At 44.7% G+C, this 60948-nt stretch overlaps 1 long non-coding RNA gene across 1 annotated transcript; it reads right to left on the reverse strand.

Moving 5' to 3' along the window:
* Window positions 1-23435: 23435 nt before the first annotated feature.
* LOC144098197 (uncharacterized) lies at window positions 23436-51626 on the reverse strand. Its single transcript, XR_013307142.1, has 3 exons — window positions 51484-51626; window positions 23876-24017; window positions 23436-23795 (listed from the first exon to the last, which is right to left on the reverse strand). It is a non-coding gene; the product is annotated as an uncharacterized LOC144098197 (long non-coding RNA).
* Between the last annotated feature and the right edge of the window lie 9322 nt (window positions 51627-60948).

A 60948-nucleotide genomic window follows, 5' to 3' on the forward strand; every position in this document is an offset into this window, starting at 1 on the left:
CAAGAGCAAGAGGATGCTTGTCAGGTGCGTCATGTGTCGCCATCTATACCTTGCGAGGTAGGGGTGGTATACCAGGTCCCCTTCTCCTGCGGTGCCACGTACATTGGCCAGACTGGCAGGTGCGTTAACAAACGCTTGATGGAGCATGAAAACACTAGGAAAAATGACCCCCTATCTCACACAGGCTCCCACAGCAGGCAATGCCAATGCAGGCACGAAAAGGATCATGCAGAAAGGAGAGCTAAAGGGGACCCCTTGCCCAGGCGTCTTTCCAGTGCAAAAAGTGCCAATGTGTTCCCGATTACAAGAACACGCGCATCCTGTTCCGACATAACAATAAATTAACACGCGAGGTAATGGAAGCTTTTTATATTTACCACAACGGCGCAAAATGTATCAGCAGCCCTTCCATAACGATATCCGAGAGGGAATTGAGCTATCTGACCTCCCACGTGCCTTCTAGATAACTTTTGTTGATTGATAAGTAGTGCACTGTTTGTATTTATACGCTTTTCGTTCTTCAATAAAAAACCAGTTGATAGTCAGCGCCTGTTTGTGCTAGTCCTTCGTCTTGTGACCCGTTCGTGTTGCGCTGAGAGCGAAAATGAACACTTACCAATTCGCCCAAATTTCCGCCTTGCTGATCCTCTGCTCATGGCGACTGTCATGGAGCAGAGGGGGCGAAAACGGCAATAGCTTTTGTCTCGGCGTTCGACATTTTACGCGACAGCGCTGTAGTGCCAGGAGGCCACCCTGGCTGACATTTGACTTGTTGCCGTTATGTGCTGCGTTGCTTTGCGGGAAAGCCAACTTAACTGCTGTTTGCCACTGTTTCTTGCGGCCTCCGCAATCGCCGCAAGCGGCTTCAAAACAGTGCCATAGCTGTGGAAAAGGTCCCTTCCAGTTGCCTTACTTTCATTGATTAAATTTTCCTTCTCGAGCACGAGTTTTTGGCGAAGTTTTGTATTGCAAATTTCGACTGTACTGAACTATTTTACGATTCTTTACTTATTCGCTATAACGAGGTTTCACAATTACCTTATTTATTTTCATGTGTGTGCACCATCATCCATGGTATGACACAATCACCGCCGTTATCAGCCTTGCTCAATTCAAAGCTGACGAACATTCCAGATAAGGCATGGTAATTACTTTCAGCTATCTCGAACAACGTAGAACGAATTGCGCACAGCTGCAAACATTTCCTATAAATCTCGTAGCATCCCTCACCAGAAGTAAAGTTCCAAAGCTGCGTGCCGGTGGCTTTGCGCATGAACAAATAGACCTTAAAAAGCTATGTGGCAGTATGGTCAAGACTTTTCTAACTGGTGAAAGTTAATAAGTTAGATTGTGGTTATTTAACCCTATAATTCTCAGGCAATGAAAATGTGGGATAGAAATTTTGTAGCATTAATCTTTTTGTGGTGTCTGACCTCTGTATTGTAGAAATATAGAAAAGTGACAGATTTACTAAAGAAAAATTACTGCTAAGAGGCCCTGCGACGGTAATCAAGCGTATGGTTCTTATTCTTTCTATGCATAGTGCAGTGCCTTGAATCTCGAACAAGATCATTGATATTGTAATATTCATATTTTAATCTTCTCTAGAAATGCTCATATCTTTAGCAGCAAAAATGCAGTGATACCTAGGTTTGGCACTACCTTCCTGGTTGGTTTGGCATCCACTGTGAACTTCTCTTTACACCAAAAGAAATTGATCCAAAATATGATGTCTCTTAGTGCTGTAAGCTTTTCGCATAGGACGGAAACTGAAAAGAAGCAGAGAAAGTGAATGAAATTGAATAATAAGGATGTTAGGGGCTACACTTTCCATTTTACTTCAACCTGCCATGGAGGCGAGCGCTGCTTTTCAAACTGCACCAAAAAGGCAAGGAAAAAGCCACTGACACACCTTGGCCAAAAGTGACGTGAAAAGCCATACAGGAGGCGAGGTGGGGGGTAGCCGGTATTAGCCTTCCAATCCTACCAACGCATTACAGAAACACTGAGGAGCTTCCTTTGTTGAGATAGTCACTTTTGCTCTGTCTATGGTGCGTACGCGGACGGACGGCACTGTCAGAATGCGCGGCTGTGGGCTGCCCTGGCCAGGCGACATTTGCATGCAGGCTTCCACTGCACATATGCAAGATGTGGTTCGTATCGCCCAATCTTAGCACTGGGTGAGTGAAATGCGCGAGTGAAACGTGTTTTCGTCTGATTTTTTTATTTTGATTTTTTTAAGTGGAATAAGTTTTGTTTGCATGCTTCTATTTCAATTACCCTTTTTGTTTAGCACTGATGTCTGATAAACGCTAGGTCCAGTTATCCAGAATAATTGGCATTAAAAAAACGTTGCAGTGCATTTTTAAATAAAAGCTAGCACGTTAGGCTACTTTTTTAATGGATTTATTGATAAAACTATCCACACATGTGCAAACCCTTGCAGCAAGTTGGCAGTGAAGTCAAAAGCATTGACATTAGTACAGTCCATATTGAAGGCGGTGTGCAGGGTATGACAGTGTTAAGATAACACTTGGAACGCGTGTAAGTGGCTACTATAGGGCGTTACCATTGTGTCAGTATACTGTGTGGTAGCTTGTCTTGACATCTGATGATTTATATACGAGTGTGGCAAACATTAATGTTTGTTTTGTTTCTTCAGCTATTGAAACAACCTGGCACTACTGCAGTACCTTCTCTGTTGTGGGTTCCATTCTGACAGGTGTGAGTATATTTGCCTGAAAATATGAAAAAAGAACCATGACGTTTGCCATATTTAGATGAGTTTAGGTAGGTTTTGCAAAAAATTTGAAGCAGCAGATCATTGCCAACTCGGGCTTCTGTGTGAATGTGCGAGTTGATGAGTTTTCATAAATATGTAGCTTTTGGTTCTGAAAGTAGAATGGTGAATGCTCAGGAGAGCTGAGTAAGCTTGTTTTGCACAAAAATGTGGCACAACAGCAGCGTGTGACAAGAGTGCCGGCTCTTGCCAAGCTGTGGGTGAAATAGCGTTCTTTTGTCATAGCACTGCAGTAGCCTGTCAGTTTCCAGTAATGGAATGGCATGAACATGTTGGGCTTTCAATTCCTTTCCTTTCTGAAATGTCATTATATCCCACACCACACACTTGCTTGTGACGGGATATTTGAGTTTGCGCAGTTGTCCACCATTTGGTTTGGGTACATTGTGCATCGTTAGTCCACCAGAGTCATTAGAAAGTGGTGTGCGAATGTGGTTTTCGCTAAACCAGGCAGCTGTGATGGGTCTATACCAGCGACAGCGGCTGTGTGTAACTGCATTTGTGGAACCGGGACTGTTGTCACATGACTTCTATAGCTGTGTGCTCTGTGGTGGGCTTATGTGTGCAGAGTCAGAGCGTGAGCATAGCTGAGCGATGCGCATCCTTGGAGACAGAGCTAAGCTCTTTGAAACCTGTTGAGTGCCTCTCGTGCCAGAACCTGCACCTAGAGCTTCTAGAGGAGGAAGATGCTGCGCGTGTCGCTGCCTGGGAGCATGTGCTGGCACAACCTCAGGCCACGCGCTGCCTCTCTCCAGGGCGCTTGCTGCTTGTGCGGTGCCCAGAGGGGCACAACCTGCTTGGGGCACTGGGCTCCCTGCACCTTGTGAGAAGAGGCTGACTTTATGGGTGCTAGCTGATCCCAAGGTGTGTATCTGGAGATGGTATCTGTTCCTCTGATTTTAGTTTAACTCTTTCCTTACGATGATTAAAATGGGCTTTTATTGCAGGCTGATTTTGTTGTTTTTTATTTAAAATGTCATGTTAAACTGACATGCAGCACATAGAAATGCTGATAAATGAATGTACTGCAACGAAGAAGTCGACAATGTGCCAACACCAACGATGATGAAGAGGTTTGGCCGGCCTCGGCGACCGGCTGCCGCGTGCATTTGAGAGCTCGAGCTTGCTCACGAAGACCGTACTGGTGCCGCCACTGTTGTGTCTGTTTGTGCCATGGTTACGCCGTCAGCCCTTTCAGCGTTACAATAAACCACTCTTCAGTACTAATATTTTATGATATGCACTTCAAATAGAAATACATTAGAATTTCAGTGGTGCTATCGTGGCTGATATGAAGTTCGTTATGATATGAATGCATAAAATAGACTGAAGTCATGTAATGCACACAATGTGTAGAATTTCAGGTCTTTCAAACATGCTTCCATTGCGGAGGATACAAACACAGAAGCTGGAACCTCCAGCTGTTTCATGGTAAGGAGCTCTGACGGAGCAATGGTGTGGCGGAGAAAAGGGGGTGATAGAGAGAGTGGGGTTTCAGTGAGATGTCACACGCTTACACACTAATGCAACTGACGGTTGCTCATCTTAGTGAGGGTGAGCACTATCAAGAATGTGCTGTCTGTGGGGGTATGATCTATGTGGACCTGGCCCATTTGGGTCTTGCAGTTGGCGCAGGAATGGCAGAGGGTTGGTTGTGGCACAGCTGTTATTGTTCCGTTCCTTCCCTGCTATGAATCATTCCTCTTTCTCTTGATCCTGTTTCCCAACTTGCTGTAAGGAGGAAATACAGTTGTAGACTTGTCATGGGTTGTTAGATTCCTAAAAGGAGGGCATGTCATAAACAGACTGTAACATTTAGAAAACTAGTAGTCCATAGCATAACAGTCACGTATATGTCTCTAAACCCGTATTTGACGTGCGGTAGCCTTAGCCATTTATACGCCATAAAACCCAATAAAACACCACCAAAGCATCAACATGTGGCATCTGTTGGCAGTGGACGTGAATCGGCAGATTTTCCATTGGTTGCTTCGTTGGGAATTGGTTGGGTGTGCAGGTTTCATCTAACTCCTTTGCAATTGACTACACAAAACAAAGCAAAGTGAACAAGTGCTCAGGGGGAGCCTCAGTGTGTTTAGCAAACGCTGCGACAACAGGACTAGTTGTCATGGGCAAACCGTTCATCATTGGCGGGGGTTAAATAGAGCCTTCGCTCCGAGAAGGAAGCCCCGCTGTGGGGAAGGAATAATGGTGAATTATGTCTGGCTACTACAGCTTTTCTTTGGGCTGCAAAACAAACCAAAAAAACTTGGCAGAGACACTTAAGACTGCTTACGTGTGGGAATGTCGTAATGTGAAAGCATTACTGTTCATGGGTGCATGGACACACGCGCACGCATGCACGCGTGTGCGCGCGCGCACACACATGTGCCTATAACACCACCTGGAACACTGTATGACGAACGGTTGCTTCCCAATTTTGATACAAAAATTGGTTTTTGAGGAAATGAAATGGCGCAATAACTGTCTCACCTCTTGGTGGAGACCTCAGCCATGCCTTAAGAGAAAAGGCAAAGATTCTGGGATGGCATGCAATTAAAGTTGCATATGTCATCGGTTCAAATTCCTGTCGCAAGCTAGCCTTCAACTTACATGTAAGCTATATGCAACGAGAAATCGTATGACACAACACGGAGCGCTGTATGGCAAATGTTTGCGTCACAGTTTTGGTACGAATCTTCTCAGAAAAACTGGCACCACATAGAGGTCGACCAGTGGCGAGTATATGAAGCCGAAGAACATGTATAGGATTGTCTGAAGAGGTGGTGTGCGTCATTCGACCGCTTGATGACGTCACTTCATTTTTCTTGCCACCTCTGGGATTTTCTGTGCCACCTGCGAGTGCACACATTAATACACTTACATATGTTGCCGACTTTTCTTGTAGTAGGACTTGTTATGCTTTTGCATTAAACTTAATACTTAATCAAATGAAAATGATGATAGATGAGTATGGGGGTGCCATCTAGCACTTTGCTTCAAACTCTCAGTGGTGAGCACTTGTTTATATGGAGATAGCTCGAGCAGAACAAGGAAAACCAGTCGGTGGGATACACAATGGAGGTAATGATGTATGGAAGAAAAGGTGGAGCAAAGGTAAAAATTTTGCAACCCTACTTCTGCCCCATTTGAGCAGCAGTTGGGGAGACGCTACAGCTGCCCACACTGCCTGCAGATGTTTTTTTTAATTGGTTTTTTGGGGAAAGGAAATGGTGCAGTATCCGTCTCATATATATCGTTGGACACCTGAAACGCGCCGTAAGGGGAGGGATAAAGGAGGGAGTGAAAGAAGAAAGGAAGAAAGGGGCGCCGTAGTGGAGGGCTCCGGAATAATTTCGACCACCTGGGGATCTTTAACGTGCACTGACATCGCACAGCATACGGGCGCCTTAGCGTTTTTCCTCCATAAAAACGCAGCCGCCGCGATCGGGTACGAACCCGGGAACTCCGGATCAGTAGTCGAGCGCCCTAACCACTGAGCCACCGCGGCTGGTCAGATGTGAATATAGGAAAAAAATGAAGCCATCAAAAAGGATGGCTTTAACATGGGATGTAGCTTTCCATGGTAGGGCTGCGATAACGTGCAAACTTCCACTACTTATATGAGAGGCATTGCACTGATTGGCTTGCAGCCGGTGTTGCAACTGGGTGATTGAAATGAGCTAGTTAAATATATTATCTATTTTTCTGCTTGCATTTTGATTTTCATAACTGGAATAACTTTACCTTGCATATGTTAATTTCTGTAATTTTTTTGCACTGATCTTGGTCATGCATTATTTCATTAATGAGCTGTGTAAAAGCCTTGCATGACTCCTTATGATTTGCTGTGTATGTTACCTGCAGCCTCAGACAAGTAACAAGACCCCGCTGCCTTGGCAACTCTCCAAAAAGATTGCTGTTTCAAGTGGAGCCTTGACGGTACAGCAGATGACCGTTATGTTCAATAGTGTCCTCTGCATTTATGCCAAAAGCATCAAGATTGATCCGAAACGCATGTCGTGAGTTGGAGTCTTCGACTGTAGTGCATTTTATTTGTCTGAGGAACACAGCTGCATTATGAAAACTTAAAACATTGCCACAATTGCATGGCAGCATAGTTGAATATAATGCAATGATTTTCTCTTGCCTGAAATCTTTGCTTGCTATCTTCTTTTGTCTCTTAATTGATGCAGTCATGTTTTTTTTTCTCTGCTGCTTCATTGCGAAGATGTTGGCGAGGACGCTGCATTTAAATATTTAAGGGAAATAACCCAGTACATTAGTGATGATAATGCTACTTTACACTTCCCAGGATAAACAAATGTCGTGAGCAGGAAAAGCTAAGCAGACCTAATATGGCTGTCATCAGTTCTCAGTGCAAAGTATGGAAGAAAGAAGATAGTAGAAAAATGCTATACTGTAAAAGCTTCTTATTTTGAACTTCAAGGGACCGGAAAAAATGGTTGAATTACGAACGCGAACGCAAGCGAGGGGAATGCACATTGGTGTAACGGTAACGGAATGGTGAGACTGCTTTTAAAAAGAAAAAGAAATGACCAGCGATATGCCAGTCCCAGTCGGTGTAAGAAAATGGCCTGCAGCTGGATTCGGACGACCAGCGAAAGTGTCGGGTTACAGATGCCGCGCTGTAGGCTAGCCGCAAAGCTCAGAGACCGAAACTACGTGGTGGGGCTATTTTTGGCATAGCGACAGGGGCCCTCCGATCGTCATCATGCCCGCCATTACACGCACTTAACATATGTGCGGGTTACAGTGCACCATGCAATAGGTGCGATATTCACGCGATCGCTTGCCCTGCTGGGACACCTCATTCGCCCCTTCGAGAACCTGATGCAAAATTTCACAAGTGGGCTTTCCTGCTTATTATAGTTGACAAAAACGAGATGGCGGAGCTCACGCCAGGAGAGTTGTGAAGGTGCCATGATGAATGCCATGGTTGTGGGCTTTAGGTCCATAACGAATTATGGAAGGATCAAACAAACAAACAAAACGCGCTTTTGCGTTGCGACTGTTTGCAGTGGGGTCGGCCACCTTGTTTTTTTCCATCACGAGTTGTGTCTGCTTTCATTGTTCTCTATAGACTTTCCTTCTATGCTGTTCGTGTTTCTAATGGTATCTCCACAGTCTGCTCACCATGAATCAGCAGGAGTATTCGTGTTATTATTGAACAGACTGAAAAATTATTTTTGATATAACAAGCCTTTGTTTTGTGCCTTGTTTTTTCCCCCACTTGAGGTGTCGTGGCTTAAAGTTCATATACTTGTATTACTAAATATGAGCCTGTGAAAAGAAATATCTTGATTTACATGGGGGGAATTCTCTTAGGTTGGTAATACACATAAGCAAAAAGTAATATTCACTGGCATGGATACTGCTGGCATGGTTTTGTCTTTGTTGTGTGCCTAGAATGCGTGACATCAGCATTATTTTGTAAGAACGTTGTGTTAAAATCTTGCAAATGCAGTAATTAGTTTGTTTGCCTTTATATTTTATTGGAATTATGAGGATGGCTATATTTTAGCATTTGGCAGGTTTTAAAAGGGGGGGAGGGACATCATTTTCTGGTTGGCGCGTTCTTTCTTGAAAACACTTCGTATTGCCTCAAGATGTAGGATGCATGTGCCACGATTCATATGTGTGCTGTAAATAATTTATTATTGCGTTATTTATACTGAGTGATTTCGGTATTGGTTTCTGAGTGCTGGCGTGTGCTATGACGTCACACCCAGGGAAGAGCAGCAACCCTGGCCACACGGACCTTAATAGTAGTGACCCACGGACTGCTGCGTCATTTCTACAAGCGGCGCTGATTACTGCTGCCGGGCACCTGCAGCTTTGGTCCGCAGACTGGATCACACCGCCTAGCAGTGGTGCTTTCCGATCAATGTGCGTGTGTCTAAGATGTGAGCAATCATCCATGTCCGGTCACTGTTGTCAGTACTCTGCTCAATGACCATTTGTATTTGCTAAAACTTGTGAACTTGCTCTTCTCTATCGCCGACATTGCAGATATACGAATCCTGCAGACTTGCTAGGCCTACTTGTACCGCTGATGATTGTCGAAGAGCGTGCATGCGAAATGTAGTAAAAATAATACAGATGAGGTATAGACAGGAGCAACTGTTCAGGTCGTCGCCTCATCAACATAAAGGTTTCACTCGGGCGCCGATGCTGGTGCTGGCTGGTGCATCAGCGACAGCATTTATTTTCCAATCACCCCACCAATGCAGCACCTGGCTGATGTCGTGCATAGCCGTTCATAGTACATCACGTTACTGTGCTCTGATGTTGCTAATATTGACTGCTATCATTCTTAAGGTTATTTGTCACCAAATATCATGCTAGCGTTAGGTCTCGTTCATGAGAAAGAGCACTAAGGACTATTTGGAGCTGAATTAAAATATATTTAACCATTTGTTGCTTTCAGTACGTTGCCATGGGTGACGTTACATTCAAAGGAAGCCCATAACAAGCTTTTTATAGCCTCAAAATTTGGTGCAACCACTTTAATTACGGGTGCTTGATGTTTGCTGCAAGTGTCAATGAACGCTTGTACACACCAGGTTGTTGCCTTTAATTATTCTGAGAAAATAAGCATAACAAACCATAGTGGTGTTATGGGTGTAACAGCATTGCTGCGTTTTAGAGAAATACAGGGGGGCGCCTTGTAGCACAGCATGATATACCGGGTGTCCCAGCTAACTATATCCAAGGGTTAAAAATAAACTGTTAGAGACAGGCAAGTGAAACCAGTGTCATATTGATGACAGCCATCTTGCGCACCACAGACATTTTTTTGTTACAAAATTAATTAATAGTTTAATTAAATTTAATCATCTAAATTAATAAATTTTGACTTTAGACAACAAACTGCATTTGAATAGTTGTCGAGCACCTTCAGAAACCCCCATTCCAACGTTTACGACAAGGAAATCCTCACGTGCGTCTTTATTTCCAGCATCAAAGAAAGCCCGCGAAATACAAAATAAACCACGTGACTAACGCACTTGCTCTCCACGATCGAGCTGCTCTCCAGCGTGGTTTGAGCCAACGAAATCATCTGCATCCCTGACTCGACGGCTCCGCAGCAGCGGCAGGCCGATATGTTGGCGGTGGTCTCTCATCTGCGTCATACAGTGGCACAGATGACGGTGCGAGTTGCCGCAGCCAACGTATTGGCCTGCCGCTGCTGCAGGGCCGTCGAGTCAAGGATGCAGGTGATTTCATTTGCTCAAACCACGTTTGAAAGCAGCACAATCTTGGTGCGGAAGTTTGTTAGTCACGTGGTTGATTTTGCATTTCGCGGGCTTTCTTTGGAGCTGGGAAAAAGACACGCGTGAGGGTTTCCTTATCGTAAATGATGGAATGGGGGTTTCTGAAGGTCCTCAACAGCTCTTCAAATGCAATTTGTTGTCTAAAGTCGATATTTATTAATTCAGATAATTAAACTTAATTAAACGATTAATTATTTACAAAACAAAAAATTTTCATGGTGTCCAAGATGGCTGTCACCAATATGCAACTGGTTTCACTCGCCTGTCTCTAATAGTTTATTTTTTAACCCTTGGCTCTAGTCAGCTGGGACACCCGGTATATAGGTGGGAACACAGTGACCCATGCCATTGGCAGAAAAAGTTTCCTAGTTCCTCTAGGCACTACTAGATGACTCTTTGCCAAGTGGTTCATTTTCGCGCATTATTTGAACCGGTTGCATGGGTAAACCGGCACCTTGATGACAAAGCAGTAACCCTCACCTGGCATTCGCTTGTTTTTGTTTTGTTATTTCGCTTGATGGTTGGCTTGTTTTTTCGTCCCCGTCCCTTGCATCTGTTTTTGTGCACCTGATTTAGTGCCCGCGTTCAACAAATAAGAAAAAAAAGGCTTACGACACATGTGATTGAACTGAACGGCAGTTGGCCTGCCAAAGGCTAAGGAACAGGTGTCTCGCAGTAGCATCCGGTTTCTATGGCAATGAGGTAGTTCATGTATACTTTTGTTTCTGCCAGCGAAATTTCACTGCTTTGCCGACAAAACGCTTTGATCACAGGCCTGATTTGGAGGTGCATGAGTGGGACTTTATCTGGCACTTGGCATCCAGTGTATTTCATATGTTGTGTCCCCACCTATATATTTTACACCATGCCTTGTAGCTTTTCTTATTATCTGAAACGATTCAAGGCTTCCCATGGTCATGTGAAAATTCTATGCCGGCAACCACAGTGTCGGAATGTCCTGGTCCAGGAGCTACTCGAGCTAGTGGAAGCTCACCCTGGTGGACTGCCAGTCATTAATGTGGTCAAAGACCGCCTGTCGGCCATGGAGACTGTGGACTTGGTGAAACGCAGCCATCAGCTTGAGGAAAAGCTGCTGAAAACCAAATGGCTCACCTGCCCCCTGCTGGAGGTTCATGTAAGTGTGAGTGCAGCATAGCAGGTAGCATGCTAACTGATAACTGGACTCCACTTTGCCATGATTTTTTTCCATGTGGCAGCCCAGACCAAGGAAATGTGTTTTTATTGGTTTATAGCTTTGCATAAATCCTCCAAAATGGGAAATTAAAGAGCTAGCACACAATGCAGGTTGCTGCTGTACTGTTTGCTGTTATAAATTGGCATTGGAGCCAAGAAGGGTAAGCATTCATCTGCATGGTGGTACTATGCCGGTGCAGGCAAAATTTACTGCACATTTGCCGAAATGATGCATTTTGATTCAGAAGCATCATGTTATTTCTCATCAAAATGTGTGCTGAACTGAAACTTGCAGTGTACTGAAATTTGTTCAAAATTCATTTCCATTGGAAAATGGTTGTCTTGGTGGGGATTCTGCAAAAGTTCGCTAAACTGAAAAGTCCAAGTGAGATTCGTTCATTGGCATTTCAGTATGTTGCCAAATTTTGGTGGCTTGAGCATACACTGTGAGGATATATACAGGCTGTTTCAACGAAGGTGATCCAGAATATTTGTAAATAAGCTTTTTGAGGCATAAAGAAATGGGTTCTCTGGCATTGCAATACTGATGTCGGCATACATCAATAAACAGGACAATCATGTTGACTAATAAGCTGGTTAACTATATTTAAAGGCTATGTTATTGTTAACTACAGTTGAACCTCGTTATAATTAATCACCGGGCCCCTTCAACTTCCTAGCCATAGCTTCGTTGACCATAGCTCGTCCTGATCTCCAGGGGCCAGGCGGCTAGGGAATCATATGGGTCCCGTGAAGAGGGAACCACTCCCATCGACGGCGTCTAAGCAGACGTCGAGCTCGAATCAATAAAGTTGTTTCTCTCTCTCTCTCTCTTCGTTGTAGCCCGTGTTGACCGAGCTTCCAAGGGGAATCTTCATTGCTTCATTATATTCATTATTTCGTTATAAACCGTTTCGTTATAATAAGGTTCGGCTGTATTACAGTTAGGTCCCTCAATGCAATTACAGATTTGTAGCTAGCTGTTATAACAGCCATATCTCTTTTTAGAATTTCCAAAATGCGATTACCTTTGTCTCTGTGGCTCAACAAATTTTGGCCTTCGTGTGTTGCGTTTCAAGCATCGTGCATCTTTGGTGCTACAACGCCCACCAGTTTATGTCGCTCCGTGGCGCACATGTCACATTACCTTCACTTTCTCTTTCTGTTGTCAGCGAACTTGTCGTTGTACGCCTGAAGAATCTCCGCTTCATTTTTCACGTACGTGCTGAGCGTGCTTCTCTTTACGTAGAATTTATTCATTTTAACGTGCCTAGGCACGCCTGCCTTAACGGCTTTCAATATTTCTACTTTCGCTGCCAAATCCTTCGCCTCATAATACTTCGCCCGCTTCGGTGGGGCACGAGAGCACATGTTGGCACGGCTAGGCGCGGCTAGGCGCGGCAAAGAAGCGACAGGTGCACGCTCAATGTCAAGAAAAAACGTTAAACGAAAAAAGCACAAACTAAATTTATTACGCACAAAAGTTCTGCCGTCCTCGCACACGTACCTGATGCAAACCGATAAACACGATAAAAACAACAACGAAAAAAACTGCACAACTCCGCAACAACCACACAACTGCGCAAACAATAGACAATGTCGGAAATGGCAGACAGCAATAGTACAAAGAAGAAAAAATAGGCACGAGGGGTTGCTAGCATAGACCGATAACTACCGTGCCGATAATCGTAGCGGTGCAGAGGTAGTTTCAAGCGCCAAAAGCGACTGCAAAGCCAGAAGTACGTCATTGCCGCCATGTTGCTTGATAAGTAGGTTCGTCTATTAAAACATGGCGGCCTTGACGTCTTTCCGGCCTTTCGGCATTCCCAGCACATGCAAGCATGGCCTTTCAGATCGGCGCACGCTAATCGGGGACGCCATCGCTGGCGGTGCGATTTCAACACGACTGCACGAACTGTCCGAATTAACCGAAGTACGACCAAATATGTCCGAACTAATGGGAGTTTCGTGCCATAGGGTTATGTACATGTTTGACGGGACCAGATGGCTCGTCAAAATCAACCGAATTTCCGAATTAATGGGGGCTAAATTAACGAGGTTTTACTGTACCACATTTAGCAGCCTTGGTTGTACTACCGCAGAAGGCGCAGCAGTCGGTGCACTCACCACTATCGTCATTGCTTTTCCATCACCTTTGCAATAAGCACTTTCCGGGCACTGCCATATTGCTCGCTGGACTGTCCTGCGCACCTGGCGCTAGCACGGTGAAAGCAGCAGTAGAACCAGTTCGCAACAGTCCAGAGAGGAGCGAATTTCAACATTTGCATCTACACTATGGAAAAGTCTATCTGCAAGCCAGGTGGCCGCTTTCATGTAGGCGCCCTGGTGCGGGCTTCGGCCCAGCTTCTTGAGTCCTTGGTACAATTTTTTCCTTGGGTTTGTTTCGAGCCAGCAGTGAAAGACAAACTTCGTTATGTTGAAAGTGGCAGAATTTACTTAGTTATATTGAAGTTAAAAATGCATGGTGTTCTATGGACGCAAAATTGTTAAAACTAAAATATTTACTTACATCGAGGATGTTGTTACACTAACGTTTCTTACATTGGGGTTTAACCGTACTTTGCTGTAGCAAAAATTTCTTGTAGCAGGGTTTGGCTTTATTTTACTCGACGGGGACCACGAAATCGTTCAGTACATATATTGGCTATTTGATATACCAGCAAACCCGCCACTAATTTTTAAAAATAGTGGTTTTAAAGTACAGAGAAGGCTTTTGCTGCATAGTAACACCAGTGTTAGCGGACGTCGAAAAACCAGCAAACCATGTTAACCTGCACAGTGATTAACCAAATTTTAGTAGTGAACTCCTTAACTATTGCAGATAGGCGCCTGATTGTAATTAGAGATTTCTGCCAGCCATTAGTATAAGCCCTAGCAGTTTTTAGAATTTTGAAAACGCGATTACCTTCACTGTTGTGGCTCATCTAACTTGGGCTATTTCTCTTGGCTTTCAAAAGCCACGCACCTGTGTGAGGGTGCAAACCGACAGTAAACAAATCGTGTCACTTCGTGACGCACATACCACGTGACAATCTCTGAACCGACCATGCTGCGGTGCTCCCCGCTCCTCGCCACTTCGCTGCTTCAGTGTGGGTATACATGTGGTATCCACGGAGTGTCACGATTTGATTTACGTCACTTTGTGCTCTCCTGCAGGTGCACAGCTTTTGAATACTGCGAGAAATGGCCCCAGTTAGTTGAGCCACAGCGGCGAGGGTAATCGTGTTTTAGAAATTGTGTAAACTGATAAGGCTAATATTAATGGCCGGCTACAAATCTCCTAATTGCAATCAGGTGCCTATCTGTAGTAGTTAAAAGTTCAGTACAAAAATTTGGTTAATCTCTTCACTATTTAGCATGATTTGCCAGTTTTTTTACGTCTGCCAACACTGGCGTTACTATGCCACAAAAATCTTACCTTTACCTGCAAAAGCCTATTTTTAAGAATTAGTGGCGGGCTTCACTAAGACACCTGGTACGTGCCACTATTGTAAGCTTATCTACATGTGAGAGCCACATTATGCCAACAGCCATGATTGATGTCAGCCCTTGTTGTTTAATCTAAGTTCTTTTTGCGTCTGTGCTTCTGGTAGTTACAAAACATAGTGCCGGGAATAGAGTAGGGAAGACTAACATTTAGCCACAAGCCTGAACTTACCACGTCAGCTGTAGCAGCACAATAAGAAAACAAAAACAAATTTACATAATTGGTACCACTGTGTAATGCGAGATAGAGTGACAGCTGTTAGGTATTTGTGTGTTACAATACCGCATTTGCTTACGTAATTTGCACACCCACTACTTTTTACCCTGATTTTTAAAAAAAAGCTTTTACTCGCAAATTTTGCGCGCTCTCCTGGGCAAGTACTCAAGCATGCACACGGGTGCGTGCAAGTCAGACTCGGAAAGATCGGTGTGACTGCGTCGCCCCATGCGGCTGCGAAAGGTTAGGGAGTAGTGTCAGAAAAAGCCTGTAATTTGTTTGTAATTTGCTTCCAGTAAGGAAAAGTCAATTGCGCACCGCTCACCCACCTCACTTGCTCTGTCGGTCACTTTCCCATATGAATAGCCGTGAGAGCAAACTTCCAGTAACCTCAGGAGCACCGTGCTCTGGAGCTAACATCACGCCAGAGTCCGAAACTACCGAACTGTTGGCGGCGCGGTTTATCGCAGAGGCCACGCGCGGAGTTGCAGCAGAGTGAGGAGAGGAGCGCGGAGTTGCGAGGAGGGGCGGGAGGGCGATGTTGGAAGGCGCGTCGGCGGGGAAGGGTAGCTTGCTCGATAGGGGCGCGAAACGGGGCGGGCAGTTGGCCTGCGATGAGCGTCGAGATGGACGAACCCTTCACCGAGCTGGAGCTGGTTGCGGCCATCGATGAAAGTAATCAAGGCAGCGCGCCGGACATTGACGGCATTACATACAAGATGCTAAAAAATATGAGCGACAAAAGCCGAGCTGAACTGCTAAACCTCGCCAACGCGTCCTGGGAGAAGGGTTCGTTACCAAAAGAATGGAAAGAAGCGGAGGTGCGTTTCATTCCCAAGCCGGGGAAACCACCCCACGTCGACAACCTGCGCCCCATCTCCCTCACGTCGTGTGTGGGGAAGGTGGTCGAGCGTATGGTTTTCAAGAGACTACAGAGAAATTTGGACGTCACTGATCAGCTACCACCGACTATGTACGGATTCCGGAGGCACCTGAGCACGCAAGACGTCTTGGTGCAACTACACGAGCTAGTTATCAAGCAAGCGAAGCCTCATACGCCAAGAGCTATCCTGGCGATCGATCTAAAGGGGGCCTTCGATAACGGCACACACGAAAGTATCCTCCGTAACCTGCGCCAAACGGGGTGCGGGAAGCGCACCTTCAAGTATGTGCAGGATTTCTTAACCAACAGAACGGCAACAATCAAAATTGGAGAGGAGAAGTCGAAACCAATAGCCCTGGGAGACAGAGGCACCCCGCAAGGGTCGGTTCTTTCGCCGCTTCTCTTCAATCTGGCACTCCTCCCTCTCCCGACTTTGCTTCAAGACATAGAGGGCACAGATCACGCTCTTTACGCAGACAATATCACCGTGTGGACGTCGAGGGCAGGGTCGGATAGTTGGATGGAGGAGACCCTTCAGAGAGTGGAAAAGACCGTGCACGAGTTCGCTCAATCGTACGGCCTCAGTTGCTCGCCCCAGAAGTCGGAGTTACTCGTCATCAAGCCCAGAAGAAAGCAAGGAGACCAAGAGAACATCCGCATCACCATCGATGGGGCGAACATAACGCCAACCACGCAAGCACGTATTCTGGGTGTCATCTTCCAGAACAACGGCAAGGCGGGGGCGTCGATAGACAAGATCAAGGTTTCAACTGAACAAATTTCGCACATGATCAGAAGAGTAACGAACAGAAAAAGAGGATTCAAGGAGGACGATGCACTGACGCTCGTCCAGGCTTTCGTGACGTCGCGCATCGTTTACGCGGCGCCGTACCTGAAGTTACTCAAGAAAGACCAGGACCAGTTGAACGTTATTATACGCAAGGCAACCAAGATGGCGCTGGGCATACCGACGCATTCCTCGACCGACAAGCTTCTCGGCATGGCCAAGCGCAACAACGTTGAAGAGTTAATAGAAGCTCATCTGTCTAATCAAAGAGTCTGGCTCAGTCAAACATCGGCGGGACGTCGCGTTCTTGCCAAGTTGGGCTGGCAAGAGGCAGACCGGAAGGAAACGGGACCGTTACCCAGGTTGTGGGCGCATAAAATCTACAGCAAACCGCTGCCTCGAAACATGAGGCCGGGTCGTAACGACGGCCGCAGAGCGGCTCGTATAGAGGCTTTGACGGAGACATTAGATCAAATAGAAGAAGAACAGGGCGTCACTCTCTTCACAGACGCTTTTTTGGATTGGAAAACATTTAATTCGTCAGAAAAGGCAGAATGCAGACGATCCGTGCTAGGTGGCTATCATTCCACGGCTGACAGCGACCTTGTAGCCCATTCAATGACCCGGGTTTGAACTCCCAAGTCTGAGCTGACCAACACGGCCTCCCACTGCTCGAGAGTAGGAACCTGTATTAGAGATTTCGGGGGCGGTTCCTCTTTACAATTCCACAATAGGTGATCATAAGTGGCTAAATCACCACATAATGTACATGCAGGGTCGTATTCACCAGGGTAGAATTTTGACAACAGGTAAGGCGTCATGAAGGGTCGCGTCTGGAGTCGCCTCCAAGTGGTCTCCTGCTCCTTATTAAAGGCTTTGTCTGGAGGAGGGAATATCCTCCTTTCAAGTTTAAAATGATTAGTAATATCGTGAAAAGATGATAGGCCGTCCTTCGAAAAACCCTCAGCAACGACAGCGTCCCCTGCTCGGTTGACGGATCCTCGAGCTGTTATGTGTGCCGCTTCGTTACCAGGGTTCCCCGAGTGAGCCGGGACCCATATCAATTCAATTATTCTGTCTAAGTCTGGTTTGACCCAATATGCTCATTGCTGCCTGAGAAATTCTGCCCCTCGCATAATTGCGTATGGCAAATTTAGAGTCGCTGAGTATGGTAGTAGCTTCTGTGTTAATGATAGCAAGGGCGATTGTCGCCTCTTCTTCCGTTTCCGAGGATTTCGTTATGGTAGTGCCGGAGACTATCAGTCTACCTTGCGTATCCACCGCCGTTAGTGCGAACGCTTATTTCTGGGGATATTCTGCGGCATCTACATATACTGCATGTTCATCTTGGTTGTATATGTTGTGTAGAGCTTTTGCCCTAGCCCTTCTCCCCTCGTGGTGAGCAGGATGCATATTCTTAGCTAGTGGCTTAACTCTGATTACCTTAGCGATGCGTTTAGGTATCTGTGTTTTGGTATCTTGGGGTGGCAACTGTATGCCTAGTCCTAAACGATCAAGTATGGTTCTTCCTGCTTTGGTGCGGGAAAGCCGGCCTCTCTGCATTGTTAAGTGTGCCTCTGTAAGCTCGTCTAAGGTGTTGTGTACTCCCAAGCCCAGAAACCTTTCGGTGGAGGTACAGTTCGGTAGCCCTAATGCTACCTTGTATGCTGTTCTAATCATAGACTCTACTTTGGCTTTTTCACTACTGTCTAATTTTAAGTATGGGAGTGCGTAGACAAGCCTGCTTATTACAAATGCTTGTACTATTTTGCAAAGTTCTGTCTCCTTCACTCCCTTCCTTTTGCTTGCAATTCGTCTAATTAGTCTTACCGTCATATTGACGGTTGTCTGGAGTTTTTCTAGTGTTTCCTTGTTCTTCCGGTTCGACTGAAGGAAGAGTCCTAGGATTCTTATATACGCTTCATTACCCAAGTTTTCATCGAAAACCACGCTGGCAGTTACGACGCGGGATATGCTCGTAACCTGCGCCTCTATTGAGACGTCTTTTCCAGAGGTGGCAGAAGAGGCCGGGATAGCGATAGCACTCGCGCAGCCCAAAGTGGGAAGAATTGTCACTGACTCGCAAAAGGCGTATAACAGTTACAGAAAGGGGCGGGTGTCCCTTGCGGCACTAGGAATTCTCAAAAGTAAACGCGACGTTCCTGAAAGGAAAGTTGAGTTGATATGGACACCGGCTCACTCTGGGCTGGAGGGCAACGAACTTGCCCACCAGTTCGCCCGAGAGATGGAATACCGGGCAGAGGAAGGTGAGCCACAGTCCATTATTAGTTATAATGACATTACGAACTATTACAAGACGGAGAGGCGACGTTACCCCGATCCTCACAAATCGCTTACCAGAGAACAGCAAGCGATCTACAGGCAGATACAGGCAGGATCCTTCCCGCACCCTTACCTTCAAAACAAGATGTGCCCGGAAAGGTACGAGAAGGAATGTGATTTCTGCAAGGCGCAGTTAGGCACGCTCCAACATGTCATTGGAGTAGGCAACTTCAACAAGGAAATGCCCCCACCCTTTACCTGCCCCACTACCCCACCCCATCCCTCACCCTCCCTTACCGAACGATGGGAGACCTTGCTAACCAGCCCCGCCGTGGAAGACCAGCTCGTCCTGATCTCCAGGGGCCAGGCGGCTAGGGAAGCATATGGGTCCCGTGAAGAGGGAACCACTCCCATCAACGGCGTCTAATCAGACGTCGAGCTCGAATCAATAAAGTTGTTTCTCTCTCTCTCTCTTTCTCGGGAAAACATGCCACGCGCCGGGCGCACAAAGGAGTTGGAGGCAGGTTATCTCGCATCGCGGCGCCGGGTTTACGCCGTCCATTCGCTGTAGCCGATCAGCAGGGCTTAATGAGATTCGTTTTAAGTGTGATTTTGTGCCACTGAAACAACGTATATATTGACGGTCGCGCAGGTCTCGTTCGTTATAAGCGAAAGTTCGTCTTAAGTGGGGCCGTTAAATGTGGGTTCGACTGTGTTCAAACTGCCCTCACCTCACGAATACATTTTTCTTGCAAAAATATTTCAGGCTTTCATTACGCCCATTACAATAAGTTTCCATGTATTTTTTTTAATAAATTGGAGATGGTCGAGCGCAACGTCTGGGGCGTTTGGCATGGAATGACCCACATGCGACGTCAGCTAACTTGTGCTTTCCTTGTGAAATCGACTGCCAGCATGCGGCAAAAGCATACACATGGCAATTATACGCCGTGTATAAGAGAAATGGGCTGATCGTAATCGAGAGCAGGCTCTGTGCATTCATGGATCGCAAAATGACATGCAGCACTTTACCACATTGTGCCACAATGCACTTGACAGGCAGTTATGAACACACCGGTGATGAAAATGAATGGGCGTCAGTGCTCCTACTTTCGATTGCTACAATAAAAGATGTGGGGATGGAATGGCCTCTGTGGAAGGTGGTGCAACACGTGTAACTGTGATCTGTGCACACTGTTTTGCCACGACCACATTCATCCTACACACAGTCCATCTGTGAGAACTAGAAACTGCATATTTTATGCAACAGGTGGCAAGAAAAAAGCAGAATACAGAAACGAAAGCCTTGGAGCAGGCCAAGAAACTGCACCTCGCAGCATGTCCAGTGTGCTGACTCTTGTACCATAGAGTTGCCCCGCTCAGGTTTTAGGCCAAGCTGCCACTCGTGCATCTCACAAGCCGTCTTGTTGCACTTTAATGTGCCCCTCTGATAGCAACCTCTAGTGTCGCTCTGCCAGTAAGGTGATATTTTGCCACTTTACAATGCTTCATGACGATGTAAAGGGGGCATGCGGCTTTGAAATAAAATAAAAAATGGCCAAAAGTTGATTTTTTTTAATTGTTGTATGTGCTTATATTTCTCGTTTTTTACGCTGTCGCGAAGTTTCGTTGCTCAAATAGACTCAGGATAGTTCTAGGGAAGATTAGGGGGGGGGGGGGGAGGGGGCTCCTTGTGGTATTTCTTTGGGCTTTTTTTTATTTGTCCTTCCTCGCCCCAATTGTTGTCTTTTGGCTTGTAGATATGGCTGAAGCCATAATCTTTTGGAAATTTGTACCAAATCATGGTTTCACTGCAGTCGCTGCGTGCACAACCAACGACTAAACAGCAATGAGGCATTTTCATTACGCACTGAACGATCGAGAGACCCGATCAGCTGGACTACCTCAACATGTAGTGAGAGCATCCTTTCATATATCTGTTTTCTTCAGTGCCACCCCTAGTTAGTGAGCGTCCTTTTTTTGCCTGTATGTTTGTTTACATGAGGCCCCTTCGAGTTTTACGACCCGAGGGGCGGGAGTTCCTTTTGTTCAAAATGCACGGAGAAGCGGGGACCCAGGAACCGTCTGGCATTTTCTTGGAAAGCAAGTCTGTGCACGTGGGCGCTTCTCTGTGTTTATGTATTACTTCTGTGCGTTTGTGTCTTTTCTCTGTTCCTAAGTTCGTGCCGAGGAAAACCAGGACAGCGGCAGTATAAACTAGAATGACAAGCGAGGAGCAGTGTTTGTGAGGAGCGGTCATGCGTGCGAACGAGGGGAAAGCTGTACGACATGGCACAGAGCACAGAACATGCTGAAACAGACATGAACAGGGACAAGAAACGAAAAGCCTCGTTTTTGTGGGTCCTGTATACATGTGCGAATACGAAAAGCGCGACTGAAAGTGCGCGCGCAAGAACCAGATGGTACAGCGCATTGGCTACACCCGCCCTTCACCTGTCAGTCAGAGCAAAGGACGAATGGAACGCCTTTCGCGAAGGTTTGGCAGATGACAACATTCACAAGGGTCGGGATGCCAGCGTAGGGGACGAGGAGGTTGGCTTCTCGAAAGGAAGAACGAATAGGCTTTGATTTGAATTGTTACTGCTTATCAGGGCGTGCATGGCTCTAGTATTTTGCAGGGGTTATCTTCAATGCCTCAGCTATGTACTGGGCTTGTTTTGTCTAAAATGTCCAGACCCCTGCTCAGTGGCCATTGGGTGGTTGGCTCTTGGGTCGCACAGGGGTTGTTCCACACCAAACACACCAGAGTTTGCACTCAATCCTCCCCGATTTCTTCTAGAAAATTCATGGCTCTTTGTTACACTATCGAAAGTAATTTCCTTCCATATTTCTGGCAAAAAAAGATTTTCCGCTCATGTGACAGCTTTTTGAATTTTCCAGATGGGTGCAAAACCAGTTCTCAGTAAAAAATTTGCAAAAATTTGTTCTATGCTCAGAATTTTTCCTGAAGAATGTAGGAACATTGCACTTTGGTATCAGCCAAGAATAAACTGCTGGCGGAAATGTTTTATGTACTTTGTAATTATTCAGTTTAGTCCTTTCAGTCACGAATTATGATGCCCTCTGGAGAAAAATTCTATACTCAAAGGTTTTGACGTTTTAAGTGTGCGGAGGTGAAAAAAAAACGTTCCATCGCTCCAGAACAATTATTATGCATTTGCGGTCGCGTCCTCATATGGAGACATCGTGACTCAATCCTGCTTTTCTTCATAAAAAATAATAATTACGCTTAGCCATTGTACACCAAGGAGGTAAAATATTTATTTCAGAGGGTGCAATAGGTGTGCTGACCAGTTCAGTGATTGTGGTAATGGTAGAAACAGTCATTCTCAGTTGCGATGCACAAGAAAACGTCGCATTTCCTGCAGCGGAGCCTGGTTTTCGAAGAACATTTCTCATACTTGCAGCGCTGTGTAAATGGCAACTGGACCTGCTGAGGCCAGTGATCCTTTGCATCGTACCTCACAGCATTTGGCGGTAATGGACGAGAGTTGTGTGTGCGACGTGGTGGTACCTCAGCTGAGTCGGCACTCGGCCCTGGATGCTCGCCTCTCGCACGTACTCCAACCACGAGTTGGCCAAAGCCAGTGATGTGAAGTGGCACATTACTCTGATAGGCCATTTTTCTGGTTTTTGCTTTCATGGGGTAGGGAGACATTACAAAATCTAGTTTGTCCCCTCCTCCCATGAGCCTTTTGTATTTCAGAATTGCTTGCCGGCACGGTATTTCTATACTCTCTGATCCTTTGATGCATCACTCCATCTGCTGGCGACCCCAACCGAACCGCATCCTACTTGCGTAGAAGCGATGTTTACGACACCATTGCCAAGGCATCTAACTAAAACAACATCACCTTCTTCAGTCACTTTCGTGTCCATCACTCCTCTTCCTTCCTTTTTAAGCTGTTTCTCATTCTTCAGGTTGCAACCCATCAGTCTATTTCCCCTGATCGTTCATGTTCCTTGTATGCCGACCATTCGTAGTTCGCGAAGCAGGTTGACAGATGTGAAGTAATTGTCAAAAAAACATTTGAAGTTTCTTCTCTTTGGCGATTCCTCACACAGTATCATTACAACAGAGCCACCAAGATCGAGATGCACATAGCTGTGGTCAATACCAGTTCCCTTGCCCTGGTATATTTTGAAATCGTGGGCGATTCCATCCGGACTACATCGAACAAAAACTTTAACACCCTCAGGGTTTGGCTTCGACTTAATTACCTGTTTTCCGGGGACTTTTCTAGTGAAAGGTATCATCTGTTCATCGATGCTTGACTGTTCCGTTACGTCAAGCTCCAGGCATCGCTCCCTCACGACATCAATCGGTGGTCACTTTCCAGAATTTATCAGTGCTGTTGGGGGCAGGAGAGCTCGCATCGGTAATGTGAACAGCAGTATGAAGCTTAAAAAATCTGTTGACATTCATTGCATCTGCAACCACGGCAATCCGGGTCCGCTGCTGCCAGTAGATTCTAATTCTAGGAAATTTTAGCACGGCCATGTACATCATAATGCCAAAAAAAACCTTTATTTCCTCTGGTGTAGTGCCCAGCTCTGCGCTGGTTGTTCGTAAGTAATACAGGTTTGAGCACTGTGCAAGTCAGCCGGGGGTCAGCCGGCATCTCGTTTTTTCTGTGGGCTGGGATCTATGAAATGTCACCTGGGTCGAAGGTTTTCTTCACCCAGTTTACAAGTTTTTTGCGCATTGTTGGGTGCTTCACAGTGGCGTCATTATCTTCATCAGAGTCGCTGCTCTCCGCGGCCACTGATGCGGAAGCATTGCTTGGGCCTCCAAGGTCAATGTCCTACGATAAAAAATAAAACGTAAGCGTCTAGGGCTCCGCTTCGCTAAACATCATGAAATACTTTTCCGAAATATACATACCACATCCACCACATCGTCGGAAACTTCGGCCGCGTCGTCAGATAGGTTAGCGTCGGACAGGTTTCCGTCAGAAATGGCCAAAAAAATTGCTGTGCTTCAGAAAAACTGGCCTTGCGGCGAGTCTTGCGATGCCTCTCGATAGCTGAGGAGACGAATGCAAGAAAAAATGAATACAACACGAATGGCACAAGCAAAATCACTTCCCGCGGCAATGCTAAAAAAAGTACATGTTAAAGGGACACTGAGGAGAACTCTATCAAAATTTTTTTTGTCAGCAAAGTCTGATAGTTCGGCATTTCATGGCTTTATTGCCGCTTGTCCGGGAGCGCAACATGCATTTATTTCAAAGAAATTTGGATTCGAAGTTGAAAAAGTTTTTCCCGCCGTTCCAATACAAACTCTAGAACTCCTATGATGTCATGGAGATCTTACGACGTCATAGGACGGAGTGACGTGAAACGTGACGTAAACGCAGTCTCCGTGATTTCTGGTGGCTAGCGGTGTGATCTAGCAGCTGTCGAAATGAAAGCTACCGCCACCGCACGTTGAAGGCACCTATCGGGGGTCACTACCATCGCTTCGTTTACGTTTGCACCGGCGTCTTACGATGGATCCCGTTCCCGAACCTGCCAAAGAAGTTCTCGCAAAAACTCCGGCCTGCATTTCAGCGACCTGAGCCCCAAAGAGCATGCGATGCTTTTGAGGGAGCACGGTTAGGTTAGGTGCCGGCGGGTCGTTTCCCCCTCCCTCAGTGAGCAGCCGTTGCAAAACTAAATATCATAACCCCAGTGCGGGGAGTCGCGAGGCGCCAGGACAAGGTCGGCGCGTTGCGCCCATCGGAGGCTGGTCGGGGCTTTGGGGCCAACGGATTGTGATTCCTTGAACGGCGCGGTTGCACGGTGCAGAAGGCGGCGTCGAGGTCTCCCACAGTTGCAAGGGCCAGGTTATTTATTTATTATTTTGTCACAAAAAACGGATGGGTGCTCAAGGGCGGTCGCATTTAAAGTTGGCGGCTTGGAACTAAAGCCGACGCACGACGCTTCAACGGCTTCCGCTAGATCCAACGGGTCCACTGTATCGGGCTCTCTCGCCCACTTGCGTGTACCTTCAGATGTGTACTGTGAATGGATTAAATTAGCCGAGAGCTTGAAAAGAACAGCTCCGCCAAACTACCAAAGCTATTGAATGGCATCACAACGCGCACCTCGCCGCGGAGCCGAATCGGTCTGCCCGGGCCGTCGCGGCTGGTGCACTCGGCGTGAAATAGAGACATGCTCCAAGTCTCCGCCAGTGCGGTCAGAGTACGCCGAAGCCGCAGAATGTGTCGGCGGTCAAGCGCAGTTGAAGTATAGAGGGTCTCGCTTTGGCCGACGTGACGTCGCCGTGCAGCGCGCGCGCGCGTTACGCCGGAGCATGAACGCGCCTTCACAGAGCCTGCGCTCAACCGCTAACCAACGTATTCGGTGGCGGCATCTATGGGAGCCACTGAAACCCCCCGCCCACTCACTCACTCAATAAAAAAAGAAATCCTGTGCCGAGGTTTGGAATCGTACCAAGGCCTTTGGCGTTTGAGGCGGAGCCGCTACCACTCCGCCACGACGGCTCAAGAAATAACCATCAATAAAGGCGCATCTAGTGAATGCACTCTTCCGATGCAGAAATCTCCACGCTTTCGCTACGTATATCCTGGCCTAACAGAGCTAGGCCATCATCAATTTTTCTTAACTGCCTTGTACCTTGTCTCCCGTCCCTAATAAACGATTTCCGTTAAGTAGTTTGAAGTTTACTGGATCAGCCGGGGTTGTTTTGCCGGGCGAGCTTGCGAAGACATAAGTGCTCTTTATACTGCGAACTGCCTTGTACGATAACCGACCATCGTGCTATCATAGACAAGCCTTAACAGGTTCCTTCAAAGGTTAACTAGCACTTGAAGCGGCAGTTGGAGTTCCTGTTCTGTTCGGCGCTTGTAAATCGAGGAACTTCAAAAACAAAACCATGGGGCACGCAAAGCTCATAGACGCGAAGCGCCATAAAAAAATCGAAACTCTCCTGGCCACCTGTAGCGCCGAAAAGCATCGGTTTTCTTTGCTTCCAATTTTGTCTGTCTTCCTTGTGTGATAAAAGTGAACTATCGGTTTTAAAACAAAACTTACTTCAATATTGAACTGCGCAACCTTCCTTTGTCAGCCTCAGAGATTCGCGGTTCATGTTGGAAGGAAAATTCCTACAAGGTGGCATCTATTGTCCTATGATGTCACCACACTTGTACTTGCGAGATTGGCCTGTGGCGGCAATACCTGTATTTTTGTTCTTGCTATTTTCTACCTTACAAGAGGTTTGTTTTCAGTAAGTGTGGCGTTTTTGTGATCAGGAGCTGGTATTCTAAAGATAAAAGCCAACTTCAATTTATCCTCAGTGTCCTTTATTGATGTAAAAAGCGAAACTGAAACTAAGCGGCCGTATTGTACATGGAGATGGGCCGTTCGTTAGTTGTCACGCCTGCCGTTGTGCACATGTGAGAGGTGCGTAAGTGACTATGCAGCATGGAACTCAAGGTTTGAGTAGGACTATTTCGAAGATCTCTAGCCGCGCTGGTCATACCTGAACACAACCACCCAGGAAGCCCATTCAAATTAACCGATGTGAGACCTGTGGCATCTGAATCAGTGAGCATCTGAAGACAGAATTACAGAGGCGTTGGCTGTGATTGAACCGGCAGTTTGAATTATCTGGTTTTCCAGATGAATGAGTGTCGAATTAACGAGCTTTCACTTTATTGAACGCCAGCATTGTTTAATTCAGGGCTAGCTTTGGAAAATCTCTAAATTGATTTTATTAGGCAGTTAATCTGTAGTACCATACATTACCAAAGATACATGCACTAATTTTCCAAAATTGCTGTTATTTGTGCGCTTTCCTATTGGAGGATGTGTTAGTGTATAAAAAGAAAGCAAAGCATGATTTTGTTGTTGTTTCCTGTGAGAAATTTAACTGCCAGGACAATGCAGCAGAGTGAAATGCCAAGAAAACTTCATGCATTGCAATACACTTGGAGCTCTATGAGTTCTGTATCTATTGCATGGCAAAGATTTCAAAACAGTGACTTTAATGAAAATGAAATTTTATTTTTCAACTGCAGATCTGCAAAGAAAAGCAATCTCTCTTGTCACAGAGTGACAGTAGGAAAGGGAATGGGCAGTGCCACTCACAATTTCTGCGGGCAGCAAATCACCCATCAGTTGAACCTTTGCTGTTGTGTGCAGTGGGGTAATCATGTGCAGAACACTACAGAGTGAGCTAATAACACGTGTTGGTAGGTGCTGGGTTCAAGATTGCGGCACCACCTCTGAGGAAGTGCTTACAAAAATGGGCAGGTTGACTTTGCATTTTTGCTGCTCGCAGTTTGCAGGTGCTATACTGAAAGCGCTGTCATTCAAATTGGGTCTGTGTCAATAGTCGAAATTTTGAGTCATTTGAGACTGGCACTTTCTGTTTGATTCGACCACACTTTTTCAAGTGCTCAAATTAGCATTTAAAAATCATTTTCTGCTCACTTGAACTTGTCGATCCTCCCAGTGTTTTTGAATGGCATTTAATACAGTTAAACCTGGATGTAATTGATCTCCATGTGGCGAATTCCTCGATGTTACTCAAGTTGCTTAATTATCCAATGCCGTTCCCATTGAAGCGTTTGTATTTTTGTACTCTATATAATGAAGATGCTGCTGTGGTTAATCATGATGTAACGAATTTGCTACGTCGACTAGTAGTGCTGCGGTACTTGACACGAGGTGAAAACAAAGTTAAAAACCATAGGGCAGTTACACCTGGCGAGACCAAGAGACGGGCTATGCGGGAAGATGGTAGCATCATCTCGAAGTTGCGGCACTTTGTTATTGAAGATATCTTTGTGTGAGGTGTCATTGCAGTGGGTGTAGTGTCATTGTAGGGGATGCAGTGTCATCATGCTTCATCGGTTGAGGATCTTTTCGTTTCTATAAAGCGACCCTGCCAGCAATGGTGCACTTGCTGGTACCGCTGCCACTGAGCAAATTTCTGCTTGAGGGCATAAGTCTGCCCGAACAAAAAATTTTGAGTTTGATGCACGTTTGCTTGTTTTCGTTCTGGCCTGCCTGCCAACACTATTAATGCTTGTGCAATCCCCTAGTAATGCAGTCTTGGTCATGGCTACTACAATGCATTTATTGAAAGTATGTAAAACTGTGATCTCTGCATTGGATTTCGAGATGGCTAGTCACAGCATTTCTGGCCTATTTCTTCTTTTTCCTCTTTTTGCTCGCATAGTTGGTCATTGATGTATCGCTTTGTTTCTTTATTTAAGCTCGTCTCGAGACAGTGAAATAACAGTGGAACACAGTAAACTCCCTCCCCATCACTGGTACAAGGGACAAAAACATTCGGTTTTGTCATCTCGTGAAGCAAGTTCACATCAGGTTGTTCGCTCTGCGTCCTCACGATTGTGCTTCAAGATTTCTACCCAATCTTTCATCCATCTCAAGCAACTAGAAGGCTAGTGTCCATAAGATTGAAGGCTGTTCGCGCACGATTTTTGTTCGTTTGGCTACATATTTCTTCTGCTGCTAAATTCATTGCTTTACCAAAAATGCAGCATAAGATACAGGGATATTTAGAAACAGTGATGTATCAAGTGGGAATATAGTGCATGGGAGTGAGTGGGCTGTGTGCCAGGGCCATGTATGCTTGGCGTAGTTAAGTAGAATTATAAAAATAACATACCTGGATAAACTAACAACTAGGAATGGATCATCTAAGTTCTGCTGTATTTTCATGTCTGTCTTTAGGAGGATAGAATTACAAGTCGGGTAGTCATGTATATTTGCCAGTTTTTTGCTCACAAATGGGGCGAAGCACTCATTCCGTTTGCACACTTTTTTCTAACGTGTCGTTTATTGTCTACCTTAATAACCAAGGTTAATTCAGATAATAGCAACCTTGGAAAAGATTCTCTCTTCTTGCCCTTTGCACCGCAGCGGTGGCCCAGTAGTTTGAGCATCCACCCCGGATGAAGGAGGTGCGGGGTTCGATCCCCAGTGCTGCCGGGCACCCACTGATGATACATTGAATAAAAGCTTTCCCCTGCCTTGTGCTCGGCTTATTTAGTGTGAAATGCTTGACAAATGGGTCTTTGACCCTACATTGTGCAATGAAAATTACCTTGTGTCATGGCGCTCTTTGGCCAAAGCTGCCCTTGCGCGATAAAAATTCGTTATCAATCATCAATTTCAATTTCTCTTGCCCTTGCTTGAGATCTTATGTGGAAACCATGCGGAAGTTTTTTTTCGGTGACAGCTGTTAAGCGCCCATCCCTAGATTTCGTGTCATAGTAGCTGTAGTAGTCGGTATAACCGGCGGGTGTGCTGCCATGGAAACCGCTCAGAGGATGTTACCTTGGTAGGAGGGTGGCATAACTTGAGTGGAGAATTTCATAACCAGTGTGTGGTTACCACTGGAACCAAAGTTATTGCGAGGTCAGAGGAATACTCAACTGTAGGATGGTTACCGTCGAAGGAGGAGGGTATGGTTTGGTTTATGCGGGTTTAACGTCCCGAAGCGACTCAGGCTATAAGGGACGCCGTAGTGAAGGGCTCCGGAAATTTCGACCACCTGGGGTTCTTTAACGTGCACTGACATCGCACAGTACACGGGCCTCTAGAATTTCGCCTCCATCGAAATTCGACCGCCGCAGCCGGGATCGAACCCGCGTCTTTCGGGCCAGCAGCCGAGCGCGGTAACCACTCAATCACCGCGGCGGCTGTGGGGTTACTAGAGGAATCACTTGGAGGGTGGTTACCATGGACGGAGCAAGGTATGGGGAAAGTGTAAGATGAAACCAGTGGGTGGCTGCTACGGGAACTACCTCGTTGGTAGTTACACTAGTCGGAAAAGGAGAAGGGTTACCATAGAAGAAGGAGGTTATGGTGAGAGCATATAAATACATAACCGGAGTGTAGTTACAATGGGAACCATCAGAAGGGTGATTACGATGGAAGGAGGAGGAAGAGTATGGCCAGAGTGGAGGAACCTAGCGTGGTCCATCTGCGGCAGCAGCTGTAAAATGCGCCACATGAGGAGAGTGAATGCTAGTGCCGCGCGCCTATAGCGACGGACTGGAGAGGGGAGCTAGTTGAGTAGAGGGTATGTGTGGAAAACTAAAAAAGAGCGTTCTTGAACAATACAGATATGAAGTTTCTCTTATATTCTCGACCTCAACATATTGTAAAATATCAATATCTTAACAGCTGTCAATCAATTTCATGTCGTAACCGTCCTGTCACTTTTTTATGTGTTTAATGGGCTGATCTTCAAGACTTCTTAAGTTCAAAGGTTCTAAGCAAACAGAAGATGCAACTGGTGATATTCGTTGCTACAGACTATTGATTATAGCACCCTTTTTATGCTTACAATACAGCGTTTCGCACACATCATGGAGCTGACTGAGGTGCAGGAAGGTATTATTGTTCGGTGCATCCAACGCCTGGATGTGCTCCTCAAGGATGTCAAGACAGCTGCGGGCATTGTCGGCAATCCTGAACTTCGTGCCAAGATGGGAGAGGCATCGCGATTGATTCGTCGAGATATCGTTTTTGCAGCCAGCCTTTGCTTGCAATGAGGTGTGGCACCACTGTTTTAGTTTAAAGGGGCTGCAATTAGGTGCTTTTATCTTGTGTTCATAGCAAGTTCTTGTACGTATTTTCTTGCTGAAAGCCACTTCAAAACGGTGCAAACCCCTCTTTGTCTGCTCGCCTTGTTCAGCCAATGCCAGCAGTGGTATTTCCAAACAGTGTAGTTTGGAACTTCTCCAAAACACTAGGAATTGCAAAGGATGCAAGATACAGCCGGAATTATAATATTCAAATGGAGTCTGATCCCAAGTGTGTCATGAGCCACATGATGACATTGTAGGTTTTTTCCAACAGCTTTGTTCTTTTGTGGTACTATTCATGGCACTTGACGCTGTAGAGCACAGATAAAAGCAGGACATGTGCCAGGCGTCTTTTAGAACTCAAAACCAGGTTTATTCTAATCAGCATGGCAATCAAGGAGCCTGATCTCCATGTCATGCGGCTCGTGTCAAACTGTGTTCCTTCACTGTTCGGTTGACAGCCATGCCACTACTGCACCAGAGACAGAAAGGTACTGCTGCTACTGGGTGACCAGTAAGGGGAAGGCGCTGGCACCAGTGAACATGGCGAGATGTTTTTTTCGCAGTCGAGAGACGTGGAGGGAGATGAAACAAAACAGCGTCGTTGGCAAAAGAGGCCAGCTTGAGTCTCTCAAGAGCAATCGAGTAGGGCAACTATTAATGTCCCCTTTGTATGATGCTGAACAGTGCTCAGTGATCCAAATCGGTCCGAGTTAATGCGGCTGAACCAGCTCCAGTGGGACCCGTGATGCACAAAAACTTTGTTAGCTGTGTGCAGGCTGCGTGACACACAATTGTGCGAGGTTTTCTAGGATGTGATTATTAGGGGGGGGGGGGCACTGGTCTTGCACCTATTTTCCTTATTTTTAGTCCAATCCTAATGAAACTGCATCACCTTTCTCGGCTTTTATACTGATTTCAAGTCTGAAATTACCTTTTTCATAAATTAGTTCTTAAGATAATTCATTTTAATTAGTCATTCATTAGTACCTTGATGCAAAAAGAAACTGGTCTATAAAACAATTTTTAATCCATGGCTGTTATTATGGTGAGTAAAAAGTGCAGTAATCAAAACTGTTTAACCATCAAAAATTTTACTTCACATGGAATATCAACATTAGAGGTGTGAATATAATGTATCGATAAACTTTGCAAAATTGTAAAATTTTGAAGCGTGAATAAACAGTTGTGCTTCGATTATTGCACACACTGTGCCTTCAGCTTCCCTTCTCTCTATCTGTCCTAGATTTTGAGATATCGACCTACTAAGACAGCCAGATGTCTAAAATTTTCATGTCATTAAATTATCTGTTCCTGCAAAAATTTAGGCCACACAGTGACCTGGATTTAATATTATGATCAAAATACTGATTTCCTGATGAGAAAAATTGGTACAGTTGGAAAATAAGAGCTGTATTTTCCACAAATCTCATTTTTATAAAGTCGATTGTATGGTTTGGTCTCGAAAACCAGTGTCCCCCGCCGATGATGACAAAACATGTTGCAGACCAGCTTGATGTATTCGTGTCTGAAGAGGTGGTCAGACTGTATAGTTGTGGCGCATTTTTTCTACAGTACACTAGAATGAGATTTATGTGTAATAACATGGTTGCTATCTACATTTTCAGTGCCCTTTTTTATTTATTTAATTATTTACAAAATACTGCGGACACTGAGTCGAAGCAGGGTGGGAGAACAAGTCAATCGAACTACAAAAAACGCAACGCTTCAAAAAACAACATGGAATAGTAATAATTGGTTAAAACTCATCATGACAATGATTAGCTGCTTCCAGTCTGTTATTTTGCGTGGAAAGAACGAAAACTTGTGTCTGTTCTAGCGAATGTAGGGGTTAGAGAGCTGGGAGGGTGTTGACTAGTTTGTGTGGTTGCTGCCGGCATTAAGTGTGATCGGGGATCCAAACCAAGTTTGTCATGTAATAAGAGAGAAATAAATTCTAACCTAAGCTTTCTTCTCCGATGTTCAAGCGGTTCAATTTTATTAATCTCCATTAAAGTGGTTGGGGAGTCAGTCCTTGCATATTTACTGAAATAAACCTGAAAGCTCTTCTCTGTATTCTCTCCAGATTTTTTACGTTACTTTTAGTATACGGGTCCCACACTATGCAAGCATATTCGAGTTTAGGTTTAAATATTGAAGAATAATAGAGTATCTTAATGTTAGAAGCGGAATTTTTTAGTTTATGTCTTAAGCAGCACAATTTTCGAAATGCAGCAGAGCAGATATTCATTACGTGCAAGTTTCACGATACATTGCTACTTACGGTTACTCCTAGGTATTTGTAGTTGGATACTTATTGGAAAGGGAGAGAGTCTAATTTATATGTGTAGCTATGATGTATAGTTTTTCGGGTTAACGGCATATAAACACTTTTTTGAGCATTCATAATCCTGCCCCATCGGGCGCACCATTCGAAAACGCTGTTCAAAGCATTGTCCAGGTCACTTCGATCTTCCTCATTTGTAAGTTCTCGGTATAGAATGCCATCGTCAGCGAACAATCGAATATATACTTGTGAGTTAACAACTTGAACAATATCATTGACGTACAACAGGAAAAGCAGAGGGCCCAAAACACTTCCTTGGTGAACACCGGATGAAACTGGAAGAGAGCCCGAACGATGTCCACCCACTTCAACAAACTGTTTGCGGACTTTTTAGTATGCAGTAATCCGTGTTACTAAAATATCAGGAATGCCAATTTCTTTCATCTTAAAAATGAGCTGATCATGAGGAACTTTGTCAAATGCCTTGCTGAAATCCAAAAATATTGCATCAATTTGGCCTTTATTATTAGGCAGAAAGCAAATGAATGCATTACTGTAATTACCTGTGTTACCGTCGAGAATCCTTTTTTGAAGCCGTTCTGGAAGCTAGTTAGCACTAGATTTTTTTTCTAAAAATACGTTCATACAGTGTGCAAATATATGTTCTAATACCTTACAGCACGGAGACGTCAATGATGTGGGACTGTAGTTCTGGAAAAAGAAAACTGTCTCGTTTTTTATAAATGGGAACAATTCGGGCTGTCCTCTAATCATCAGGTATTTTGCCTATTGACATTGAAGCGCGAAAAATTATCACAAGAAATTTAGCCAGAGTTTCGGCATAGCGTCGCAGAAATGCGTTTGGAATGTTGTCAGGGCCACCTGACGTTTTGGTTTTCAGGTTCAGTAACATGGAAGAGACACCAGGGTAAGAAATAACATTCACTTCAGCGGGATAATACACTCGGCTGTTTTCGGTACATGTGCTCGAGGCAGAAAATACACTTGGAAATAACTATTAAAATGCTGAGCAATGGCCTTTGGATCACATACCGTAGTGTTGTTCACCAAAATTTGTGTGACTACTTTCTTTTTTTCACTAATATAATTCCAAAACTTACTTGGCTGCGTTTTTATAAACTTTTGAAAAGATGTGTTGAAAAAAATATTCTTTTGAATCACGTAGGGCACGTGCTAGATTCTCCAGCAATTTCTTGAGCAGTTCAGGATCTGCGTGTTTCTTGTTGTGCCGTTTTACCCTTCGCCTCATTTGAATTATATTGCGTGTCATCCATGGGGTTTCTTTTCTTTTTGTGCCTGCTTGGTAAAAAAGTTTTGATACAATACAGATTTTTTTTTAAACTGTCCGAGAGTGCGCAGACCTTGGCATCATCGAAATCAACAAGGCAGGTTTCTAGGTGTTCATTTACAGATGCGTCATTGACCCGCGAATAATCTTTAAAGTAACGTGGCGATGAGTGTTTCTTTTTTGTTTGCCGTACTAGAGGAAATGAAGCACTAACTAAGTGGTGGTCAGACAGGCCTTGTTCCACAGAAACAGTAAAATTTACAATGTAGCGAGGGATGAACAGCAAATCTAACAACGATTTCGTGGGACCAACTTTGCGAGTTGGTTCTATTTGCGTCAGGTTGTGGATATGCATTATTTTAAACAATACGTTGGCTTGCTTTGTGCAAGCACCGAGACACTCAACAAGTTCCCAGTCCACACCTTGCAAGTTGAAGTCGCCCATCAATAAAATTTTACTGTTTTGGTACTGTGACACGATTTTCTAGTTTAGTTAAGTAGTCGGTTCCAGAACTAGGAGGCCTTTAAACAGCATATAAAACAAAGTTTCGTCCCCAACAGGACAGTATACATATATGCATTCAATATCATGTACGTAATCTTGCAAAACGGCTTCAATTTGTTTATTAATTAGGACAGCCACTCCACCACACCTAGATTTCCTGTCTTTTCGAAATACAATGTAAGGAGGAGGAAAAACGTCCTCATCATTGACATCACTGTGAAGCCGTGTCTCAGTAATCACTGTAACGTGCGGATCATGGTGTAATAGCGTTATTTCGAGCAAGTCTTTCTTATTAACTAAACTACGCGCGTTAATGTTTATTATGCGCAAATGTTTGCTCTGATCTTGCAAACCCGTCATGCCTTGTCCTGCTGATCTACTCTCTTATCCGAGTAGACAATCTTTACAAGCTTATTTTATGATTTATCCCAGAAAAACGTATCTTTATCCACTTTTAGCTTGTCATGAATAAGGGTGACCTTTTTTGATCCCTCTCTTCTTTCGTGCTATCCCAAAGCAGTTTTCATGTCTGCTGTGTACATTGGGAATAATCATTCTGAATTGATATTCCTGAGCCTTTTAGCTCTGTAACATTTTCCATTATTGTCTTTTTTTCTGAAAAATTCTGCAAATAGAGAATTACAGGGCATTTATCATTCCAACGCCCCAACCTATGAATGCGCCCAATAGATTAGCAACTGACTTGAAGCTTGTCCTCAAAAACTTCTTTATTTTATCTTTCAGCATAGCTTCTGTTTCGTCAGGTTCCTCAGTAATACCATGAATGATTAGGTTGGACCATCTGCTTCGATCTTCGAGATCAGTTAGTTTTTTGGCTTGAAAAGACATTAGATTCTCTATTGATTTCAAGGTTGTGTGTGTTTCCTGGGGCTGCTCGGTGAAGGTTGATGTTTCGTTCAGCTTTTTCTCCATTTTTGGTATTAGGCTCTGCAGATCACTTACCATATTTACAGTCTTAACTAGCTCTACTTTCAATTCACTGATTTCGGCTTGGAAGAGACAGCTGGCTGTCTAATATTGGTTCAATATCTTCCTTTTGAGTCGGGCCAGGATTCATCTCGATATCGCCACAAAGAAACAACTTGCAAGCAATAAAACATTCCTATGCCAAGACAAGACACCGGCGGGGGCACGGCTGGACCACGATACCGCGGCAATCGCTACGAATGGTGCTCGAATAGCTACCAACCTGCAGAACGTAGAACAGCATCCTCGTAAGTGACATGTTGGGCCCAGGTCCACTGTGCCCACACAACTGTGTCTTTTGCATAACATAATTGATGGTGCCTTTAGAATGATGCCGTTTAATTGCAGCTATAATACTGCTCTGTCAGTCTTAAAATGGAGGCTTTAGTCTGCTTAAATTGTGGCTTGACTGTGTATTGTTTTACTGACCCAGTGAATAGTGCCTGGATTCTATGGAAGTTATCACGTTTTGTTCCAACTACTAGTGTCTTGAAAACCATCCAGTTGATAAAATTTATTGCCCATCTCATGACCAAGTGTGTATTTCAGTATCACTATGTCTAGCTGTTGTGTCTCTGAGCTTCACAGTATTTAATTTTTTTTTCATTATACCCATATGGATGTTGTATCTTTTTCAGCCTAAGCTTTATAGTGTAGTGCATACTAATTGCACTAAACTTTTCTGCTTCATCCTTTAAATTTTACACTGGCCTTTTTTGCAGCAAGTAGCTCATTGTGCAGAAAAGTACAGAAGGAAACAGGTCACATGTCTATTCACAGAGGTGAATAGTAAATTCTTAGGAATAAGCCCAGCAGTCCTTATTAGATGCCTGCATAATTTACCACAAGCCCTATTGTGAATTGAGTGGCACTGTTATGCTGCTAGTAACCCATAAATCTTGCCTTCACAAAGAAATAAAAGCAGCAAACAATTGAGAAACTTCGCTTTATTTCATTTGCATGATGCAAGCTGTCTTAAAATACGTTGTTCATTCCCAATCAATCCAGGTCATACATTTTCACCTGGCATTCACTGCCGTTTGAAGTAGCGAATTCATTGCAACCAACGCAAACCAATTGGTATGCGGAGCTGATTCTTGTTTCCAGCTCTCTGGATTTGTCCATGTGCTTCTATTGGCTGATGGTCTACACAGTACACTGGGCAAAAGTTCATAGTTATTATTGGCTCACGCACTGCAGTTGACACAGACCCTCTAGCTTTTCATAAACTGTTATAAAGTCTTTGAACCGAGGCGTTTGCACGTCTATGCATTGTCAGGTGTGTAATTCGAAAATGGTAGTGATGGTCAGTGTAGATTAGTTGCTTTCCATGGGAACCCAAGTTTCTCACTTCAACAAACACTTGATGGCCTATTCTGCTGATGTGTGCAAAATAGAGTGCACTCACGAAGAGTGCCCTTTGCTTTCCTGTTTAGCACCACATAGCCTCAAGTGCATTCCTTGTGATTGCACTTAACTTGCACGCTTTACAAGGGTATTAAACAGCATTTTGTTTACTAATATTGAGGTCTTCAGTTATTAGCAGCTTTCATTAGGCTTGCTGCTTAATAAAAACTGATAGCATAACAAATGCTATAGCAAAGACAAGTAGCTTTGAATGACAAACCTGTTAATTGAAAACCATGCACAAAATGGTTGATGTACATATAATCCAGTTTTAAGAAATTTTGTTCTCCTAACCCTAGTCAAAGTGATAGAAAGATGCATAAATGTGAACACGCAGACATTAAATATGTCAAATGCAAATCAAAAGTTTTGCTTCCACCTGTTTATGCAAATCAGTGCGAATTTATTTTTTTAGGTGTTGTTGTAAAGGTCATTGTTATTGCTTTTCAATGCCTTATGCTGACAAGTTTTAAGTACGCTCTTTTTTCACAAGTTGTGTATTTATCTGATACAGTAGAGCTTATCGGTGATACAGTCCCGCGTCTCTACGGATGATACAAATGCAGGAGCCGCGACCACGCTGGCAAATAAAATACCAAGTGTTGCCTACGCATTGCCCTTCGCTGCGATCATCAGTCGTACAGTACACACTGCGTGCACTGAGGGGTGGCACCCAAGCGTGAATAAATCCAGTCAGCCATAAATAAATTTCTGTAACTGCATTTCTTGTTCCTCACATGTGAATTTGGTTCATTTTACAGTGGCAGCTCTTGAAGGCACGCTTTCTAGTTCTGCAGGGTCGACATAACACCGTGTTATGCTGATTGGCCGACATGCAGTGAGCCACGCTGAGTGTTCCAAGCACAATGAGGAATCACGGGACAGTTAGTTGGGTCACACACTCTATGTGGGGGACAGATACTGTAAAAATCTCGCTAATTCGTGCATAAACAGACCGGAAAAAGTGTTCGAATTATCCAAAAGTTCAAATTATCGAATGGCCCTGAAGAAACCAACAGGAACTGCTTGCATCACGATAAATTTATTTGGCTGCTGTTTTTGAGCTAGATGAGAACGGCGCGAAAATGAGTTATTTTTAGCGGTGGAGCTTCGCCGCCACTACGTCAAACACTTCACAAATTGTAGCTTCGTGTGTAAGGAGGCTTCATCGCACAAACTGTGCATGGCATGTGACGAGCGTGCAGTTTCGGCACACTGGAAGAACGGAAGAACCACGCGCACAGAAACGCTCAGTGACACTGAAACAGCAAGCAAAAATGGGGACAGAAAAGACTAACGGGACCCTCCAAGCGGTGCCCAAAACAGTGCATAGCTGAGCTAAGTTGGCTGGATAATGCGGTCTGCCACGAAGCTCAGCAAGGCGAAACTGAAACTGTGTGGTGTGGCTGTTGTTGGATGGGGCTTTCCGTTGCCATGCCTGCCGTTTAATGTACTATCGGGGACAAAAGTGGTATACTCCACGCAGCGGAAGGCGGAGCAACGGAAAACTGCATCGTAATTTTGAAAATTGGAAATTTTGAAGTGACTGTTGAGCCTGGCATATCTGATCACAAAATGGTATGCTTTTCATGTGTTTTCAATGCTTCACGCGACTTCCTGTCCATACAACCTGAAACTGTGAAAGAATTTTCACGCGCAAGCAACGAAAGTGTGCTGGACTATCTTGATCTTCGACTAAATGATTTTCATGGGTGTGGCGTCACTGTACTATGGCACCAGTTTAAGGAGATATGCAGTCATTGTCTCGACAGTTTTATCCCAAACAAAATCAGGAAGAGTACAAAACCAACACCTTGGATTACACGATGTATCTTACAAACCAAAAGGAAACTGAAACGTTTGAAACGGAGTGGCACCTGCCAGCGCATCATTGATCGTACACGGGCCACACTTACTCAAGCTGTGAGCAGAGCCAAGCGGCACTATTTTCAGGTTACTTTGCCTAACTTCATTAAGAATAAGCCTGATAAATTTTGGAGTCATTTATCCAAAAAGAGAAAGCCCGTAGACCAAATACTGCATGGCGATGCTATCATTCATGACAAGCAAGTAATCGCGAATCATTTTAATGAATATTTCCAGAGTGTTTTTTCCATTCCAATCAGACATGTGCGAAGCGATGTCCTCCACCAACAAATCGACGATGAGTGACTTGGTGTCTTTGCCTTGTGTCTGTGCAATGCTTCTGAACTTAAAACTACGTTCGTCTCTAGAACCAGATAACATCCCCCATGTATTCCTGCACCGTTATGCTGAAATCTTATCAAAGTTCTTAGTCGTTATTTTCCGAGTGTCCATTTCGTCGGCAAACCTTCCTTCTGACTGGCGAGCGGCTCGTATAGTCCCTGTGCTCATAAAAGGCAACTATACCTCCCTACAGAATTATCGCCCCATTTCATTGCTATCATCATGTTTTAAAATGTTAGAACACATCATTTCCAATTACGTAACTGAATTTCTAAATAGCAAAGGTTTTCTAACTCCACTGCAGCATGGTTTTAGGAAAGGTTACTTAACTGTAACTCAATTAAGTTCAGCTGTGTACAGCTTCGCAGAAATCGTCGATAGATCAGGCCAAGTAGATGTATTTTTTTTAGATTTTACGAAAGCGTTTGATCTTGTTTCACATAACAAACTAATTTGTAAACTCAAATTCGCTGGTCTACCTTCTTTCTTAACCAAATGGATTACTGCATACCTCACTGACAGAACCCAATTTGTTTGTGTTGGTGTTCACTCCTTGCGCTCCCTCCCGGTAACATCTGGAGTCCCTCAGGGAAGCGTCCTTGGCCCCTTTATTCTTTCTTATCTATATAAACGATATTGTTAACGTTGTAACAGAACCAGTTCAAATTAGGCTGTTCGCTGACCACTGTGTTTTATTCACAGAAATTAAAACTCCGGACGACCAAAGAGTGCTTAACTCTAACCTCAACAGCATTAACAATTGGTGTTACAGACACGAGATGAAACGAAATGCCGAAAAAGCAGTTTTCATGAGAATAACCAACAAAAAACGCAGTCTATCTTATCAGTACCGCCTATCGTCACGGTGCCTATCAGAAATAGCGCAGTACAAGTACCTTGGGGTAACAATAACTAATACGTTAAGACGTTAAGTTGGAATGCTCACATTTCTAACATTTGTGCATCATCCTTCCGTAAACTGTGTTTTCTTGGATATAAATTAAAACTAGCCCCTCCCGCAACTAAGCTTTTAGCTTATACATCAACCATTAGACCAAAATTAGAATATGCCTGTACAGTGAGGGATTCTTTCACTAAAACTAATATCCGTGCATTAGAAATGATTCAGCGGAAAGCAGTTTGTTTTATTTTTTCTAAATTCCGCACTACCGACTCCCCTACAACTTTAATGAATGCTAATGGCATACAGACACTGGAAACTCGAAGAAAGCTTTTGCGATTAAAATTTCTCTTTTTGTTGAAAAATAACAAATTATCAATGAACCCGGACCCTTACTTAAAACCACTAGTGACGCGATTAACGAAACATCGTCACGCCCAGTCCTTATAGCACCTTATCGTGCCAGAACAAACTTGTACAAATGTTCCTATTTTCTCCAAACAATAACTGAGTGGAACCAGCTTCCTTTGAGTGGACTAATAAGCACTGAGAGCATTGTCAATTTTTTATAAAGACTTTTGAATGTTGTATGAACAGTTCTGGGGGGAAAAAAATTGTGTTCAATTTGCCCATTTTTTGTTCGAATCATGCATGTGTTGCCTTTGGTTTGTTTATTTTTTAATTTGTGTGCTAAATGTTACCATGCCTTGTATCTTGTTGCATTGCCCCTACTGCCTGGGCCTACTAAGGCTGGCAGTATTGAATAAATAAATAAATGCCATCTACAGGCGGCATCTGGGGTCGAGACAGCCAATGGGAGCCCTTTATTATCTGCAGGCATGTCGCTTGACTTGTTTCAATGTTTCGTGCTTTGGATGGCGTTACGATGTAGTTTCCGTTGCTCCAGCTCCCACTGTGTGGAGTATAACGAGCTTTTGTCCCCGATAGTACATCGAAGGTGTGCGAGCGAGTGTGCAGCATGGAATTCAGGTTTGAGTAGGGCTATTTGGACGATTGCTTGCCACGCCTTCATAGCTATACACAGCCTCTCTTTGGGAACCTGTTCGAGTTAACCGGTGCAGGAGCCGTAGCGTCTGAATTTGCGAGCATGTGACGCCATAGACCTGCACGGGCATTGGCTGGGATTGCGCTGGCAGTTAGAGTAATCTAGATTTTCAAATTAACGAGCTTTTACTGTAATAATGAATGAAAAATATATTCATCACCCCAAACAACTGTCGCTGAATCTCGCAGTAACACAGTGTGAACTGTGCTCTAGTTTTTTTTATATACTAATTTGGGGTGATAAAAATATTTTTCACGATGCCATGACAGTCGTATCATTGAGGTTCTACTGTATACGTGATGTGTCGGATAAGATGAATTAGATGTACGAAAAAAAATTAAGGAGTGCATGCTAGGGTCACGTCGTTCTTGGCAGACGAAGGCAGTTGTGATTACTAGAGACAACATTGTAATGTGGCACGTAACAGCGGTAGCCTAACCAAGGCTTTAGCTCTACCAGCTAATGATTATCTCTACCAGCAGTGTACGAGCTATACAGTGCTGGCATGTGAGAGTTGTATGAGAGGGTAAAACTATCTGACCACCAACACCTAGTATCATTTCTGTTTCTTCAGCGGTTACTCAGTGGCTTTAGCATTTAGCTACTGATCCCAAGGTCGCGGGATCAGATCTTCGCTGTGGCGGTCACATTTCAATGCAGGCGAAATGCAAAAGTGCCATTGTGGGATGTGGTGTCAGCATACGTTCAAGAACCCCAGGTGATCAAAATTATTCCGGAGCCCTCCACTACAGTGTCCCTTATAAGCCCATGTGCAGGTTTGTCTCCAATTCCTCAAAAGCATAAGATTCTACTAGTGAAATGGTGTTCTATAATTTTACATACTATCCGATTATTTCTAAGAGCAACACAGTGCCCATATGGCTGAAAGGAACCTTGCATATACCCATTTCTGTGTGCAAAATTTATAGATCATTTTATTTGATATTACTTGTGCAAAATGGCACTGAATCATTTCTGTTGTATGAAACTCTTGGAGCTGCAGTGTTTTATGGTGGGTAGTCGGTAGGTCTGTCTTAACTTGGGCTGCTGTGATGCCTAATATTGTCACTATCAAATCATCTTTTTGCAGGTTCCTTGCGGTGGTGTGTGCTACGCTGTGACAACACGCCTGTTGCGGCCGTCAGCGTTATAGCGAAATCCAGTTGACTGCTGTTGGCTATATGTTAAGACCTTATGATGTTCTTGTCTAGATGTCCTCAGCAGTGTGCGGGGGAGGATTTTCACTGGTGTATGTGGTGCAACAGCCATGAGCCTTGAAGGCTGCCACTGTGGTGATGGGATCTGCCTTGTGAAGTTTTTTGATGTTGATTTCTATGTGCATGTGCATGCTTGTGATATTTTACACACCGTGGCATTTTTTCTGCTTGGCAGGTAGCAAGTATGCACATTTTTAGCTCGTTTCTTGAAATCTTTTTTATTTGGGGATTTTTGTCAGTGTTAATCATTTTGGCTAAGTTATTTGCGTGTTTGCCCTAGTAGTACTGTGCGGCTTAAGATTAGAAAGACGGGGCGAAACCTTGCCGACATTCTCATTTTGAAAGTATGCCAACTTTGCAGTTGTGGTGCAATTGATACAGTTTGTTTGTATTGGCTGGCAGGGCCAAACCTTGAGCCAAAGATGCTTACAATACATGCTCCTGAAAAACTTGCTTTTGAAAAAGCAAAATGCAAAATGCCTATTTACTTGTCTTGTGCCAGGCTGCCTGCAGTTCACTGTTGTTCTTCCGAGGCTGGAAGAATTTGTGCATGTGAATTAATTCGGTTATGCCCTTGGCTTCCTTCAAGCTGTCGCACTCTCTCTGTTGCATTTCCCTCCCTTGCTTCGTGCAACACTGTGCTAGTGGGTGTGGAACTGATAGAGTTTGCATCATGAGGTGGTAACAAATCGAATTGTCTGTATTTACTTTCTTTGTGCCTGTGAGAAACAGAATAATAGTTCCCAAATTGTTAAACTCGTCATATTATTGGAGCTCAGTACAGTTCATTCTAGACATGGTATACTCTGCTTACTGAGAAGCCATTTTTTGAAAACCTTAGGTTTTTGAGTTCGGCTTCCTGTCTATGCATGTTGAGGCTTTTCTTAGCAGCGATTTTGACAACAGGAATAGTTTTTTTTTTCCTTTAATACTTTTTAGTGGTCTTCTAAACGAGAGGAATTAGGATCATTAGTTATCAACTGACTAATTGCAGTTAATTAGACCGCTCTTGTTCCAACTTGTGCAGCAGGCTTGGCTCTTTATTTACCTGCTAGCTTGTTTTTTATATGTTTGCACATCTCTTTTTTTCTCAGTAGCAACTCTTTAGTGCAACTTGCTGTCTGGGCTGAAAAGTAATGCAGTTTGGCTGCGGAAACTAGTAAACACCACAAGCAGGAAAAAAAAACTATTTTCAGTTGTCTCACTAGTTCTAGCCTGCAATACACATGCTCACTCCCTGTCTTGGTTTTAGTTTGTCTATTGGTGTATTGTTTATATGGAAGGCAATATCTTTGTGTTGGTTTCTGTTATTTATAGTACACACGCTGGTAGCTGTCGCACTGCAGTAGACTTTTTTTTAAAGAAAATCAAAAGCATGTGCAGTGCACGCTTCTGTGCCCTAGGTATTTATTGTTAGAGCAGGGATATAAGCAGTACGTGACATGGTCATATGGGCATCAGGATAGGTGCTGCAGTTCAGGTTTTGTGAGCGTGGTATGCGCATATTCATTCAGTTTACCATTAGTTTCCCTTGTTTACGTCACTTCGGATGAAAAGGGAATGACATATCATAAATATTTTTGAATGAGAGGTAGGTGAGGGTGATATGAGGAAATTAGCAGAAAACATTTAGGTAAAACAATATTGAGTAGTTCGTCCACAAAGTCACCGGTTTGTTGATATTTCTCTCCTTTTTTAACACTAGCATGCCTTCTTTTTGTCTGTTCTACTTTTCCTGATTTTATACATGTAATGCCCTCTTCTGTTGTATTTTTTTTGCTTTTGTTACGGTTTGTCATGCTGCTCTGTATACTTCCATTAATGTTATTATTTACCATATATGTGTTACAGTGTTCACCACACACAACGTAACTGTTCTTAATGTGGATATAGTGAGTTTTTTTCTTACCTCAGGTGTGCCTCATTTACGGTAGGCTCTCCACAAGACAGACATGATAGGACCTTGTAAATAAATATTTCAGCTAATTTTCCAATTCTGTTTAAGAGAAGTACCCCAAATGTCGTGTGGTGTAAGAGCATGTAAGTACGCACAGCAAACCAGAATTGAGGTGAGCATAAATGATTTAGGACGGAGATAATTCTTAAGCAGCCTGAAAAGATTTTTTTAGAATTCTTTGAGCACCTGCAGTCAGCTATTCATTTGTTGTGGGTTTTAGCCTTTCCTGTGAGAGCTACTATTTGCTCACACTGGAGAACATCTGCCATTTGGCTAAAGACTGCACACAACCCTCATGCTCTTTCCTGAAAGTGCTATTGTTCTTAAAGAGTAAGTTATGCCTGATTAATAGCACAAGTGAGGCTTCTGCCTGTGATCACATTTGGTGTTCTCTAGATGAAAGGTTGTTTGAATTGTGTAGTCATGCTCCTTAGTTTCCATATTAAAGGAGTATAGGCACCTAAATTTTGGTAGCACGTTTTCTTGTTTGTATTGATGCATAAGGCAATATTATACATGGATTACAACCTGGCGTTCTCCTAAGACCGCTAAATAATTAATAAAAGCATTGCTTTTTTGTGCTGTTCCGATTTCAACAGCCGAATGAAGACTGTGGCGTCAACGTGTACTTACTGGTCACGTGAGACATTAAAAAACTGCAATATAATCACTGCTTCCTCATTCGTTGTCATTCCTATTCTTAAGAAGACTGACTTCAGCACTGCAGTACATTAAAACGATGAAGTAGCGGTTTTATGGACGTTTTTCTATGCCTCACGTGACACAAAAGCACTCTTTGACATCACAGCCATCGTTCGGCTGTTGAAACTGAAACCGAAACAGCATGACAGGGAAATTTCGATTGTAAATTATTTAGCAGTCGTAGGCGAATACCACATTGTGATTCATGCATGGCAGTGTCTTCCGCATCGTTATTGAGAAGCCGCCGCGGTGGCCGATTGGTTATGGCGCTCGGCTGCTGGACCGAAAGACGCGGGTTCGATCCCGGCCGCGGCGGTCGAATTTCGATGGAGGCGAAATTCTAGAGGCCCGTGTACTGTGCGGTGTCAGTTCACGTTAAAGAACCCCAGGTGGTGGAAATTCCCGGAGCCCTTCATTACGGCGTCTCTCATAGCCTCAGTTGCTTTGGGACGTTAAACCCCCATAAACCTAAACCTAAACCATTATTGAGAAGAAAACATGCCATCAAAATTGGGTGTCTATACTGCTTTAATATTTTTGTTATGCCCGTTATGCTATGCAGTGCGGTGATGAGAACCCATCAGCCAGTTTCTGCTTTGAAATGCTAGTTAATGTTCATATTAATGATTTATTTTCCAGTCACTGGAAAATGTTAAACATTCATATTTCTCGCTCGGAAGATGCCGTGAAGCCTCCATGATGATTAATTGTGCACTTTCTGTCGATTCCTCACATAATGCACATTCTGGCTCAACATTGCTTTCAAGATCTTCAGGATGCACATATGCTTGCACTCACACTTTTATTTTTTTTTTTTTTGCTTTTTCAGCCGCCGCGGTGGCTGAGTGGTTACGGCGCTTGGCTGCCGGCCAGAAAGATCCGGGTTCGATCTCAGCCGCAGCGGTCGAATTTCGATGGAGGCGAAATTCTAGAGGCCCGTGTACTGTGAGATGTCAGTGTACGTTAAAGAACCCCAGGTGGTCGAAATTTCCGGAGCCCTTCACTACGGCGTCTCTCATAGCCTGAGTCGCTTTGGGACGTTAAACCTTCATAAACGAAACCATTTTTTTTTCTTTTCGTGCATTGCAGTTGGTCCATATGCTTTGTTTTACCTTTGTCTTAATGCCTGTCTGTACCATTTTATTGTTTAATTGCAGTGCTTTTGATAGTGCGCTTCTCAAATGCTTCACTTTTCAATAGCTTTTAAGATTTCTTGCCCATGAAAGCTCTGTATATGATGTGGCAAGATTTGTTAACAGGTTTTTTGTTGCTGTAAGTTGCAATGACAGGTTGTTGTACAGTGTGAATCGTGTTGTGTTTGACATACAATGGAATTTATGCATGTGATTAATAGATATCAAACAGTAAAAAGGCATCCTGGTCTAAGGAGAGTAGTTTAGCTGGCATAAGGCATTTAAAAAAAGTTTTGTGTCAGATAAGATGTCATATCTCACTTTTCCTAAGGTGGTCACTGCTGTCATTGACATTCTTTTGCCAGAAAAATTTGAATACATTTCCTGCTCCTTAACAAAATTTGCATTGGTGGAGCTAGTCGTTACATTTCACGCCTGCATATTGTGATATAAAGCGGCTGACCTCTTCATATATTCAGCACCATATCTTCTTGTTGTGCGACACTTGTGGCTGTTTGGTGTAGCCCGTGCTGAACTGCCTGTGTGCTTGTGGCATGGGACGTGTCTTGGAGGACTGCTGTCTTTCTTCATGTGCTATGTGAAGAGGGAAGGACGACAATAAAGGATTTGTCATTCTCTGTTGGGCAATACCTAACAGCATGTGACAGCACTTTTGTTGCACACAGGAAGGGATGTTGTGCATTTAAAACTTCCTTGAAAATAATTCAGCTGTGGTGGTAGGAGAGAGTGTATGCTTGTGCCAAGTCCCAAGCTCGTTTTGATCTGTGCTAAGAGCACATTTAATGTATGGTTGAGCTTTCGGTAACCTTTGCATTGTGATGCTGGCTGCTGCTAGCAAAGTTGACAACCATGTTGTGGAACACATAGCATGCTTCCTAGGGTAGCAAGACTCTTCTGTTGCCTCTTAATTTTTGCATGTTTATTAGGGATTAAAATGGGTTTCATGTCTAAGTTAGTCACCTGAAGCATGAAAATAACCGTCAGCACTCTGTGAGTGTTGTTATTGGATTTATTGACGTGACATCAGTCAACAACCATTAGGCACGACTCGTTAATCAGACAAGTAGCCTGTGTGAGTGAGTGTAGAGTGAAGTATGTGCTGGTTGCCATAAATTTGTTGCATTCTGATTAATGTATCTAGTGTACTGACCAAAAGAACCATGTATTTTACCCATTTTTGGCTTACGGCAAGACACTGCTAATGATGTATTTCTTGAGATGTGTACATTATAGGCGGTTCGCACTATGCCTGAAATAGTAGCACGCTGAATAACTATCAAAAGCTGAACTGAAGTTCACTTTTGGTTGACGGAGATGTTGAAGCTAAAATTCTATTGCTTTCCTCATGCACTTTGGCAATTAATTCTTTAAGGTATTTTTTTCCTGCTCTTCCCACTGCAAATGTACTTTAAACAATCTGCTGTAGGGTACTAATAGTTGTACTTTGATGCACTATTTCCTCAGCTGCTACTGTGCTTATAAATCACCCAACAGCCTGCTTTATGTCTGTTGCTTTACATTTATTACCTATGTTTATGTATGGCATCAGTTGTAGCATGAAGTGTAGTGCCGATATTTACTGTGTTGCTTGATGATTGAATGTGGTTGTAGAAATAAATCAAGTTTGTAAAATGTAGAGATTTTTTCTCTGACATGCTTTCTGAGAAGCTGAATAGGAGGACACTAAATGGTGCAGAACCTTTCTGCCAAAATATATTATGCATTGTTACTGTCAAACGTTCTGGATCAGCTGAAGCAACTGGGGATTTCTTTAGTGGATTTAACTTGCAGGTGTTCTGTTATCTTATTGCTTGTTTCATAACATTCTCTTGTTAGGCAGTGGCAACAGTTTTCAGTGGCTTGGATTAATACAAATGCCATTGCTGGTAGTGAAATGCTATATAATATTCTTAAATGTGCTACAGATATTTTTATTCTAAAACTTTCCTTGCCGAGTGGTTTCAGTCCTGATTTCCCAAAAATGGGCCCTCATTGTGATGTCACAAACCAGTGACAGCATGTCTAGGTGGTTATCAGTACAAAGTTGTCTCAACTACACATTTCTGACTACATTCCAGGTCGCGATTGGTGGATCTGTGCATCCTATTGGTATTATGGAAACTTCTCTGCTGCGTTCTTGATAGGATATCTGCACATATGTAGTGATGTCATGCTGGTATTGAGTCATCAATTTCAGGAACGAAAACCACAGAAAAGAGTGCGCATTGACACATCTTGGGTTGCAATTTATAATTGATATCTGCATATGCAACATTTTGATTCAGAAAATGCAGTGAAAGTTTTGGCATTTATAGCTGTTAAAGCCCTAACCGGACACATTGTTTTTTTCTCAAAAATGGTACCAAAATGGTCATTTAGTGCCTATAATGCCATCTGTCATCAAACAAAAAATGCTTTGGCTGAGCACTACTCCCCTTGAACCGAACACAGATTGCCTGCAAATACGCAAGCTGAACTCGTCAAGAGCCAGACATGACATCTGCTTATGACAAGCCTGGCTCATCCAAGTTCGTTTGGGGTTAAAAGCAACTCTAAACCACCTTTTGCCTAAGTTTTTTTTTGCCTTCTCTAAGACTTTCCCACTCTAATTTCTTATTTCTGAGTGAACTGGAAGCTACAGGGGTAGGCCCTGTGTAGCTTGTGTAGCATTCCCAAACATTGGCAAGTCATGAGCGGCTAGTCGGTGCCACAGAGCAAGACTATATAGGAGGTGAAACTCCCATCAGCGCGAGCGAGCGCAGGCGACCAGATGAAGTCAAATTTGTATGCGCCGACGGGGTCGCATGCAGTGGCGGCGCCATGCGGCGCCTCGTAGAAGCCGCAGCAAAAAAAAAAAAAATGCAGCGCCCAGGCAGGCGGCTTCGGCCAATGCTCCGGCGGCGCGCGCTCAAAGCAGACGACAAGCAGACGACACCGGTGTTTGCTTCAGCGGGCACGCCGTGACGTTGAATTTCTGGGCCCTTAAGTCAAACAGCAACAGTTCTTGTCGGTGTCTGTTCGAGGGCCGTAATACTAACAGCGCTGCTACGCGCAGTGCGACCTCCTTCGAAATTTGCTAGACTAAGATGGGACGCAGATGTTTTGTTCGAAATTGCAAAACCGGTTACAAGTGTTGCAGGGAGAAGGTGAGCAAGGTGAGAAGTTGTAGCCGCTTGTTGCCTTCTCGACTGACGTGTAATCATAAACGCTGTGTAGTACGACGACCGCGTTCTGCTCCAGCAGATGAAACTTAGCGTGGTCACATCTGAAGGCATGTTTGCCTTCGACGAATGCCAGCAGCGCTTATACCCATCCAATCAAAGTCATCGCGCGGGTGTCAAACAAAAGCCCTGCGTACAACCAGAAGCTACAGATCATCTTATAGCGGTCATGGAAATGAACGCGTTTTATGTTTCACTGTGCTCAAATGGTTGAAGCGTAGCACCAGTTGCTCTTCGGGCTACCAGCGGTTAAGAAGCGTGCGAGAGTGAGCGCGCGCGGCCGAACGGGAGCAACACGCTCGACCGGTTGCCTCGGCAACCGAAACCACGGCCACCTGGATCGGCGCGCGCGGGGGGGGGGGGGTTGCAAGCCCCGCCGCGCGCGCGTGATCGAGGCGGCCGTGCCGAAACGGCAGTAGTTTCTTTCCAGGCCGCCAGGCGCCGCCAGCATGATAGTGGCGGCGCGGGCTTGTGACCTTTTCTGGTCGCCGCTATGCTGATGGGCAATTAACAGATGAGTCTGCTCTTCTCAGCTGCTTTTCATCTTGTTTGTTGACCATGAGCGGAGCTTACACCATATTTTCAAGGAGCCTACTGGCCAGACCGCATGCTATAACAAAGCTGCATACTGGTTGTGTGCCTTCATCTCATCGGCTGTCCCCAAGGGCAGTTTACACAATGCAGCTAAACATCATGACGTACTTAATTATCATTTGCAACAATGCTGTCATGAGTGCATGCTTCCCTACTCTTGTGAATGATGACTGGCCACTGTTGACATTTAATGTGCTGCAGCTAAATGCCATACAGTACTAAGTTTATGCAGGAGTAGCCACAAGGGGTGGGAAGAAGTTGAGCTACAGAAAGAGAGCTCTAAAAAGGGGTGTTTCATTGTCTTATTCAAAGCCGAAATGTACATGTGTTTCATTGTGCTCTATTGAAGTGCAAAATTGTTTATAGAACCAGCAGTGGAGTACTCTTCACAGTTTTGCTAGCAAGTGCCTGAGGGCGTTGCTTGTCCAATCAACTGCCAACATCAGCTGAGTGTCTGATATGTATGCTTTCCAGTCATCATGCATATTCATTGGGCATCTGCATTAATCCATCAACTGAGCATTATTTCTTGTCTGCAAATGTAGTATCACTCCTGTGGTGGCCCTTTTAGCTAATTTTATGCATTTCACGTAGATTCCAAGTAATACAGTGAAATGCTACTGGAACCGAATGTCGGGGTGCCTTGAAATAAGTATGCAGAATGCAGTTTAGTTTGACAAACTGAAATAAATATCAGGGATTCTAATTATTCTTGAAGGCATTTAGTTTACAATACTTTAAACTATGCATGTAATGTGTGTGTTAGGCACTTAATGACATGCAATATAGTCTGCATCTGGCGTGCAGTATTGTCACTGTTGAAATGTGCGAAGCGTTGTATGCTTTGGTGCCTTTCTGCTTCAAAACCACAGTGAGAGGCAAAGGCTTTCACCTTCCTTAAACTTACTAGTGCCTTTGCTGCTGAAATTTTCATGAAGTTGTGGTTGCGGCTAAGGCAAGTAGAGAATTTATTTCCTTTCTGAAGACCAAAGTTAACACTGTAAGCCGATTTATTGCACTTGACTCATTGCATTTTGATATTTGTCGGTTTGCCTTGAAGGAAAACTTGGGTAAATGCACAACAATAAGGTCAGTGTTCATGAAAAGGTATACTCCTATAGAAATATGACGTAACAACCTTTTAGTGTTTTCAACACTGAAGCACTACTCAAAAGACAGTCCATCATTCCCACCTTTTATCTTTCAATGTTTTATGCCTCCTTAGTCAGTTATAAGCATGCAATTATCAATGAATTTCCACTGCCCCCTCCCCATTCCTCCATCCTCGTGAGATTACCATCTGGATGTCATTTAATTCTCACGGTCAGATTTGGACCTTGTAAACCAGAGATCGAGGAGAAATAGTAGTGGAGAAACTGAACGCACAGCTAGAAAGACTAGAACTTACAGAAACAGGCAGGCAACTCCTGAGAAGACTTGGCCACAGAGTGGAAACCACAGCAGATCCGGACGAGAACATTCCGGACGAAATCCGGCAAACCCTCAGAATCTGCCCACTGCCGCGCAACATGGACCCCAACCTACACGCGGCCAGAAGACAAGCAAGAGAAGAATACGTGGAGAGACACCTAGCCACGCAGGAAAACACGGTGTACACGGACGCAGGACTATATCCGAGGGATAGACGCAACAACATCACGAGAGTGGCGGTGGCGGTCGTAGACCACACGGGCGACACGATCAGCTGCGCATCCGCGAGAGGACGTACGGTGGCAGAAGGGGAGGAGATCGCTGTGGCGCTTGCAGCGGTCGAAGGCTACCGCAGAAACAAGCCACAGATTATAATAACGGACTCCAAAACGGCCTGCAGACGATATCAGCAAGGAAGGATCTGCAGGGAGGCCCTACGCATCCTCCTCGGAGCGAGAGCCTCGGGATTCAAAGCGAAGCAAAGGTCTTCTGGGTACCGGCACACACCGGAGTCGAGGGCAACTCGAGGGCTGACAGCCAGGTTCGCGAGATCACGCACCGAGCCTTGCTGACGGAGGACCTCGAGAACCCCTCGATGGTGGACCCGACGTACGCAGACATCCTAAATCACTACAGAGACTGCAGGTTCAAGTATCCCCCGCCCCACAAACTCCTCACACAGCAAGAAGCGGTCAGCTGGAGGAGGCTGCAGACTGGCACCTTCTTTAACTTACACGTCCTAAGCAAACTGTTCCCCCTCCCAGTACAGCGACAGCTGCCCCTGGTGCGGGGACGTCCCGACACTTTCCCACGTCACATGGGAGTGTAAACACAATTACACCTTCCACAAACAGGCTAACCCGAGTGCGGAGCAATGGGAGGGCCTGCTCACCAGCAGCGAGCTCACCGCCCAAAGGGCATTGGTGCAGCACGCGTGCGAGGTGGCCAGGACCAGTGGAGCCCTGGAATGAGGGACCACCCTTGCTAAGGAGCCCCCGACGGCGGCGGCGGCTGCGGCAAGCGCCAAGACGCAGCTGCAAGGAGACTCTCCGGAACTGACCAAAATAATTCAATAAAGTTTTTCATTCATTCATTCATTAATGTGCTGGAATGTATTTTGAAGGCACACCCAGGTAATGTACATTGCCGGTATCTCCCAAGAGGTATCTAATAGGTGCATCTTGCCAGTACTCGCATGTGAGGCAGAAACTTGAAGGCTAATAAAAGGGCCTCAGATTAAACTGCAAACAGCAGAGCCTGTTATGGAATGGAAAATGGTAGGGGTAACATTGAAGGACAGGAGGAGAGCCCAGTGGTTTAGACGACAAATACGAGTTAATGATATCTTAGATGAGATCAAGAGGAGGAAATGGCCATGGACGGGGCATGCAATACGGAGAGCAGATCACTAATGGTCACCTAGGGTAATGTACTGGATTCCAGAGGAAGGCAAATGTAGCTGGAGGTGGCAGAGAGTCGCTTGGCCAGTTGAGATTGGAAAGGTTTGAAGGGATAGGATGGCCGCAGCTGGTACAGGGCAAGGTTAATAGTAGATCAGTGAAACAAGCCTTTGCGCTGCAGTAGATATAGAGAGGGTGATGATGATGAAACCTTGCAAAACAGTGCAGTTAATGCCAGGTACGTTTCAAATGAATGTCTGGCAACAACCATCACCTTGTGACCAGAGTGAAGGCCTTTCTCTTGAGGGAAAGGCCCTGGCTTTCCCAGCCTGTCAGGAAGCGGACAGTCACCCTTGAATGATACCCCTGTCACATATACGGGCATCATAACGTTTCTTTATTATAAAGGCGAATGTGCAGGTAAAGGGAGCATTGTTTTAAAGGAGTAGTGTTTTTGCTGCACAGCACAGAGCCGACTTTTAGCTGCTTTTTTTAGAGCGCAGTTAGCATTTTTATTTTTGTGCTAATTATTTTTATGCACGCAATATATTTTGGTAAACTAAAGTGGCAGCTCGGTAGCATAGCCTCTGAAACGACATCCTTTTAAAATGTGTAACCATGTTCGCGTCTACCCAGCCGCCATGGACCACTTTGTTTGTTTCTTTCATTCATATACAGTATTTGCCAGCATCTGGTGGCACTGTGCCAAATTTAAATCTTTCTGACTGTCTGCATGCGTACTCAGCAAGGTTGTGCTGGTTTCTTCGCAGTGTTGCACCTGTGCAAAAATGGCAGCTCAGGGAGGCGACCGAGGTAGCTCTGTAGAGAGGATATGGCTTTCATAAAGAGCAAAACAACTCAACAACTCGTAACTGCCACCAAATTGATGATGATGATAGTTTATGGCGCAAGGGCGTCTGTGGCCGAAGAGCGCCATGGCACAAGGTTTTTCTGTTTCTCAAGGTAGGGTCAACGACCAGGCCTTTTCCCAAGCGTTTTACCCTATAGAAGCCGAGCACCAGGCAGAGGAACGCTTGTACCCATTGTATCATTCGTGGGTACCCAGCGGCACTGGAGATCGAACCCCGCACCTCCCGCATACGGGGCGGATGCTCAAGCGACGACGCCACCGCTGCGGTGGCACCAAAGTGCTATTTATTGTAACAGAACTTATTTTTTTATACTGGACATGTCCTGATGCTCACCAAGAGGAAATTGTGTTGCTCACTGAGAACATGAGTGCGCCTTTAACTCACTGAGGGAGATCGCCGTGCTGCCTTAGTAAAAAGCGGACTTTTGTGAGATATCCTTCAACTTTTCTATATGACACCTTGTCCAACTCCCTTTATACAAAGAAACATTAGACTTTAACTTGCCCATGTGGCAGGGGTACGTACGACCTGACAGTGATGTTCTTTAAGATCTGCAAATATTCTATCTAAGATCTTATGGTTACTTGTCGAGTACGTGCACTTATGCAGAAAGTACTGACACATACTTTCAAGTTACCGTGCAGAACAAACTGCTTGTTTGAGAAAACCATGAGAGATGGTGCTTTGCAATCATGTGGCCATTTATTTTTTTGACGAGGAAAGCTACTGACAGAATGCGATACATGGGCATCTTTTTCAAAAAATTAAAAACTATGATGTCCAATGAAAACCTTGCCAGTCGGTTAACATTGATCTGTACACTTGTACTCCTACATTGTTCCAAATATTTTCGCCCCGCTTAAAGTGCTGTAAGCAATAAACAACTATTTGCGCTGAGGCTGTGTCGTTGGGGTCACGGACCCCTCTAGCCACTTTGAATCAGCTTTTTGCTTGCCCTTCATAGCACTCTGCTGTGTAAAAAGCTAATTTCTGAAATTAAATCCTCTTCATGGAAACTGCGACTTATAATGGCACCGACAAGCCAGCGCACACTTCTCTCTATATTGCTTTGTCAAGTGTCAACAATCTCACCAATTTAATCTGCAGAAGCGTTTGCTGCGATCTAGGACAGATCTTGCAAGTGAAGTGTTCTTTGAAACATGCACACTGAAAGCGTGAAGAATGACTGACACACGGCAGTCACATCTGATCCGACTATGCCAAGCCACTTTAAAAAGTGTTATGATGGGAAACTAGCCACCTAAGCTTCGACTGGCATGGAAGAAACCGTGCCATCCAGATAACATAAACACCTGAACTAATTGACAGTAAGTAAACAGTGCATGCATTCATGAATCGAGGGAATCGGACCGCCATTCAAAATGCAAGCATCTTTATCAGCTTATACTGCTTTAGCATAAAATTCTTTCATAAGAAGCAACAACTGCTCCTCTAGCTTTGATCACGCCCGTCACGGGGTACAGGTCCTCGAACTGGCGTTTGCGATCTTGTCTTCACTTTCAGTTCTCAAGACTGTGACTCACAAACAGAGCTTGTGTTGGGCAGAAGCATAATGCATACTTTGCGTTTATAGAGAAAAGATGAAAACAATTCTTGTCTGTCCTTGCAGAAAACACAGCACAACCTTGCACAGGTCGAAGTGCGGCATGCAGAGCTATCAAAGCTGTCGAATAGCGCATCTCATGTGAAAATATCCAAATGAGATTCATTTACCCAGTTCAAATGGTTCATTGGCCGATCCCCTGTACATGCTGGGAGCAGTAGCTGCTGGTAGTACAAACATTTATTTGGATAAACCAGCAGGGACCAGAAGAGCCCAACACAAAACCAGCGGATGCCCTTCTGTGACCATATAGACCAAAGAAGACCGGAAGGCTTCCTTCTGGGACCAGTACATCCAAGCAATAAACCAGTTGGTGCTCTTCAGGGACCATTTCAACCAGCAGCAAACCTGATTGAGGCTTCCTTCTAGGACCAAATGAAACCATTAGAAACCAGCAGATCTAATCAGAGTCTATAATAAAACGATTGAATGAACTTTATTCCTGCCATCATGGGGCCTCACGGTCAATGCGCAGCAGTTAGGAGGGCCCGGTGCCTCCCAGCCGGCTCTCCCAGCGCGTAACTTCCAGCGCCGTATCCCCGCTGTGTGTGGACTTCGCTCCTAGGCGTGCGCCCTTCGCGGACGTTATTCGGAATAAAGGCACTTGTGTAACAGTCGCCACTTCCTCGCAGTCCACGCAATATGGGACATAAATTTACAGTCCGGAGAGAGGCGCCGAATTCGCATGCAGTAACGCGCACGGTCCAATATTGAGCCCGGTGCCACTGACCCGTTGAGAAAAGATGCGGCGAGAAAAGCCGACAACCACGAATTACTTCCATACACGCATTTAGCGATAGCTTTAACTTGAAAGGACTATAGCTTGAAGTGTGCTCCGATATCCCAGCTGTTGCAGTTTATGCATGCCGACGTTGCGATAGCAAAGGCGAGTAAGAGCACAACAGCTGCGCAGGAGTTTCGCACCTTAGTAACCTTAGGAGAAGATATCAGATACTATAGGAGACACGAAGTCATGCCACCAGAACTGGAGAAACTAGTGCTCTCGCTGTGACCTTTTCCACATCAGAGGAAAATCTCAATACGGCGTCGATCGTTTCAGCACGATGATATATGAAATGATGTCTGCAATGCATTGGCACGGACTGTGGAACGGTGCAGGTATAGTTTCCCGTTCGCTTTTTTTTCGGCTGTATGAGCGTTATGCTGCCTGGGCGAACGCAGGCCGTCGGGCGCCGGCTCCGCCGCTCGCGTCTGCCGCATGGCGGCGCTGTGTGAGTAGAATACGTGAGTAGATTACGCAAAAGGGCGAAGAGATGCTTGGATAATGAAACATAGGGCATTGTGGGGGTACAACAGGTATGAAGTCCTCAGAGGTATTTGGAAAGGAATAATGGTTCCGGGGCTTACTTTCGGGAATGCGGTTCTATGTTTAAGGGCTGAAGTTCAGTCGCGATTAGAAGTAAATCAACGAACTGTTGGAAGATTAGCACTAGGAGCCCACGGGAAAACCACAAACGAGGCAGTACAGGGGGATATGGGCTGCGCAACGTTCGAAGCACGGGAAGCTCAGAGTAACGTACTATACGAAGAACGCCTGAGGAAATTGGACGATAACAGGTGGGCAGCTAAGGTATTCAAATACCTGTAAAGAGCCTTCACACAGTGGCGGAAACGAACTAGAAAGCTGGCCAGTAAGTTTGCCAGAGACGAGGAAGGAGAAAGAAAGAGCATTAAACGACATGTTAAAAACGTCGAAGGTAAAAATAGGATAGATTCAATGAAAAAGAAGCATAGTGTAGAACTATATCGATGCTGGAAAAGGCAGATCAGGAAGGAAACATTTTATGATAACTCAAGAGGCAATGCACTCCTCTCTGAAGCTAGGTCAGGGTGTCTTAGAACGCGCAGCTATAAAAAGAAATTTAACGAAGAAGATGACACATGTGCTGTGTGTGGTGTATGTGCAGAAACAATAGAACACCTCATACAAAAATGTGATGGTATCCATCCCGATGTCGATGCAGGCACAGTCACTCTTCCTGAGGCCTTATGCTTTAGAGATAACAATAGTCATGTAAATAAATCTGCGATAGAAATTAGCAAAAATAGATTGGAGGATTGGTGGCTCAAAGAGAGGTGACATAAGTTTTAGAGTGTAGGAAGACGTATTTTAAATAAAATGGAAAATTTTATTAACAACTTACAGCAGAGTTAAACAAAAATAAAGGAAAAAACTGAGCACAGTGGCAACTACCACTGCCCCGTTTCAAAGGGGACGCTCCTGCCTTCCATCCATCCCACGTAGGGTGCCTCGATGCGCGCGCTACAATGGATGCATGGATGGATGGATGGATGGATGGATGGATGGATGGATGGATGGATGGATGGATGGATGGATGGTTGGATGGATGGATGGATGGATGGATGGATGGATGGATGGATGGATGGATGGATGGATGGATGGATGGATGGATGGATGGATGGATGGATGGATGGATGGATGGATGGATGGATGGATGGATGGATGGATGGATGGATGGATGGATGGATACGGCTGAACCCTTTCAATCGGGCGGTGGCTCAAGCCACCTAGCCATGTCTTGTGAAATTTTACTCCTGTCTTGCTTTTAGCCACCAATCAGATAACCTTCGCTTGGTTACTTCTAACCTCTTAAAACCCACTTTCCCTTCACTATCCCTAAACCCCAATGCCTTGGGTAAGTCAGCCCCGCTGCTTTCCACTGTAGGGTGAAGCCCTTTACAGAAAAGTATCAAGTGTTCAGCCGTTTCCTCCTCCTCTCCGCACGCAATGCACAAAGTGTCTATCTCATGGTGCCTGACTCTATAAGTCTTAGTCCGCAAAACTCCAGTTCTGGCCTCAAACAACAAAGAGCTTCCCCTACAATTATCATAGATATTTTCTTTGACAATTTCCTGTTTAAAGGTTCGGTATGTTCCCAGTGCCGATTTCGTCAGCATCCCTGTTTTCCACAGAGCTCTCTCTGTTTCTTTAACCTTTTTCTTAACCGATAATTCCTGATTTGCTCCCTTACTGCTGTCAAGATATTTGCTTGTCAATTTTCTAGTTCCCTTTCTCCATTTCGTGTCAACATTCTTTATATACAGGTATCTGAAAACTTTCCTAGCCCACTGCTTTTCCTCCATTTTTCTCAATCGTTCCTCAAATGCTATCTTACTGCTAGCTTCTCTGCTCTCGAACGACGCCCATCCCATATCACCCTGTACCCCCTGATTTGGTGTATTGCCATGTGCTCCCAAAACTAACCTCCCTACTCCCCGTTGTTCAATTTCTAGCCTTGCTTGAGCATCTGGCCTCATACACAGGACCACATTACCGAAACTGCTGCAGCAGCGCCGTCGGGTGGTGGTGAGGGGAAGAGCGAACAACAGGCCGCGCTTGGCGTCGCACCGATGCCAGCTGCGCGCTGGATGCGCAGGCTGGCAGCCGCTGCTCTCTGTTCTGTCGCGGCCACACTTGATTGTGCCACGCGCAGCCGGGGTGGCTGGCTATCAGCAAAAAAAAGAAAAGAAAAAAGAAAAACACGCGGGGTTTCAGGCCGCGGAGAACGCTCCTGCGTAGCGACCGTTTTATCAAAACCGAAGGCAGATGGTCGTCATGTGACAGTTGTTAGGGCGGTCGGTATATTCCTGTATTTGGATAGCACAGATGTTTAAAATGTTGGAAATAACCAATTTTATTTTTGTGTGCTTTACTGATACCTAATGCCAATAGCTAATAAATAAATTTAGACAATATATCGCGATGACATGCCACTATGCTCCGTGTTATGCCGCAAAAAAATAAAAGAATAAAAAGTAGAGCAATTGTCTTGACACTCTTCTTTACGTTGTCCAATTTTATCTCTTGGTTTTTACTTTAATGCCTAGTGGTGGCGGGGGTTGGTCGTTACTTGATATTTTGCAGAACGAGCTGTTTCAAGCTCGCTGTTTTCAAGTTTCTCGCTTGGAAAACAAATTTTAAACTCATATAGTGGCGCTGCAGTGTGCCCTAGGATGCCTCGATGCCCGCTCGCCTCGATGCGAGTGAGCGGGCATCGAGGCACCCTATAGTACTTGTGCCCTCGCAGTGTAGGCCATCTACAGAAGTGTACACATACTGCAAATGATTGAATTGCATTAAAAGGAATATTCCCTCTTACTATTGTGCCACATATGCGCGATGCTGATCTTGCGATCCCGCCGAAGAAAAAAGAAAAATAATCGCGTTCAGAGCAAATCGAGATAGGATAGGAAGAGCAAAAAAAAAAAAGGCGTCTCGCAACAATGCCTCTCAGTTTCGTGCTTTTTTTTTTGTCCCAGGTTATCCATTCGATATAGCAATGAATTGAAAAATACTCCGACATCAGTCCAATCAAGCAGCATATCGATCTGGATTCAATTGGGTTTAACGTCCCAAAGAAAGACTGCGAGGGATGCTGTAGTGAAGGGCTCCGGTAATTTCGACCACCTGGTCGAAATGTGAGGTTCTTTAACGTGCACTGACATCTTGCAGTACACGGGCCTGTAGTATTTCGCCTCCACTGAAATGCGATCGCTACGGCCAGAATCGAACCCGCGTGCGTATTTCAGGTCAGCAACGGAGCACCATAACCACTGAGCCACCGCGGCGGCGCAGCGTACAGAAACTTCAAATTCTACTGACTTATGACAAATGCTTGTTTGAGACCTGCCTTTTAAAGGTCGTAGCAATAAGGTAAGCTATTTCGGCTTTGCAAGTTGTAAGGCGCACGCTCATTCAGAGCTTTTTCTAGGAATGTGCAACAGGTAGCCGTGATTTCGTGGCTTCAGGCAAATTTTGCACCCTTTGGGTGCTTGTTTGTGTCTATACTTGCTAGCGATGTAAGCTTATATTTCTGAAAACAATGAGCCTTCCGACTTTCATGCAGACAGGATTTTTTCTCTCTCTCTCTCTGCTTCTAGCTTTATGTGCATTAGTCATCTAGACACCATATGTGCACCTTCGAAATAAATAATATGGGTCCTATAATCTTTTGAGTACTGATAAGAGAAATCCGGGTGCCTCGATGTTGCAATTTCCAACCACTGTGATTTTGTACGAAATTTTGTACGTCTGTAAAACAGTTACCTCTGGTGTTTTCCGTTGCAAACCAGACTAATTGTCTGTTTTGAGGCCTGCATAACCTATTCAGTAGGAAAAACAACATTTCTGAAGAAAAATGGCGCGTGGCACCTGGAAGGGTTAAAAACTGCCCTTTATGAAAGAAGCATTTGATTGTAAAACATTTTATACGCCGGGAAGAGCTTGGCAAGAGGTCGCGTTAAGTGGTCGAGAGTACATAGCCCTCGACGACTTTGTCAGCCCACTCCACCGCCAAAACTTGCGTTCTGGGGTCAGAGCTAGCCAGCACGGTCTCCCACCGCTCGAGAGAAGGAGCTGTAACTAGATCACCCGGAGGTGGCTCTATTTTGCAGTCCCACAGGATGTGATCGTAGGTAGCACGTTGGCCACTGTGTTTGCAGTTTGGGTTGTAAAGATCTGGATAAATGTGCGCGAGGAGTGATGGGGTGCGTATCGATCTCGT

Source organism: Amblyomma americanum, chromosome 1 (genome assembly GCF_052857255.1).
Source record: "Amblyomma americanum isolate KBUSLIRL-KWMA chromosome 1, ASM5285725v1, whole genome shotgun sequence".
NCBI lineage: Eukaryota > Metazoa > Arthropoda > Arachnida > Ixodida > Ixodidae > Amblyomma > Amblyomma americanum.